General features: G+C 43.8%; 2 protein-coding genes, 1 long non-coding RNA gene and 1 other non-coding gene across 11 annotated transcripts; 3 read left to right on the top strand and 1 right to left on the bottom strand.

The window, feature by feature from the left end:
* Window positions 1-11,861: 11,861 nt before the first annotated feature.
* SF3B5 (splicing factor 3b subunit 5) lies at window positions 11,862-12,747 on the bottom strand. Its single transcript, XM_075146248.1, has one exon. The coding sequence runs from the start codon at window positions 12,538-12,540 to the stop codon at window positions 12,280-12,282; it is 261 nt and encodes an 86-aa protein (XP_075002349.1). The 5' UTR covers window positions 12,541-12,747; the 3' UTR covers window positions 11,862-12,279.
* A 20,114-nt stretch (window positions 12,748-32,861) lies between these two features.
* Window positions 32,862-48,900, top strand: STX11 (syntaxin 11). 3 transcript variants are annotated; one of them, XM_075146246.1, is made up of 3 exons: window positions 32,862-32,943; window positions 42,519-42,723; window positions 45,800-48,900. In XM_075146246.1, exon 3 carries the CDS (start codon window positions 45,805-45,807, stop codon window positions 46,669-46,671), a length of 867 nt encoding a protein of 288 aa, XP_075002347.1. In that variant the 5' UTR covers window positions 32,862-32,943; window positions 42,519-42,723; window positions 45,800-45,804; the 3' UTR covers window positions 46,672-48,900. The 3 variants fall into 3 exon arrangements, with proteins under 3 accessions (XP_075002347.1, XP_075002345.1, XP_075002346.1); XM_075146244.1 differs by having other exon boundaries at window positions 42,519-42,753; XM_075146245.1 differs by lacking the exon at window positions 42,519-42,723 and having other exon boundaries at window positions 32,875-32,943.
* Window positions 48,901-52,169: 3,269 nt separating this feature from the next.
* Window positions 52,170-62,234, top strand: LOC142080572 (uncharacterized). Of its 6 annotated transcripts, none has more exons than XR_012673040.1 (4): window positions 52,170-52,571; window positions 53,428-57,469; window positions 59,292-59,445; window positions 61,211-62,234. It is a non-coding gene; the product is annotated as an uncharacterized LOC142080572 (long non-coding RNA). The 6 variants fall into 6 exon arrangements; XR_012673044.1 differs by having other exon boundaries at window positions 52,178-52,571; window positions 53,428-54,990; XR_012673041.1 differs by lacking the exons at window positions 59,292-59,445; window positions 61,211-62,234 and having other exon boundaries at window positions 52,175-52,571; window positions 53,428-54,275; window positions 54,815-59,282.
* TRNAL-UAA (transfer RNA leucine (anticodon UAA)) lies at window positions 52,492-52,574 on the top strand. Its single transcript has one exon. It is a non-coding gene; the product is annotated as a tRNA-Leu (tRNA).
* Window positions 62,235-71,350: the final 9,116 nt, after the last annotated feature.

Raw genomic sequence — 71,350 nt, 5'->3', positions numbered from 1 at the left:
GTCTCTCCAATTTAGAGACAAGGATGTCATGCGGGACAGTGTCAAATGCTTTGCAAAAGTCCAGGTAGATTATATCAGTTGCTCTTCCCTTATCCACCAACACTGTAATCCCGTCACAGAAGGCCACCAAATTTGTCAGGCACAATTTGCCCTTAGTGAAGCTGTGTTGGCTGTCCTCACCAAAAAGGGCCTCGTCCTCACCACTCCTCTCCTCCTCATAGTGCTCCCTCTCCCTGCCCCAGGAAATCCATGCTGAGGTAAAAAATTTCCTTCCAGCTAATCAGCTTCAGTCATTTCCCCATTGATACCTCTGACTGTTCAATTCCCAGAAACAGGCCATCTTTCCCATGCTGCACCCCACCTACCAGCAGAGCGTGGGGAAGGAGGTGACTCTGTAAAACGGTGCTTCCCTTATTGGAGAGGCTGGAAGGGGTGGGCAAACGAGTCAGGGCGCTGCGGGGAGCTGAAGGATGTCCAGGAGATGACACAGCCCCGCGGGACTGGCCTACATGCAAGCAGATGCTGCGTGATGCTATAGATACCAGGACTGGTGTGGAGTACGAGCTGCGCTCCCAGGGGCCTGACTGCAGGATTTGGGATGATCTCCAGGAGCACCACAAGCAGAAAAAGCCATTAGAGCTGTACACCATTCATCCAGCTAAGTCTCCCAAAAGAAGCCAGCCCGTTGCATTCTGGCGTGGGCACCCACAGCTGGCAAAGCCCCTGGCCTTCATCCCCTGGCAGCCACGCTCCTCACCGGTGAGGCAGCCGCCAGCTGCCCGGTGCGGTGAGAGAGGCAGGTCCCCGCGGGAAGCAGCACATCAGCAGGTGAGCAGGGGCTGCAGCGCATCACACCAGTGCCCGACCTTGCAACGGGCCTGGGGGTTTAACACCGCCTGGACCCTGGCACCACGGAAAAGCTGCTTGGAGTTACTGCTCCCCATCTAGGCTGCTTTTACAGACTCCATGGATGGCATTTCGCTGTTTATTCTACCCACAGCGACTGTGGGGGAGAATCCCGTTCTGGAAGGTCTCCAGCCCGGGTCTGTGGTTCTCATGCACGTGTATCTCAAAATGTGTATGTATAGAATTAATTCGGAGCTGCAGTCTTCCCCAAATTATTCCTCTGGGCAGCTGACACAAGCCAGTTGCTCACTGACAGCCCAAAGTAGAGCAATTATTCATAGGCTAATGGGCTTTGCCAAAGTAAAATTGTTTTTTTTCCTCAAACATCATTAAAAGAAGAAACCGAGGTATCAGCACCAGGAAGAAGTGTTGTGTGGCTGGGATGTCAAGCAGTAACTGTGGGTGGTGTGTCACAGCATAACCGGCTGCTTACGGGGGAAAAATGGGATGGAAAGGACAGACAGAAGACTGAGCAAGGAGGGGCTTAGGGTGCAGGGGCACTGAGGCTACCCCAAGGCCAACAGTCAAGCTCAGCGCTGACCTCTCGCTCGGAGACCTGTTGACATCAGGGATACAGTGATTAAAAGGGATACATGAAGGAGGTCACAGAGAGTCCTGGAATTCATTAGTTCCCCAGTTTGGGGGAAAATAGTGGCAGCTTGGCTCTCCTCCCTGGGAATTCAGCCGCAATGCTGTCTCCTTTACTGCAGCAGCAACAGTCCCTTTTCTTTAATCCCCCTGTGCGCTAACACGGACGGGACACAACTACCTCTGGCAAGTAACAAAAGAAAACCTGCAAGCAGAGCTGCAGGATTACATGAGGTTAGTGTCCAAACCAAGCAGAAAAACCCAGTTACTCCTTCGATTCACCCTATATCCCGCCGTGGTAGCTCAGTGGGAGGCAAGCCAGAGAGGGCTCGACTGGCAGGGAAAGGAACAGGCCACCAAAGGCTGCAGCTGCCCTCTGAGGTGTGAATCCCTTCCCAACGACATCACAGATTTACAGGGCCGACCACTGGCTTTCAGGTGCCTCAGGTGGCTGCCTGCCTTGGTGGGATAAGCCGAATGCCGGCGGTGCGCGTGGGAGCTGCAGGGGTGCGGTGTGCCCTCAGAAACGCCCCACAGCCCCCTGCCCCACCCTGCAGAGGCACAGGCAGCCCACAGACCCACCTCGCCGGCAAACAACAAAACTGGCACATTCTGGTTGTGACCGGCAGCTACTGCTTTCCTAAGAAAAATTCTTTATACGACCCACCATACACCCCCAAAAACAACCAGATGAAGCTGTGACATACATGAAGGGAAATATTATTTTGTGGGTATGTAACCCTGGGTCCCCTGAGCCATCTTCTCACCTGCCCACCGGAGAGAAACAGGAGATGCCTGCAAGCAAGGATTGCCCTGCTGGTTTGGCCGCCATCCCCGATGTTTTTAGGACCCAGACACCGGGCCCTAGTAAATTCTCTGAAACCCTCTGCTCCCCGGTCTGCAGAGGCACTCTTACCCTTCAGGAGAGACTTATCCTGAATTACCACAGTTGGTTTCCTAAATGGCTCACACCAAAGACATGCAAGATACGGCAAGGGAAATCAGGGTTTGGACTTGCAGCACACTAGCTAACTATTTTGTGGCAGAGGCCTGAGGGGTTTTTTTCTACCCTGCTTTTGTTTTTCCTGCAGTGCCCCAGTGATGCAAGGAAAGTGCCTCCAAGGAACGAGACAGAAGACGTCGTACTTCACACCAAAGTAAGGATGTGCAATGGGCGCTAGCTAAAGAGCAGCTGATCTGTCCTCACAGTTAATTTATCACAAGTAACTTATTCCTGAGTCCTTATTTTCAGTTTAAGATATCTTTATTGCAGGAAAAGAGCATTCCCACAGAGTGATAGCCAGGAAAAGGCATTTTACTTTGCATTCACATCCTCCCTTATTTTCTTTGTGTAGACAAGTCCTGAAGTTCTCTGCGCAGCTTTGCCAAGAAAAATGCTCTGTTCCGTGTTCATGACGTTAGCTTTTCTGGCAGTGTCCTTAGAGAAGTGGTGATGGGAGATAAGCTTTCAGCAAAAGGCTTATAGTTAACTGCCATACGGGCAGCATGGGGGATGAAATCTCTCCCTCTAAGAATTATTAAGCACTGTAATACCTCAACCCTACTGCCTCTCACCTTCTCATTTCCTAGTAAACATATATCATGCTCAAAAGACAATGCCTCAACACAGTCCTCACTGACTCCAGCCCACTTTCTCTCTGCTGGTGTTGGCAGTCTCACTGGTGAGGTGCATGTGTTGGGGAGTGACGCTTCAATTCATTTTCAGAGTTTTAAGTTTGGCTTTTCTTTGCCTTATCTGCACCGTGCCCCATATCTGAGAAGGAAACAGCAGCTCAGAGTGATACCCTTGGCAGGGTGAGGCCCATGTTCTGGAGCTCTCAGCCACAAGATTTTGGTATGAAATGCATGCAGCTGGAAAGAGGTGTCCCTGGCCCTTGTTCCATCAGCTTTCTTAGGGGACCCTCTTTTCCACTGGGTTTCACATAAACTTTTCTTCTGAATAGATTGCAAGCCCTTTGAGGGCTTCTCCCTTGCTTGCAAAGCACCTAGACAGGGATGGTGCACAGATGGCAGACTGTAAGAATGAAAGCAGAGAAGGGATTGCCCCTAATCCGGAACAGTTTCACAGGGAGGGGGACATTTTATCTCTAACATGAGTTCGTCAGTATGCCAAAGTGCCAAAGCTTGGAGTGCTTCATCTCTGCTTACTGACCAAAACAATCCCCGTGGTCCATAAAACACTGTGATGAGATGACCAGTTAGTTAACAGCAAGCTCCCATGACATGGGATATCTGGATTCACCATGTTTAGGCTGTGGTAAAGGGAGTTACAATACGGAGTGCTTTTTCAAAAAAAAAAGATACATATTCTTGTTCCTTCACCTGACTCAAGAGCAGGGTACAAGACTTCATCAGCAGAGATGAGAAGTCAACTAAAGGCCTGATCCAGAGAGATGCTGAGTACCTCTGTGATTCAATGGGAAGCTCCAGATAGGATGGCAAAAGCTGGATAAAATCCAGGTCTGGATAACTAATGGACTGAATATCCAAGTGCCCTGCTCAGGTTGGTAATTCCTAGCCTGCAAGTGAGCAAAGCCTCATAGGGCCAGCCTGTGGCCCTGCACTGCCCCAAGTCTTGACTCTCCACCAAGACAGTCATCCTATGCTGCTGCTCAGATCCCACAGGCTTAGTTGCTTTCTGTGACTTGATGAGCATATGGTTCATCTCTTTCCCTTAAAGCCTCATCATAAACAACCAGTCAAAATACTGGGAAAAGAATCACAAAGCGGAGCGCTGGGGGAGCTGTCTGCCAAGGCGCTCGCTCACTCCAGCTTCCCAGGGTCATCCCAGGACAGCTGCAGTTAGCTCTGCGGTGCAACAAGTTAAATTGGTCACAGATTTGTCTGCAAATAGCTCCTTCAGGACCGACTGCTTAGAAGGAAAACATTTTAACAAGCAATGAAAAGCAGCGTATAGCTCTTTAAACAAGAGGCTTTACTGCCACTTGTACAAAGGCCTGTTGCACCTCCTTAGCCATGGCACAAAGCTCTGGCGTGGGCACAACCCACTTTCCCAGACGGGTCTGTCACACCCTTGAGGCAGCCCATGGAGGTCCTGCTCAACCAAATCCAGCCCAGTGATACCCTGCAGGGTCCACCCCCAGCCCCAGGCTTTGAAGGGCACCCCAAAGGCACTGTCGAGCAGGTGTAGGTGAAGCAGTGAGCTTAGCGTTCTCATTATGGCCATCTCTCAAACCAACATGAACAGTGGTCTAAAAATGCAAAAGGCACCCTCAGTCTTTTAATATATGAAGTACTGAATCTGCACACATGCCACTCAAGATGTCCAAGTGTGAAGTGAGTTATACTAGTAGTGCCCTGTCAGCAGTAAACAGAAAGCACGAGTCTTTAATATTCTCCATTCATCAGCATCACACATTTGCTTCTTCAGTATTTATTTATACCGAATAGGACATAAAATAAGAATGCTGCAAAGACTGATTTCAGAAAATCCTGTACCAGCCTCAGCTCAGCCCAGGGCTAATCATCAGCCTTATCTGCAATCACAAAAGTGTGTCAGGAAATCACGCTATCGTGCTAAGATAGCAGAAAAGAGCTTAGTTTGGTTTTCACCAGACTGTTGCTTTACAGAGGTACCGGAAAGAGGAAAGGAATACTGAAGAAACATGTTCTCCTCTAGTTCTCATGGGGTTTGCTACTCCATAGATTGAATAACAGCTTTCAGACACTTACTAATGTGAAGACTATTTTAGCAAAAGTAAGAGGCAAGGAGGAGCGGGTGCTACATATACTTACATCCTCCATCTTTTTAAACTTGTTTGATGAGTTTCATGCTATGGTTGTTCTTCAAAATTGAGAACAGAGAAGTAACAGCTAAAGGCTGAATGTTTACATGCAATGTTGTCTTGGCAGTGATACGGCTGAAGGACAGTTGAAGGACCGCTATATCATTCACATGACACAATCCATGAAAGCCTGTTTTTCCTACAGTTAAAAAGTAATACTGTCACATGCCCTGCGCTAGAAAGACATGAGACAGACATTGAGAGCATCCCCACAACCTTGGCAACTGCTTTGATCCTTTTCAGATCAAAACAAAGTATCCTTATTTTCCTCAGTTTGAAAGGTACTGACTATGGCACTTTGATAGATCAGATTTTTCCCTGTTCACATTACTTTCTCTTCCCCCAGCAAACATGGACTGGCATAGGATGAAAGAGGTTGCTTTATTTTCTTCCATGAGTTCTCATTCCAGGTAGTAAGACAGTAACTGTTAAAGTCACCATTTTCCTAATGTTTTTTGTTCCTCTAGGAGATTTTGTCAGAATAATAATGTTAAGATGAGTATTCAAGCACTAGGTCCATGCTATCACTGGAAAACGTAGTATGTGAAGAAATGTGCTTCAAATTTGACTAATTTTAACTAGATCCTGAACATGACATTGGAAGTTCACTGTTTGTTCTTGGAAAACTACATTTAACAAAAACATTCCACCTCCTTTGGCTTCTCCGTTCGTTCTGTAGCTCAGACAGTAAGCAAAATAAGTCTGTGACGCATACGAAAAATTGGAGGATCAAGCATAGCTGCTGATACATGATGGGAAAATTGCTGGACTGGTAAATATTAGGATTAATTTCCCTTTTAAAAAAATAGAAAGGAGATGCATTTTTTTAATCTTCTATTAAAAGAACAATGCTTGGATTCTACTTAAACACAAGGAAATGCAAGACTTGCTTGCCTATGCCATCTGATGTATGCCCTGTTGTGCGTTGTGATCAATGTTTAATCACAGCGGTCTGATTCTTCAGGCTCAGAATATAAAACATGTTTGGTTTCCTTCCTTAGCAAAAGCAATTTTAAAATGTTTTTGCTTCCAGTTGCTTATTCTCCGTCTGTTCATGGCAGTTCACTATTCAGTTATGCCAGTGCCGTGTGCGGTCAAGCTGTAAACCCGATCAGAGAAGTGAGACCTTAAATGTAACCTCGTGACTCTGTAGGATGTTTACAACTCCTAACTTTGCAAGTTTCATCTTAACATAATTTCAGCAATGTGATTTACACTGCAGCCCCACAAGCACCGATATCAGTATTACCCAAGAGGCATCAGGCTGTGAACAACTTCTAAGCCAGCTGTGCCGCAGAAGAACCCATGGGGCAACTATGCCTCACTTGAACCTGAGTAAATGCTGTTGTGATTTATCTGTTTTAAAATTCTGATTTCACATGAATCACCTCAAAATGGAATAATATAATTTTTTGTAACTTACATGAAGTTTGAACTGTCATTCATCCGTGATCAGAGTATCAATTCTTTGGACTAAATTTCTTTTTCACAGAAACCAAGGAGCCTGAGTAGACCTATCTGAGGTGGACTATTCCAGCTGATTCAGGTGGGTTTCAAAATAAATTCCAGTTATGAACTATTTGTGACAGAGACTGTTCTGGTATGTGTTAATGAGGGGGGAAAAAAGTCCAGCGTATCTTGTGTGCTACTGCAATAAAAAGTAATTATCAAGCTGGCATGAAAATGAGAAAGCAAAAGGTTACAGTTCTGAACCCAAGAAAAGCCTTATTCTAGTTTTATTTTTAGAGCAGTCAGAAACATTCAGGTATGCCAGCATCATTACACATTTCTTCACGATAGCATAGACTGATGGCTCAGTTTCAAAGGGCACCAAAGAATATCCTATACTGTATTACATTCATAGGGTTTTTTCAAATCAAATCTAATTGAAATTAACAAAAAGAAGAATATAGGAGGAGAATGGCAAATAGACAAGGAATAAGGGAACATTAATGGAATTTTCAAACGAGGATGTCTAACTTACTGAAATGTGCCACAGTTTGATTAGTTTTAAATGCATTTAAGTTCTTTTGGGCAATAAAACTAGCCTCAGGACCGTTGAAAGCATGCATTTTTAGTAAGTCACAAGAGCACAGATTTATGAACGTATTCTAATAATAGTACTAAAATGAAATATTGCATGCTTAAATTTTAACGACCAAGAAAAAACTAAAAAAGTTCTAAATGCACACTTAAGTCCCCTTTGTGTACTATGAAATCAAATATGTCTTTTGGCTTTTTTTTTTTTTCATTTTCCTTTAGAAAATATATGGAATTAGTGGTGCAACAGCACAGAACCAACAGAGCTCTGATGAGGATTCTGAAACCACTGATGATTAAAATAGCTTAGCTTTAAAAAGGAATTATCGGATGTGCTGAAGTAAAATCCTGATGTTAAGCCAGACTACAAATGTTATCAGCCATGAACGTTTAATATATGTAAATGATCCTAAAAAACAATTGAGTTTTATGCTGAATATGACTACAGTGAAAGAAGTGGCCCAAGTTTTACAGTTTGCAGAAAATAACTCACTAGTGCAATTGTTTCACTGCAAATGTTAACTAGTGTACCGCTATCATTCTGATAAATCAGAAAATTAAAAAATTAATTTATTCAGAACTATAGAGCTATGGTATTTTGCTAGGGCTCCCATAACTGCTCTATTCACCCATGGTGAATAAAAGGTATATGTTTTGAACCTTAGAAGTGTCCTGTAGGAAAAAGCTAAGTATTTCTGCCTATTGGAAAGTTTTAGCAATTTTTTTAAGTATCCATCTATTTTTTCAAAAACTTTGCAAGGTAGCATGCAATTCTGTTAGTTATCTGTGCCTTCAGTTCAATAGCAGCGTCACTTGCTGCCCTCTGGTGGAGCAAAAAAAGAAAAAATCACTTAAAATGAAAAGTTACTGGAATACAGAAATACAGTAAACTGCCAAGATTTCTTAATTTATAAAATAATTAGTAAACCTCACATTTATGCTACCTGGCGTAAAAGGCAGACACATTGCCGACAGAATGGTAACAAACATAATTAAAAATGAAGGTGGTAGTGCATGTCTATGGTAATATTTTCTGGATTAAGTATATCCCACTTATAAGTAAAATAAACCATCTTACCATGAAGCTCTGCATGCTTTTTCTGTAAGAGTCAAGCTTGGTTCTTCTTCTCTTGAATCATCTGTAATTAAGGCACCAGAAGCAAACCTTTCTCCTTTCACCTGCCATCCTCGTACTTCTTACTGTATCATAAATCTCAGATAACATCTTTCAGTATTCTATTTTTAGCTAAACAGTCATTAAATGCTATATATAATATTTATTAGATTTTTTAAATTAAAAGTGCATATATGTTCTCCTCTACAGAGAATTTACAAAGGTATGTTAACTAGCAGAACAAAAGCAGGTGAAATTCCTTCTTACCAGATACAATGCATATCATGTTGGAAATAGTTTGTATTTCTCACACCTCACACTATTGTAATTAAGCTACAGAAACTCAGGAAAATGATCTAGAGACCACAGGGGGAAACCCAGTTAAAGCCATACTGCTTGGACGTAAAAAGAACATAATGCCAATTTATAAACAAACAGGACCCTTCATCTTTCAATCAGGATAGAGGTAAAAAACAGATGCATCCCAGTGGGACACGTAACTAACTCTATTCTTAGGATGCTTTACCCTTTCCAATAGTAAAAAATAAAAGAGCTCACTGCCTTCATTGGTTTTAAAAATGCTTTGGGATTTTGGAAAAATACCGTAGTGCAGAAATACATTCTTTAGTGTCTCCCAATTCTCTTCACGTTTGTCTTGAATTCTTAGGAATTCTAGCTTCGCTTTGGTTTTCTGTACTTCTTAAGAAAGTGTTTGTAATGTTTCACAATCACTACTTAGTACAGACACTCTAAAAACCTTTTCCAAGCACACTAAAACAGAGATTCAAGCGAGAATACCCAGCAGAACCAGCAAAACTCACCACGTAACTCTGACTTGTCCCTGAAGACTGTTTGGCCTTTATAATGAAGAGTTGGCCTTACGTGTCATATACTTGTTCCTCACATTTTAAAACACACTATGAGTAGGGAGAAATATCCATGGATAGACCTAATTACTAACAGATTATACTCAAAGAAATCTTGCTTGAATTTTTTTTTTAAATTCTAATTTATGCAGCCGTGGATTAAGTTGCGTAGTTTGTTTTTCCTTCTATGTAAGAGAATCAAGACTTGTCTTCACAAAACATTGCAATTTCAGTTTCGAACCCATTATAAAAGCATCTGTATTCTCACTCCTCCTCTTCCAGTTCCCAAGTGCCAGCACTGAGGCTCAAGCTCCCTTCCCATCAGTGAGTTAACCACGGTATCGCTGCCTGTTGCACACATCAGCTGCCTGTTGGCTGCCAGCAAGACACCTCTCCTGGCTTTGGCTGGGACGGAGTTGATTTTCTTCCTATTAACTGGTGTAGTGCTGTGTTTTGGATGTAGTGTGAGAATAATGTTGATAACACACTGATGTTTTAGTTGTTGCTAGGTAATGTTTACGCTAGTCAAGGACTTTTCATCTTCCCGTGCCCTGCCAGGTGTGCAGGGGGCTGGGAGGGAGCATGGCCAGGACAGCTGGCCCAGCTGGCCAATGGGCTATTCCATACCATATGACATCATGCTCAGCACATAAGGCTGAGCGAAGAAGGAAGGGGGGGACGTTTGGCATGATGGCGTTTGTCTTCCCAAGTCACCATTACACGTGACGGAGCCCTGCTTTCCCGGAGATGGCTGAACACCTGCCTGCCGGTGGGAAGTGGTGAATGAATTCCTTGTTCTCCTTTGCTTGCGTGCGCGGCTTTTGCTTTCCCTATTAAACTGTCTTTATCTCAGCCCACGAGTTTTCTCACTTTTACCTTTCCGATTCTCTCCCCGTCCCACCGGGGGGCGGAGGTGAGTGAGCGAGCGGCTACATGGTGTTTGGCTGCCTGCCAGGTTAAACCACAACACCTTATGGAACTACTCGTGGGGCAACACAATAAAGTAATTGTAAGTGTATGTTAGGCAAGACAAACAGAACAGTAGCTTTCCCAGTGTGACTCTCCCATGCCACCCTTCTTCACTAAGCATGTAGCCCGTTTATACAGGGAAAAGGCAAGTTTCTAAGATTTGGTCATAGAACAGACTTTTATTAAGAATAATAGCAACAGGAAACTTGATTTAGATAGAAATTTTGCTGGATTTTTGCAAGACTGCATTGCATGCCTACTAGTAAGTGCCTGAACTCAGTTAAGGAAAATCTTTCAGCCACGTTTCTCAGTAAGTGAGAACAGATACTCTTCAAATTACCTGCACCAGCTTGCACGAAAAGTGCAAACCAGGAGTTTTCTACAAACCCCCCTCATTTATTGGAAATTGCAGTAGTTCCCCACAAAACTTGCAGGTAAAATTTATTTAGGACCACTTCACCCTTGCCCTCATCTCAATATGTGCAACAAAATTGGAAAAATGCCGTCTTTGAATTCTTCAGAAGATGGATGTACTGACTTGAACGTGGCCTCAGGAGCTTGCACACTTTTTCTTACCTTATTACAGTGTTATTAATTGCTTAGTTTTATAAGACTCTAAAGGGTGGGAGTAGTTTATCACTCAAAAGTTTTGAGATCACTGATTTAAGAAAAAAATCATTGGTAAATTTGCACACAGTCTTAATAGCATCAGAAAACACTGAACTTCCCCCTCCAATGTAGAAAACAAAAAAACCAACACCCACAGTTACAATGCTTCATGTCAGAAGTGGCAGCACCGAATTTCTCCAAGCAACATAACCCTAAGATTTACCCTTCCCGTTCATCAGAACTCAAAATTTATTTTTACTTGAGTGAATAGAAAGTCTATTTTAGGTGACAAATCAAAATCAACATCAGTTCAGTTTGCAGTCTGATCTAAGATTGTGCCACCTCAAGGCATTTTGCTTCAAAGTAGTAGTGAGTAACCCTTATGTTCCTCTTGGGAAGGAAAGGGAAATTTGGAGAAGTCATCTGGCAAAATAGTTTAGCTTTTCCCTAGCCTCCGCACCACCTATTCCATATTAACAGTGCCTAACCCCACACTTGTTTAGTGTACTACCACAGGAAAAAAATTTAGTAACTAAATGGCTAGAAAGCATTAGTTAAAAAAAAAAAAGAGCAAGCCGTTAAGCTGGAACTGAATCAAGATTTGGAAAATTCAAAGTACAGACGAGAGGAAGATGAGGCAAAAAAAGGGTATTTAAAAAAAAGCCATTTTGGAGTTTTAAACCACCAGAACAATTAACTTATGCTGTATTACAAATCACCCTAACATGATAAATTCTAACAAATCAAACCCTTTGAGTGTCAACATGCTTCCTCTTTCTCCCTCCGCAAAACATACTTTTGGTAAGCAAGCGGTGGGAGAATGCTATCTGTAAAGTATCCGAGACTCGCACCACAGATGGTTGTATTGAAACGCTTAATACTGAGGAATTAGCACTCCTTTCAGAACAAAGAGTTCTTATTAGCAGATTACCAAACAAAACATTAGAAATGCCCAGGAACTTTTATTATTTTCCATTTTAAAAAACCCGAACGATTGTACAGTTACAAGGGCCAAAGCTGCCCAGAAGCAGGCATTTCACAGGGCTTCTCCCCGTCAGAGTCCTTCCATGCATCAAGACAGGAAGGCGGCGGAGGGACCACGAGGGCGGAGGGCCGCAGACGCCAGCGCTCCCGCTGCTCACAGGGGCCGCTCCTTGGACCTTCCCGCGGGCGTAACGGCAGCCCAGCGGTGCCGGGCTCGGGCTCGGCGGGCAGGCAGGCGACCTCAGCGGAGCCCAGCCGGGCCGCCACCGCGCCCCGCAAGGCGGGGCGGCCTCTGCGCTGCCGCCGCTCGCTCCGGCCAACCCGCCCCTACGGAACAGCGCGCCGGGGCCGGGGCCGGGAGGCGGGCGGGGCCGGGCTAGGACTCGTCGGGCTTGTCGGCGGGCGGCCCGCAGGGCTGCAGCATCTTCTCCATGAGGTTGAAGCGGACGCGCGCCTTGCTCTCGTTCTCGGCGATGGCGAAGTAGTTGAGCAGGTCGAAGTGGCCCATGTAAGAGCAGTACGAGTCCCGGTGCTGGTTCACCAGCCACTCCCACTTGGTGGTGTCGGCGTGGCCCGTCCCGATGTACTTGGACTGCAGGTGCTCCAGCTGGCTGTGGATGGTGTAGCGGTCCGTCATGGCGGCTGCGGCGGCGCGGGCGGCCCGGCGGGGAAGGCGCTGCACGAAATGGCGAGCGGAAGTGACGCACCCTCACGCCAGGGACCTTTTCCGCCCCTCCAGCCGGGGCGCAGCGACCACTTCCCCCGCCCAACCCGTGGGCCGGTGCCGGTTATGTGCGGCTCCGCGCTCCGCTGCGAACGGAAATTAAAAAAAAAAAAAACACCTCCGGGAGGTCAGTGCTTTCCTGCCGCGGTGCACGCTGGGGGCGCGCCCGGCAGGGCATGACGGGAGTTGTAGTCTCCCCGCCCCGGCGGCAGTGGGTCCGGTTGGCGGCGGAGTTTCGGCGCGGAGGCGGCCTGCCACGGCAGCAGTCCCTGCCCGGGGGGCGAGGCGGGCCCTGGCATGATTAAATATGAATATGATCTGTAATAAAATCATTTACTGCTGGTCTAATTACTTTAATTGACTAATCCAAGAGTAAACCAAATGACAGTTACAACTCCAGGCCAGCATCTGTGCCGCATCGTTATTTTGGATTAGCGACCAGTTCAGGATCTCGCGTTCTCCAGACAGGTACAAGGCTGAGCCTCCAGTTAAGCCGGGCGCGTAACGGAGCCTCAAGTTCATTTGTAAAGCAAAGGTACGGCTTTGATATTGTAGCTACTGCTTAATTCACCTGAGAATCAAAGGGGCGTGCACTACCAAATCTGGCTACAAAATACCTAGGTAATGGGTCATGGGGAACAACATCAGAAAGTCTCCATTTGCCAGGAGACTTCAGAAAGCAGGAAAGCAAAACCCTTGAGGCTCACGCTTCAGGGCACAGCTTATCCCAGCTCCTCACGCTGTCTCTGTGTAAACGGCATCTCAGTTTTGCTTGCTAAGCAAGTGACGCAGGAAGTCTGGCTCTGAAGAAGGATAAAGCTCCCAGAAAAATAGCCAGGAGGTGCCAAAAGCAACCCAACACTCCTTTTCGTTAGCCCTTTGCTGGGTTAGAGGGTAGCGCAGCACTTTCTGTGGTAGCTCTCGTACAAGAAGCCCATATAGAGAAAGGTTAAAGAAGTGCAGAGGATTTGCGGGTCCTCCCAAAATAAGTAGTTTGGTAAGGTTACTTCTGTTACGTTCAGCTGAGGAAAAGTACTGTAGGTCCCATCCCTGTTCCTCTGTAAGGTGCAGAGCTCTTGGTTACTTTTCCCCAGGCAGGCTTTGCAGCTGAGCAGGGTCAAGAGATTTAAGCCAAAATTAGGTGTTACAGTTGAAAAAGATTTTTTGATAGTGCAGGTAGTATTTCACGTGAATGTTAAACTCTCAAGCAGATATAAAAACCACAGAAATTATAAGTTGCATTGCCTGTCTTCTTTGGTCAAAGTGGAGCTTGAAATAAATTTTATCATCCACCAAATAAGTAGTCTTTCTTCTCCAGCTCTCTTCAAGAGCTTACATAATGTTAAGTTTAAAATGCATGAAATGATTCATGCTTTCATATGATAGTAGTGTTTTTAATTACTTGTTTTAAAATAGGAAAGACACTTTGCCAGAAATTTTCCAATAGGACACTGAGCTATTTCTTCCTGTCCTTGTAAATGCCCTGTTGAGTCATTGCTATAAAGGCTTATTTAGCAGGAAGCAGTTTTACCCAGCTGGATACAGCAATTGCATTCTGTGGTTGCTTCCAGAGAGACCAAGAGAGAAAAAACAAACAAAAAAACGCACACAACCCCTCGGGAGTTTCTATATATGCTGGTATATAGAAAGACAAAGACATATTCTGAACATGGGAAACCTTTCATTTCTTTTTTAAATGGTATCTTTATAAAGAGTGGGACAATATGAAGGATGCTAACTTTTGATGGATGTTCAGTGCCAACACAGTGACACGCAGAGCTGATCTCAGAGCTGTTTTGAAGTTGCCATCTTGGAAACTCTAAGGCAGGAGATGTATTGATTAAAATAATCAATCAGTCTTTGGAACAGAAGAGATGCCCAGAAGCTTATCCATCTGTTGCAGCTGTTGCAGGAGTTTCTAGGAGTAATAGCTGCATTAAACCAAACAGGTGTTAGAGTTCTAGTTCAAAAAGACACCCTGAAAGGGAAGTGTAAACCTGAAATTTTCAGCAAGTTTGATAGCGGGCCAGATTAAAACACTGCATTCAGGCATCCAGAGCTCTGGGAAAATATGTACCAAAACTTCACTCTCTATTGGCTTTGATCAAAAATTCCTCCAGACAAGCTTACCAATGCTAGGAAGAAAAAATAGGTAGTAAAATTACCAGCCAACAGGCAAGTAACAAATATTTACAAGTAATTACCTAACTTCACGTTTCACTTGAAAAATACAAAGTTTCAGCTTCTAGCTCTGAAGAATTATATTCAATTATATTCACTTAATCTTCATTTCTTCTTCCACACAAAAATGAAATCTGTTGTTGGGCATTGTTTTTCTTGTTAGGTGCGTGCAAAATGGATGCCTGCACTTGGGCACTTTCATTTCAAGTTTAGGAATACTAAGTGACTGGGGGGAGGGAGAGAATGTATGTACGTATGCATGTGTGCATAGATGTAGATATACAGGGAGAGAATTATCACTAGTGGTAATATGCTTGTGCGATTAGGATTCCTGAATAATTTAGCATTTTAGGATATTTCAAGGTTTTTGTACTGAATACCATTAAATATAATTCTCAGAATATTTTATATTTGTCTTGGTGTCTGAAGTCATGTTGATAAAAAATAAGTGGCTGAAACAACCAGTTGCATACTTATGGAAATCACATAAATGTGTTGATTTAAGTGCTGAAATAACCTCTTTGGAGAGTGAAGCCGTATCACTTCAAGCCAAGTTTCGAATGGTCGAGGCACCGGCAGCATGTCATGAACCGCAGTGGCCACTGGATGTCAGAGTTGGACCTGCATGAATTCTTCTTCTATAAAACGGGAGTTGATGGTTGCTCCTCCAAAATGTGGAGAAAGAGGGTAGAGGAGGACGCTGGACCAACAAAGACAGAGTGACAGTGGCTGTCCACTGCAAGATATAACCGAGTTTTTAAATTTCTTACTGACTCTTCGGGTAAAAGAGCGAAGACATAAATACCCCACAGACAAGGGATGCAACGATTTTAATAGATAAATCCAACACACACCCAGGAAGATGATTTTTTTTTCCCAGAAGATCGTCTATTTTTCACTACTTGATTTATCCTACAAATACAATTTCAGAGAAAAAATTAATGTTTGAGATTGCATTAGCCTGGAAAGACTGGTGCTAGAAATTCAATAATGATAAGAAATCAATGTCTTTATGTGGGAAATGACCTTTTTTTGCTAAAAGTATGCATTTCTTTAAAAATATGTTGCTTCTGCTGTAACAGAGTTCTTAAATCATTATTCACAGAGGTCACATTACCACTTAGCAATTTTAGGCTGCAAAAATTACCTTTCTTTAATTGCATGGTCTTTTTTTTTCTCAGATTTCCTGTGTCGTCACATGCACTGCGAAAGCCTGTTTCTAACGTATGCAGTTTCTCAAATGCTGTTATAGCCTACCAATGTTAACAGCCTCCAGAAGCCCTTATTTTGGCCTTGTAACAGGTGGAAGATCTTTTTACTGCTTTTTTCAGAGATCCTGTGAAAAACTTTTTTCATAAGCAAGTCTCTTTCTCCACCTTGTTTTGTGTAAGCTCCTCTAATGTCTTTTCCTTGCAGTCAGAATTGTGATTCTGCTCCAGTGTAAAAATATGCCTTCACACTGCAACCACCTGCAGCCTTTGGGCCTGCTTCTGAGACGGAGGAAATACAGTCCCTGCAAGCATGGTTAAGTTTTAAACTTCCTTCCACTACTGGAAACTAGAAATAACTTCCTTTGCTATTGCTTTGATTTTATGGTGTGTAAATACTCAAACATCTGAAAGCTTATTTTAGGGTTGTGCGGCTGATTCTTTGCCAAAGATGGCAGATACGAAGAACGTGGAATAAAAAATAAGAAAGAATACTGTGTATCATACCATTGAAATCATACACTTCAAGCTGCTGTGTATCAATGTTCCTATCTGGAAAAGGGAATCATATTATTTTAAATCAGACTGGAGAAATTCACTGCTGAGAAATTAGCTTGGCCTGAAGTTCAGGACAGGCATCATTTAGTATCGGGCAGTGCCACGCTTAGGCTTTGATATGTTATGGTGTATCAAAACTTGGGACAGGAGGCTGTTGTACTGAGTGATTTGCAGCTTGTGGGAAATAAAATGTTGGATTGAACATCTCCTCTTTTTAATGTCAACTTCAATGTTTTTAGGATATTTTTGTTTTGGTTTTGTTGCATCATATGCCGCCAGACTTATGCACTAAGCTTTATTAAGACTCCCTAAAGCATTTCTAAAATAATGTATTTTACAGTACACTATTGTTGCATGACGGCAGAGTGAAAACGAAAAGGTCCTGATCAAGTTAATTGACTCTGTGTTAGACCCTTCTCTATCAAACTGAGTAGATCTGTGACCTGCACCAGTGGTCCCTTGCCTAGGAGCAGCTTACGGAGTGCAAAGATTTGGTCTAGTAGCCTCACAGTCCATCGCTTGCTTGTGAGTATCACCATGACACATTACTCCTTCTCCTGTATACGTTTGAATAACAGCTACGTGCCTTAGGTGTGCACCACAATTTAATTAGCTTGATTTAGATGCCAGTGAGAACTTCCTAGCATGGTGTAGGAGCACCCTAAAAGTAGAACCACAGTAGGGGTCACTAGCACAGCGCTTACAGATGAGACTCGGAAATAATGTGGTGATCTGAGAAATGCAGTGCAGAGGGAGAAGACGGAGCACCTCTACCAAGAGCACAGCGGAGGTCTGGGAGAGGCAGCTCTCCCTCGCTGTTTATAAGGAAGTTCTCTATTCCAAAGCCATCACTTCGAAAATAAAAGCCCCTCCACTAATGTGATTAGTTACTGCTTCAGGCTAAAAATAGAGCTAGTAATAGTCTGCCAGGTGAATTGAAATTGCTTGTGTCCGAATACATTTTTGTAATGGGAAAGGTTTGTTCTTGTCATGCATTTTGAAATAAAATGAAGTAATAATAATAAACACAAGAAAACTAGGGAAGACTACAGGACTATCCGAGATGCAGCTGTATTCTGCCCACACTTTTCTTTGGGTGTCTTCCCTTCATTCACCCCAGATAAACTGTCGCAGCTAAGACAGCTATTAATTGTGTTCAATAAGGTATACGAAAGTAGCAATGATGAGAGATACATCTTTAAATAGGCCCTAGAGAAGATACCAGAAGTGTACATGAGCTTAAATTAGAAGAAATTGATTTGACCATTGAGTAGCTCTGTATATCATGTCACTGTCGTCTTTCTTTGTGCAGGGAAGAGTAAGGACAGAGGAGGTGACTTTTCTTTTTTTAAGTCTGACTCTTGAAGCTGCTTAATGCAGCTGTTTCTTTTTTTATCTGCCACGTAATGTTTTAAAAATACTGATTTCTTCAGAACTGTACTTAAAAATGTTCTGTACAAGGAAGCCTATCTGTAACCAGCCTTTTCCCCCTCCAGCTTCCCCCCTACACACACATGCACAAGTATTCATCATTTCACCTCCCGCTCTGCAGTAAGCATGGAGGACATCGGTGTCACCATCCTTATCTCGATAAAAATCTATCGTCTGTATTCTGCACAAGGGCAAAACTCATCTGTTAACACATAGCGAGTCAGTTCATATAAGTAAAAAATAATAGGAGGAGAAGTATGGAGCCACTGATATCAGGGAGTCATCAACTCATCTATGTGGTGTGTGTTGTGCCAATTCATGTTATGAAATTTCAGGCTGTGGGTTGCTTGTGGGGCAGACAGCGAAGGAGAGAGGGGGCAGCAATGGATCTTTAGGAAGTTAGCATCATTACAGAAGGAAAGACTCTAACTGTTCCTTCCGTGCATCTCTAGGAAAAGGCAAACCAGTAACTGCCAGTTAACCGCTTGTTTCTTAACTTGGGTTGGGAACTTCCTCATCTGAAATAAGAAATGTACATAAGCGTCTTGCATTTACTGTAAAAGTAAAGCTTTCACTAATAAGGCTATGAATGTATCTCACTTACCAAAGTATTGTTGTTTATTATATTTAAGGCAGATAGAACATAATTTTTCACAATGCCAGGCACCATAGAGAAATTTACATGTTCAAAGCACAGCTCTTGATAACTCAAGATAAATGTCTTCTTGCTTGCAGGTTCCATTCTTGGGAATGTCTTGTTTGTCACAAGCTGAAAGTTGTTTAATTCACCAGATCCTTAAAATGAAAAAGTAAACCCAGAGTGTTGGGACTTGGCAAGGAATAAGCCACTGAAGCAAGGTATTTATAGTCAGGATTGGGCAATGTTAGTAATGTATGATGATAGCCATCCCATCTATGCATTTTGGCATGTGATTTGAGAGCTTGAAAGAGAATTGTTGATTTTGGAAAGCAAACATATGGAAGGAGTACAGCAGAAAGATGTTATCTGGTTTAGATTGTAATATTTCTCCCCATCTCCTCAGCACCATGCAGACTGAGAAACCTTGAACTGGACAAAATCCAAAAAACTGCTGGACAAAGTGTTGTCAAACCCAGGCACTCAGAAATCACCTGAACCTGGAAATTTTTAAGTAAGCTTTTAAAATGGTGATTTTTTTGCTGTGGTTTTTAAGTAACATATATTGTTTGCTTTCTTTTTTTCTTTTTGCATTTTGAGATTCTGTATTTCACTTAGTTTGTATTTGCTTTTCTCCATAAATGTTTGAAAGTATTCATTTGTATGATGTTTGAAGGTACTTAGTTTTAGAAAATTAAAGCTGAAATGTTCACATGCTCAAATGGTTGCAGGGACAGAGGCTTTAAGAAAAGCATCAGTCATTGTGAAAACTGCCGGCGCTGGGGTTGCGATCTAGAACCCCAAGAGGATGTGCATAGATCAGGCACATCTCCCAGAATCGCTGTTGTGAAGAACAGACAATTCGGTATTCACATACAGCTGTGTATTGAAACCCATTTTTGATGTTTTGGAAAAGCCTTCAGTATGAAATTAAAACATTTGCAAACCATAAGTCTCTGATCTCTTTTCCCTATCTTTTTCAGCCTCGTGTAACTTAACGACAAGCTCATCTTGGCTAAGGCTTTCTCCTACAGTGTTTGTACTGCAGTTCACCCAGTGGGGCCTCATTCATGGCCTCTCGGTGGGATTATTATAATACCGACTAATGTGACTATTGGTGAGATTCACCTCTGGGCATGGGCGTAAAGATACCTGGTTTTGAAAACGACTAATGGGATATATTTCTTACAGGCAGAGAGAGGGAAGTGCAATCTATCCACTGGGTTCTTCACTTTCAGCTCCAAATGCAGCCTAGAGGTTCTGTCAGTAGGTGTTAAGGGTTAGGTATTTCAAGTGCTAAGACCATCGGCAACAGTCATTCATACTTGGCACCTCAAAAGGATCAAGCCTGAAGGGTAAGGAATGATTATTATTGGTTCCAGATGTGCCAGCAAAAAAAGTTGGCATCCCAGGAACAGGCTGGGGCAGAGATTCCCATGCCAACATGTACATTAGTCTGTGACTGCCTCTAACTGGCATGACACCTCCACCCTTGTTACACTCCAAAATGCAGGAAATTATTTGCAACCCTTGAAAGAAAAGTCAATTAAAGAAATTCATTCTCAACTACAATTGCAATTACAGCAAGTTGCCGCATGATTTTTATAAGCAAGGGATGAACACACAACAGTAGCAACAGAAAACGCTATCGGAAAGAAAATCTAATCTCTTTTAGTTAAAGGACCATGAACACCGATCAGTGTAATCCCATGACAGCTTTTCTCTCCCCCATTTAATTAGTTCCTTGTGTGAAGATGAGCTGAAGATTATTCTCCTTTAAAATGTATTTAATCTATCTCACATAGTTAACTGCACACAGAATAAAGGCTCCACAATCTTTCCCATACCGTGACTGCCTGCTGAATTTATCACTGTGAAAAGGACTGCTCTGACTGACTCAGCTGCAGAACTGATTTGTCTTGTCAGTGGAGAACAGACTTGTGTAGATGCTGAGTCACAAAATTGCTTGCATAATAGGAAGGGTAAAACAAGCTTGTCGAGTGACTCAGTTTGCAATTTGATACTCATCTCATTCCCAAATGCATATGCACCTGTATTTTGGGATAGCAGGGATAGTTAATTACGGTTTGAATCATTTCAGTGGTACCCATGGAATGTCTCCTTCTGAAACACTCTGCTGTTCAGTTCTCTCTCCCATAGCCCCTGGGATCTGGCCAAGTGTTTCTTCCTTCACAGAGGGAATCAAAAAATCTGTATTTTCCTTCACTACTAAAACTAGTCACCATTACTATCCTAACAGATCCTCACGTGGAGCTTAAGTCAAAAACCCAGCATCACTGCTTTTCACCTTTTTTAAGGGACTATTATTACGCTATTTAAAGGACTTAGCAATAAACTATTTTCAATGGTAAGTTAGGGTTAGGAAAGAAGGTGGATCTTTTGTGTATGTGTAGAATTCCAAAACAGTGGCATAGAAATCATAAGCCAAAATCTTCCTGCAGATGTAGGTATATTGTTTTGACTGCTGTTTGTGGGAGAAAAAATTGCCCTTTTAGCTCAGAAGATCTAATGCTCAAGAGGAATTAGAAAAAACTTTGCACGGAGAGTAGTTTGTCCGATGCTCTATCAGCCAAAGAAACAGAAGCATGTAACTGTGCTTTAAGAAAAAGCTAGCCATAAATCTAGAGAAAAAATAGTGTTGAGGGCAGTCATCTACTTTATGGATGTCATTGTTTCCTTTATAAAACGTATTAGGAAGTGAATAGTCTTTCTTCTGAGAACTGTATAGTATCCTGCAAGTACTAACTCTTGATGGCCGTACTAAGAAAGGAAAATACTAGCCTAATCGAATAGACGAGGACGTCGACACAAGTAGCACTAAAATCCCTTGCAGAAGCCCCACGCTGAACTGGTGGCAGAGCAGGCTCCTCGCTGGTGCTGCACTGTGCCCATCGCCCAGCTGTGCCTCCAGCTCTCCCTGAAGATTTTTCACTGACTCAGCTCAGCACATCATCTCTAGATGAGACTTGTTTATGACCGTAATGGTTTGCTTTGGGTAAATTAGCCCTTTGGAAAATTTTATTGTCAGTTAAGTTTCTGTTTCCTCCTACGTTCTTCAGCAGAGTTTGAGCTGTGCCCACACTCACGCTGACACATTTCTCACCCTTGCACACTGTACGCCATGGAGCTCCTCCGAGAGCTGCGTTTTGATTTGTATGCAGAGATAGTCATATGTTTAACTCCAACGAGTTCTACCACTTTTATAGCAAATCGGAAAATTTTCACTTTCTTACCCAAACCAAAATGAAACTTTGCCCAGGATGAGCCAGGGCAGTGGGTGGTGGTGCATCTGAGTACGCTTTTAAAGTACTACCACCAATATGCTCCCTACAAACAACAACTTGTACATTGGCTCCGACGACATCTTTTCAGCTGCTTGAATGCTTGAATACAACCTCCATCTCAGAAATCCCACAGGTATTGGTTATCAGGGGGCTGTCTCAAGACAAAGGTCACCTTCAACCTCTTTTTTACAGTTTTCTCCCGAATGTTATTAATGGCTTGTGAAAGAAACAAACTTTGGGCTTAGACAGACCTTTGGTAGTAGTTTTTTTCTAAGGAAGGTACTCTAATGAAGGTACGCTAGTGCAAAGCATGTCTTACAGATGTGTGATAGTACTGGGTTTGGATTGCTGTGCCTGTATCTGGGTCTGAAGCCCTACTTCCCCAAGGTTTGGGGCATCAGAATTGGGATTTTTGGATTAGCTCATTAGGAAGCTGGGACAATCACAAGTCTGGTTGCAATTTGCAGTTGTGTAAGTATCTGAATTCTGGGGGCTAGTTTGGGCTTGTCTCTAGGATCTGGGAAGCATTTCATCAAAAATACATGTTGTAACTGCCAAAGCCAGCTGCCAGAGCATTTGTGTAATTAATTTCATTTTGCTTTCTGGTTCTTGTCTGAAGGGCATTGGCTAGAGGACACACATGGTCTATTCACTCATCTGGACACAATTGTTATGTTCTGATTCTTCTCTATACCAGTATCAAAACAGCCCACTGCCTATCCTCCATCTCACGCTTCCTTTGTTTTTTAATATTGGGCCTGTTTCACTTGATGCCATGGTCAAACTTCCATTGACTTCATTGAAAGCAGAATTTGGCAATTAATTTTAAGTGGCATAGACTCCTTATTAAGTAGCAAACTATTTTCTATGCCAACTGTATAGCATTCACACCTAAGACATTATTTAAGGGAGAGAAGTAGAAAGATGGCTGTATAGAGGCATAAGCCTTAAGAGAAACAAAATATCTGTAAGAAAAAGGCAGAGACATGAAAAGACTTGTAATCTTGTTATGAAAGGAGAGGACTAGCACTCAGGGGATTTGGATGCAACTTCTAGATAGATCAAGGCTTCCTGTACACCTGTAGGCATTTTGACACTTTCTGTGATTTCTTTCCCATCTCTAATACATGGGTAGCAATACACATAGCAGTATTTTTAAAGTAATTGCTTGCAAATTGGTTTAGAGAGCCTGAAGTGGAACATAGTTTATAAATGTAATGCAGTATTATTATTGTCACATAAATTGAAAACTTAGCTTAGTCCATCAATTTAATAAAATTGTCACCAAAGCCACATGTATGGCAGGGTTTCTAACATTACTTGGAAAATCATCTTGCAAATGAAATGTTGTCCTTCAACAACTGGCACGTCCATCTCCTTTCGTCTTCAGGGAATAAGACTCTGAAAATTTCCATGTAGTACAGGTTTGAAGGCTGATGGGCATATTACTGGGTGTGTAAGAGAATTTGGAGAGTGCTTGTTTGCATCTAATCAATCTGTCTTACGACTTGTAATATACTGCAAACACTTGTTAAACTGTTAAACTGCCTGCTAAAATTCTTTGACCAAGTCACAAACAGCCTGGATACACCTCAGCACCTAATAATCCAGTATCAATTTGGCAACGTACGCTGTCAGGCCACCAGCTGGTGCCAGGCGAGCGTGTTTTGTGTCTTGCACTGCCAGAGAGAGCGTAGGTAGATTGCTCTACCCAGACACCTGAATGAAGACAGAGCTGTTTTCAAAGAAAGCTACAAACGGTTGAAGTGCAGATATGTATCATTAGAAACAACAAATCTCTGGAAAATAAACTCAGTAGATTGGTAACCAAGATTAAAATGAAATGTAGGTGTGTTGCAGTGAGAATGTTGACTAATGAAGAGCTGGCTTTGCTGCAGCAGCTAACGAGCCTATCTTAGACACTGCTCATGCAGTAACAGGCACTAGATGGTGAGTCTGGATGCTCTCGCGCTGCGGGATGTGGGATTTAAGGGCTTCTTCTTTAGAGGCTTCTTTCAGCGCCAAGATCTGGCCTCTACAGCTGTTGATTTTGGACCGCATTAGAATCACAGATTAGGAGAGACCTCAGGGAGTTATTTTGTCTCCTGCTCAAAGCAGAGTCAACCTGATTTCTGACCAGGTATCTCTGGGCTTGTCCAGCCGGGTCTTGAAAATCTCCAAGAACAGAGATTCCACAACTTCTCTAGGCAGTCTCCTGTCCCAATGCTTCATTGCCCTCATAGTGGGGAATTTTCCTTTATAATCTGTTGGAACCTGCCCTATCTCAATTTATGAGCACTTTTTCTCATTCTCCTGCCATACACTTGGGTTGTATCAGTAATCTCCTCTTCAGTACTTCAAGGCTGCTGTTAGGTCCCCGAAATCTTTTCTCCTCTGGGCTAAACAAGCCCAGTTCCTTCAGCCTCTCCTCACAGGTCACACACTCCAACCCTCTGACCATCTTGATGACTCTCTGCTGGACTCGCTCAAGTTCATCTACATCCTCCTCATACTGGGAATCCCAAAACGGTTGACTTTCTTACAAAAGGAAAGGAAAGGGAGCAAGAACTCTTCCTACACCTATAATGAACTTTCTGGGTCATGTAGCTCTACAGCAACAGGGAGAGTTATTTATCTGCTTGCTCTTTCCCAAGAGCAAGCAAGGTGTAAGGCAGCAGAGAGAACATTACTAAGGTTTCCAAACCTCACATCCACACATTCTCACTGACCAGAGTAGCCCCACAAATTGGCTGTGATATTGAATTGCAAGAGTAATTATGATCCTCTCTGTGACTGATAAGGGGCTAAATCCTATGTGGAGAATCCAGTTGGAAGGGGACAGAGGAATAGAGCCATATAGGTAATGGAATAACCTTAAGAAAACTGTATATTCCAAGGTGGCTGGAGATGGAAATGTAGGGAATCTGTCATCTCAGTGCGTCTTTTGCCCCCCGCCATGTTTGCTATAGGGTTTAAAGGAGGGGACTGCCCAGCATCAGTTAAGCAGGTGACCTGACCCCCTTGAGGAATGAAGGGGGAGAAAATGTCTCTGTAAAGAAGGATTATCTCACATGTAATTAATTTAACTGTCACTAAAGCTGCAGATATGGCAGGATTTCAAACATCACTTGGAAAATATTCTTGCTGTGTCATATAATAGAAATATTTTTCATCACAAATTGATGTGTCTATCTCCTGTCATCTTCAGGTAGTGAGCATATGAAATTTGATATGCAGGTATTCGGTGTTATTTGGAATGGTAATGAAGTATAGGATCTCTAGATGTATTTTGAGTACTGATTACTGGTGAACTTTAAACAAATTTGCTGTTGAATATTTCAGGAGATTAATTTTGTTTATCCGTTGTTGAATCATTTTGTTACGAAAATAAGAAATTTTGTTAAGAAATAAGAACTGAGTATGTATGCACAGTGCAGTCCTCCTTATCTGACATAGTAACACACAACCCACACAGAGATGCTACTTGTAAAGCATACATATATATATATATATATAAAAAACACATTTTTCAGACAAATAATTCTCTAGGTTGATAAATTGAAATAGAGGCTGTGTGCTCTGGTTTTGGTTCATCTGGTGGGACTTCCCCATCGGTTTGCTCACTTGGCTATGAACTGAGCAAATGAGAAGATCAGCATCTGATGCTTGCAAAGATCCAGAAGTTAAGGGGTCCGTGTAATGGTGCCAATGCCCAGCTCCATCCTGATGGATGCACAGTCAATTAGTTGGAAGTTAACAGTTGCTCCACATGAGAACATGACTGTACACCTTGGCTGCTGCAGAGTCTCTCTCACCTGTCACCCTCGGAGTGCAGAGCCAGCCGGGCAGGGCTGGCAGCGGCTGGGACTCACCCAGGACTCCAGCAGATTTGGTCAAGTTTGATCCTTCTGTAACCAACCACCAAGGCAGCTGCATCCATCAAAAGCTGGTAGCTTTATAAAAACAGTGCAGGTATTAGGTTGCCTCTCTGCTTTACTCACTTTCATATATAGATGCTTCATGACTGGGGTAAAGGAGAGGAGACCTGTGGGCTCCCGTGGCATTACAGTAAAGCTATTCAGTGCCCCCAGTACTTTCTACCTTTGCATTTCTTAACTATGAGGCTTGAAGTGTAGCTGATAGCAGGTGCCTCCCAGAATCTTGGGATACTTGCTACAGTCGACAGGTTTGAACAATAAAATACAAGCCTTCACTTTTCTCAGATAAGTTTTGCAATTTTTTTGACAAATACTCCTCTACCTTGACATGCGCTATTAATTTTTAGCTTTTTCTAGCTAAAACACTGCCCTGTAAAATGCAACCATTAACAATGACTTTGTTTCATTCCATGGAAATCTGTCATGCTGTTGCTGTGTCACGTGTAACTTGCCTATATACCATCTGCCTTGCAAAATGCAACCATTAACAATGACTTTGTTTCATTCTGTGGAAATCTGTCATGCTGTTGCTGTGTCACGTGTAACTTGCCTATATACCATCTGCCTTGCCATGCACGGAGGACTCTAGGCAGCAATTGGTCATGACTGGGCTGTGAAATGTATTGCTCCCTGGCTGCGTATTCCAAGCTAAATGATCCCAAATGATTCTTCCCTCACCTTCAGCTAACGAAAAAGCTATTCTTTTTCTTCTTAGATCTGTAACACATCACTACTATGCTACCCTTGGGTAGGTCTACTACAAAGCATTTAGATCTAGCCACAAAGCCACCTGAAAGGTTTCCATTTGTGCAGCATGCCTTCGGAAGCAGTAGCCTGCATGGTAAAGGAACACGCCGTGCAGTTTGTGCAGGCTCCCCACTGCTTTCTGGGTGAATATTGTTATATTGCTTGTCGAAAAGCACTGGCAGCATGAATAAGCTGATCCATCAACAGGGCTGTGTAAAATTTATGCTCACAGGATTCTAGGATAGAATTGTTCTATTTCATCGAAACTTGGTGGGTTTTAGAAAAAAACACCTTCTCTCTGAATGACTAATGATTTGAAAAGGATGCTCCAAAAAGCTGTGGAAATGTTCTCATTTTCCAATGGCTCTCTTTGTGAAGGTCTATTTATTCTTTACGAAACCCTTCTAAGCCTTCTAAGGCTTTTAACCCCTGGATGTTCTTACCCCTTGGGTACTTCTCCCTTCACACCTGATATGCAGCCTGGCCATTTTCTGCTCAGAGAGTAGTGATGAAGGAAAAACAGGGCATGTAGTTTTTGGCAAGATGAACTTGCCCCTAGAATCTGCTGTTACTGCACCCAAATCTGAGTGCCTGCTATGTGTCTTCCTGGCCTGGCTTTTTGATCCCTCTTGACTGTCATAAAGATGTCCTTGTCTCTGCTCTGCCAGGTTACAAAGCGCTCCCTATAGCGCAGAAGCTAACTGCTCTTAATCTATGGGCATGCAAATGTACAGAAGAGATACCTCACTCCTGTCTGACAACAGGAGTTAGAATACACATTTTTACTGAAGTGTAGAAATAGGGTTAGGTAACACTTTTCATTAGGCCAGCTGATGTGACAGGATCCTTGTCATGATATACATATGGGCTGTACTCTTGCATTCAAAAGCTGTGACAGCAGCAGAGAAATCTAGTGGCTTACTTGATAATCAACCAAGCCTTCAGCTCCCAGAAATCAATATTGTTCCATCTGCTCCAGTTAACTATGCTTGTTTACGTCCATTGTGTGAAAATATTTTGAATTTGTTCATTTATTGGTTACTAGCTTAATAAAACATGCTGGCACCTGCCATCATCTCCTGAGTCCGCAGAAGTCCCAGGGCTATTTCCCGTCCATCCAATCTGGCATTTAATACAACGGTAACTAGATTTGCAGCTCTTTAAGAACTCATGTATGGGTAATGAACCTTGAGAGCCGCGCATGGGTGCCAAGTTGTGGTTCACAAGGAATTCAGGGGCATTAGACCCAGGGCTGGCTTCACATGCCTTTCAGGCATAATTGGAGAAGAATGTTAAATCCTTTCCTAAATAAGCAAGAGAGACAGCTCTAGCACTCTGACTCCGCAGCAATTACTTCTGTACAGCTTTCAGCACTCCATCCTTTTCTAACAGCCTTCTTCCTTCCTAATGAAGGAGAGAAAAGGAAAGCAGAAAGAAAAACATCCGCAGGATTCAATACATAGAGCACTATATTATCCCCTGCAAATCCGCATTACTCCATGGGCTTCAACAAAGAATTAAGGTGGTTTTAGCTAGCTGTGGAGACACTTGGCTTCTGAATTCTTCTCAGCAGTTCCTCATGCAACCAAAGAGGATCTCTCTACATCAGCAATGCTTAGTGAAGAAGCCGTTCTGTAATGTCAGTAGCTTTTGTCAGAGGCTGCAAGGAAACATGGAAGACTCAGTGCAGGAGTGTTTGATGGACCTTACTCAAGGTGGAAGTACCGCAGCTGAAGACTGAGTTTCCCTGGTAAATGAATACAGTGAAAGAACTTCCTAGCATCTGTCTCTCATTGTCTCCCTCCACTCACCTTGGCAACAGAGAAAACATTTAATTTCAGGAGCACTTAATGATCCATGAGGTTAAAAAGAAAAAAGTTGATATTAATATCAAGTTATTTGTCCAGGACCATGAAACAGTAATTCCATTGAATCAGTGTGTGCTAGATTACATCAGACCAGATTCTAGCTTAAAAGAGGCTCGTTTGTACTGCACATCCAGAAAAGTGTACGTGGATTTTATATGTGTCTGAGAGCTGGCTCTGTGCTACAGAACTGGACTGGTAGCCATTTGCTCTATTTTTAGCTGAAAGTTTCACAAGTGTCAGTTATTATAGGTCGACAACACTATAACTCCATACTTGAAATTAGTACAGGCGTTACGGGTGCAAACTGTTCTGTACGCGTGGGTAAACTCGAGACAAACATAGGGGTATTTCTATATAGTATATTAGCGCAGGGAATTGGAAGTGTAAATATAAGTGGCCTGATGAAACTGCTGTTCCCCAAAATTGAGATCCCCAGAGCTCCCAGATGCCCGGAGATGTTGATAAATGGTAACAAAGAGAAATCTGCATCCATGTAATTTCTTGTCCTGGTTTCGGCTGGGACGGAGTTGATTTTCTTCCTATTAACTGGTGTAGTGCTGTGTTTTGGATGTAGTATGAGAATAATGTTGATAACACACTGATGTTTTAGTTGTTGCTAAGTAATGTTGACGTAGTCAAGGACTTTTCATCTTCCCATGCCCTGCCAGGTGCGCAGGGGGCTGGGAGGGAGCGTGGCCGGGACGGCTGGCCCAGCTGGCCAATGGGCTATTCCATACCATATGACGTCATGCTCAGCACATAAGGCTGGGCGAAGAAGGAAGGGGGGGACGTTCAGAGTGATGTCGTTTGTCTTCCCAAGTCACCGTTACGCATGATGGAGCCCTGCTTTCCCGGAGATGGCTGAACACCTGCCTGCCGGTGGGAAGTAGTGAATGAACCCCTTGTTTTGCTTTGCTTGCGCGTGTGGCTTTTGCTTTCCCTGTTGGACTGTCTTTGTCTCGGCCCGCAGGTTTTCTCGCTTTTGCCCTTCTGGTTTTCTTCCCCATCCCATTGTGGGGGGGGTGGGTGAGCGGCTGCGTGGTGCTCGGTGGCCGGCTGGGGTTGAACCACGACATTTCTAATTTCTTGGACTTTGTAAGACACTCGATCAGGCTATTCCATGATTATCCTGGTAGGCAATTTGGTGAGAAGCATCAGGCACCATAGCGGAGAGACGAGGGCTCTCCCTGACACTGACAGTCCCTCTGCTCTGTGGATTGGCCTTGAACTACTAGACATCCTCAAGGTATTTTAACGTACATGCGACTCCAAATTGTTTATATATTGCTCTTCACTACACATTTATGAGCACTGAAAGTAATTACACCTTTCCTCTTTCTAGAGATGAGGAAACTGGAAGTAAAATGGGCCTCATCCAAAGCCATCACTCAAGATCGAGGTCAGGATTAAAAGTCTTTAAGGAAAAAAAACAGCTCTTCAGAGAAAAAAAGAACAAAAAGGGAGGCTTCCTGCCTCCAGATATATTGTCCGCTATGTTGCCCAAACTCCTTTAAAAAAATTATTGGCATCAGTGATCCCTACAGTAATGAATTCTGCCTTTATCTATGTAAACAGAGTATTTCCTTTCACTGGTAAATAACATTTTTTCATTAAATATCTGTCATATAATAAGAGATAGTACAAAGTGAAAAAAAATTACTTTGTTACTTTTGTGGCTTTGTATGTAAGGCTGCTTAGGACTCAGGGGAGGATAAAATGACAAGACTGAAAATTCTAAATCTCTTTCATGGGCAAATCACTTTTCCCTGTCTAATCATTTTCACTGTCAATCTACACTATTCATGTTTATTTCAAAAGTGACTGAAATGAGCACAATAATCCAAAACAAGTGTCTTTCGTATGTATGATGACACGACAATCTTTCCATACGACTTACCTGGTTTTGCTTCTCTTAACACCATGCAAACGGGCACCCTTTGTAGGATCTAGCAACATAATATGCTCAAGCTCTTCGGGGTCCTTGTTTGTCAATGGTGATTTTTTTTTAGCTACCTATTCATGTAGCTTAATTAGCTAGCTGTCTCTGAAAGTTTTCAACCTTCTTTAACCTCGTCTAATCTCGGCGACAAAATTTACAGAAATAATGAAGTCCTCTCTGTGGGTAGTTAGGATCAGGCGGCCGGAAGATATCGCGCTGTACGGAAAGATAGGACCCCTCCCCTGATAGCCAGTAGCATTTAGGTGTGAAGTAAGCAGACGGAAGTGACGTCGTAAACCCAAGGTATATAACGCTGTGTTACCTACCAATAAACGCCATTTGCCGTCCACCACATTGGTGTCTGCGAGTCGATGGCCCGAGTGCCCCGGGGAGGGGGGTCGCCGTGCCGTTCCTGAACCAGGTCGCCACGCCTTACGAAGGCGACACCTCTCACTCTCTGTTTCCTTTCTTAGAATGTTAATAATTTAACAATATTGCTACCTTGCCTGCTACTGAGCTACTGAAATTGTAACTAAAGTCTCTCCCAAAGCGGAGGAGTCTTGCCGCTCATTTATTTGGTGTTCCATACCCTCCTCACAAATTATAGGGAAGATACCAGATGTTTCTAGATGAGCATTTTGCTCTTGACCGGGTCAGTCATCAGACACATCAATCAATGCACCCATAGCTTTGCCTGTGCTGCAACAACAGCAGGTTAATTTGTAATTGTTGTTCCACGCCATACAAAGCAGAATGTATCTTTGATTACCCGTGAAGTTACATTAACACACAGCTTTATTTTCAGCTCTGCTTGCGTTAACAACACTAAAGGCCCATTTGCTTTCTGCGGTCCAGCGGCAAAGAGAAAGCCACCTGCCGCGGGCTGGGGATGCCGCAGCTGGTCTCACAAAGCAGCAGCCGCAGCTTGGAAAAGAAGAGAAAACCCACTCATAACTCAATGCCTTCAGGTAGTTTTAGAGGACCGATGGGACCCACCGACCTAAATTCAGCTCCAGCATCAAGGTCTAAGAGAAAAATCCCAATGAAGACGCCACATGGAAGAGCCCTGCAGTACAGTCTTGGATTTTTCAAGGAGAAAGAGCCACTCTGTCAGATATATTTTTAACTGACTGTTAACCATAAAACCTCAAGTATTTACCCATTGCTTAAGTTTTTTTCCTGACACAACAACAGCATAGAAAACAAGGAGGGAAGACGCTCCCTACGTCTCTGCAACTGTCTCCGTCATGACAGAATTTTCTCTCGGAACGCCCAGGATGGGATTGATGCAATGTCAGAGAAATTTTGGAGCCTTATTGTAACGACAGTGGCTCAGGAAAGCGCGGCTGCTCTTTCAGCTACTACTTCGCACCAACAAAAAAGTAAACTTCTATCTTTTAAAATTTCCAAATTCAAATTATCTCCAATTTTTGTGGTGAAAGGGAGAGAAAAGTACTCCCAAATAAATATCCAAGATGTTAAAGAAAAGCAAAAACTTTCTATCTCAGAAAGACATGAAGGAACTCTCTAACTACTTGCAAGGCTTATTAATGTGTGTTATTAGTGTGTATTAAAAATTGTGTGACCAAAGCATTGTTGTTTTTTTTTTTTTTTTTAAAGTTAGAATGACGGGGATGGTGGTTTTTTTTTCCAGGAATGGTCAAAGTTATCAGAGTCGAACCCAAAAATGGGCTAAATGTCACCCTTACCCTGAAGCACGGCGCAAAGAGTGCACCTTCTCTTGCCCACACTGAGCAGCAGCAATTTGTTTGAATCGCGTTCCCAGAAGCTCCTTTGACGTCCTGTTCCATCACGCACGTCTCAAGCCAGCGGGACGGACGGACGGACGGGACACCGAACAGCGGGGGGGGGGGGGCGGGAGGAGGGGGACGTGCCCCTGCCCCGCTGGCGGCGGCGCCTGGCCCCAGCTCTCTCCTCAGCCGCCGCCCGTACGCCCCCTCGGTCTTAGCTCCCTGTCCGCCTCGGGCCTCACTGCCCGCCCCAAACCGCCCCCTCACCCCCCTCGCAGGCAGGCGGCGGGGGTCGGAAAGCCCCCCGCTTCCCGGCGGGGAAGCGAGGGCAAGAAAGGGCAGGGGAGTCCATGGGTACGGCGGCAAAGAAACGTGCAACCTCAGCCCACCCACGCTTCCCAGCACCCACGGGGCGGGCTTTCCCCCCGCTAGGAGGCGGTGCGAGCCGAGCACCGCCCCGAGGGGACGGAGGAGGAGGAGGAGGAGGAGGAGGAGGAGGAAGGGGGCACGGCGCACGGCCTCTGCGGCCGCCCCTCCATCCGCCCCTCGACGGCCGTGATTGACAGATCGCCAGGGGCGGGGCGCCGCTATGCAAATCACTCCCTCCTCTCGCAGCCAATAGGCGGGTGAGCCGAGCGGAGGGGGCGGGACGCTCGGCGGGGACTAGCGCTTGCCTCGACGGCGCGGGCGCTGCGGCGGCAGCGGCACCTCGGGGAGCAGCGCGGGAGGAGCGGCCGGGCTGTCCTGCCCGGGGTGAGTACCTGCCGGGATGGGGGAGGACGGGACGGCGCTTCCCTCGGGGAGCCGGCCGGGCTGGGCTCCTTCACCCCGCGCCTGTCGCCGTCGGCTCGCGGGACGGAAGCCCTGCCGTATCAGCGTCAGCCGAGGGGTCCCCGGGCGCCGAGCCGGCCCGGAGCAGCTTCGGGACAGAGGGCAGCTCTGGGCCGGGCCGGGTGCGGGGCTCCGGCGGTGGCGGTCAGCCCGTCGCTTCCCCTGCTGTCGGGGGGAGTCCCGGTGCGTGCCCGGTGCGCGGCAGCCGGCCCGGGCGGCGAGGCGGGGGGAGCCGCGGGGCTTTCGGAGCGCTTGGCAGCCGGGCTTTGCGTGGGAGTCAAATGGAACTGCCCCGTTTGATTCGAGGGGGGAAGTCTGAAGGCCGGGGGCAGAAGAGACGGCAGGGGATGGGGTCCGGGCTTTTGAGTCCAGAGGTGCCTTCGGGTAGCTCTGGTCCCTCAAAAGGGGCAAAAGGGGCGGCTGGGTTTTTCGCAGGATGAGGGGAAACCGGAGGCGCTTTCAAATACGAGTCTCCTCGTCCAGTCCCAACGGGTGACTGCATTTCTGCCTTGTTTGTCTGACTTAACGAGTATTAACATTTCATTCGTGGTGCTCATATGTGGTGATGAATATGCTCATATGTGGTTATGAATGGCTCCAGAGCAGATTTTTTAGAAAATTGGGTTTATATGCAAAATATAATAGCTTTTACTACTTTCTTGGGCATCATCACCAGGGCCAGATCTGTGAGTGGATGCAAAAGTAGCGTTCTTTGATTGCTTCCTATTAATTGATACTTATTTCCTTTCCTGCCAAGAAGAATTAATACTCGTGTATGTCTGAGATAACCGCATGTAACTGTGCGATACCAGGAAAGGAAATGACTAGAAGAGTAACACTGGCCTGAAACGGACATTCACACTTCTTGTTCCTGTTCTTTAGATGGTATTTTAGGAACCATTTTTTAAGCTGTCAGGGATCAAAATGGCAATAGATGACTTTTTAAGATGAGAATACGATTTGAAGGATGCTGGTTTCTTACCAATGGCGTTACTCCCTATTTAAATAATAGTTTTAAATGGAAGTGGTGAGACTACAAGATGAGCGTAACTTTTTTTTATTCAAAACAGACCAGAGGTCTAACAGACGAACAGACTAAAGGTCATCCTTAAGAAAGGATGGTTTAGATGCCCCACACCTCTGACGACCTTTTTCTCACCTTTTTTTTTTTTTCACTGACTGCCTCGTATGACCACTGCTCTGAAACTGAAATTGCATGTTAAGTCATATGGCAAATGTACCTGGTGTTTTGGCTGAGTCTAAAACTGCAAGGTAACCTCTGTTGTCATAAGATATCTTCATGAAGAAACTAAGCACAGTATATAAGATCTCTTGAGACATTAAAATGGGGATAATGTGATAAGAGTATCTTCTGGGCACTGCGATAAACATGATGCTATGGAACAAAACTGCATATTATATCACAGTCTTGGGGATTTTGGGTGCCGTGGGGTTAGACTCCATGTCTGACACCTTCCATTATGTTATAACAGTAACCAAGACCTGCGCCCAAAGGAGAAATGGTAGTTGTCGCCAGTGCAGAAATAATAGAGAGGGAAGAAAATCTGCTGAGTGAAAAGAGTCACCCAAATTGCTCCCCAGCAGGGGCGTGGGCCTGTGCTCACGTGTGCTCACACGCACGCTGTGCTGGACACACAGTGAGGCTGGGGGTGAGGGCACTGAACAAGTCATGGAAATGCAGGGCCATGGGGGGACTGTAAGACGTTTCCTGATCCATTCGGTGCATTGCAGCAGTGCACCTAAACCAGACCTGAGAGAGGTTTCTGTAGCCTCCCTCTACCCTCTGAGGAAGAGGGTCCCACAGTGCTCCCACAGAGAAGTGGTCCGATTTTCAGCTGGTCACAGCTACATAGATCTCACGTGTGAAACAAATGGATTTCTTCATGTGTTTCGAATGTCAACACAGGGAACAAACTGATAATTTCTTTTTTTATAAACTCCGTTTATACACTGGAGTGCTCTGTCTCTCTCCCTGGTCTTCTGCATGAAATGAACGTAATTCCTTCAACTCCTCTTCCTCCAGGGTTGTACTTTCTAAACCGTTTGGAGACAGTGCCCAGTATGCTCCGACTTTCCTAGTGTGATAACTGGTGCAGGATGTGCTATTCCAACTGAGGCCTTACCTATGCCAAGCAGAGTAAAACCAGTCCTTCCCATGCCATCTCTCATGTGAGAGATGGGTTTTTTTACAGTGGCATTATATTGTGAACTTGTTTTTTAGCTTGCAGTCTGCTATAACCCCACCAATACTTTCCTGCTGCCAAACTAGGTGTTCCCTACTTTCTATCTGTGCGAATAATTTATTCTAAATGTACCATACCAGGCTCATCTCTACTGAATTTCCTTTTATTTTTGTTAGTACTTCTCTTACTTGCCAGGATCATCTTAAATTCTCATCATTTCTCCTCCCCTCCGCTACCAAACACTCGCTTCCACTCCCTTCCAGTTCAATGTCACCTGGAGATTGTACAGGCTCATGTTTGGTTCCACTCTCCAAGTTGCTAATGGAAGATAGGGATAACCTCCGAGAGTGACAGAAACCCATCATGTTGGCATATTCAAAGCCAGTTCTGACAGCGAGAAGACAACTTCTCGTGTCACGTCTGAAGATGCTGGACCAGATACGCTTTCCATGATCTTTTATCTGGCCCATCAATTTTCTTTGACTCTTTGGTCATCCCTGTAGTGCAGGGATGACAAAGCGTGGTGCAGAAATAACTGAGGCAATGTTAATTTGATCCAATAAACTCATCTCAGCACCAAATGCGGGATTACCGCTTTTATGCAGTTTTGCAGAGAAGCCATTTCTGGTTACACTTGCATTTTGGGCTGCCCCCAAGACGTGGTCCCCACATGAGCCATCTCTGGTGAGGAACATCATTCCCAGCACTGGTCCTGCCTAGGGCTGGCTCCTGGGAACCCCCTCTTGGGGAGTGGGGGGGGGGTCCGCATGAGAGGAGCAGTGCAGCTCAGTTTCTACATCTGTTTTGATAGCTTTTGCTGATTGTGTCGAGCATCTTGATATCTCCTCTAGCCTATCACAGAAAGTGTTTGGCACTTCTCATCTAGACCATATTTCTGTAGTTTATCACAGAGGGAATGATGTCACATATCTTGACTTCAGAAGGCTTATCATGCATGCAGCTTTTGCTTTATCTACTATGACAGTTAACCCATTAATTGCCAAGATTATTCTTGACAAACTCACGGTCACAAAAGCCAAGAAAGTACTGAATGCTCCAGCTTTCCAGCTATGCCTCTCCTCTGTGCTGTATTTGTGTTAGTGACAAATCACTTCTTTTCGAAAGCAAGAATAAAGCTTGCTTGAGCTTTGGATATGCCCAGCCAGGAACAGGTTCTCTAACTACCACTGGCCAGCGTGTCCCTAATTACATCTATATCTTGTCTCAACTGCACTGGTACTTTGAATGGGCCTGTAAACATCCATGGGCTTCTAAGTAGTGTAGAGTAATTGCCATAAAGCTGCCAGCGCCTGACAAGTCCTGGGGCTGAGGCTGTGGGTATGCATGTGTGGCTGTGGGGGTTATTTCCTGACTGAAACTATTTTGGTCCAGTTACGGTTGTGTAGGTTTTACAGTAGGATCCAGAACTGAGCCTCACGTGTACTGGCTCGCATGAACAAATACCAATAAAACACCCCGTATTTAACCTTAAAGGGATTTTTTTAAAGTAAAGAGTACTTGATCTCAGATTGTAACACTGTATTACAAGCTTTAAATATATGTGTATTTTAAAAAGTAATGCTGTTGTGCTAATTTAAAAATGTCTGTAGAACATGTTGCTTCTGACTGATGATCACATGCAACCTCGTATTTCTAGTCGGATGCCAACATAATGTCTTAATCACTTATAAATGCCACTGCGTGGTAGCAATAGTAGTTATATGAATGTGGTATGTACATAGCTATTTCGCTGAACCAATGTGTTTCAGGGAAGCCAAGGTGATTAATTAGATAATGTATATACTCACGGCACTGTAGCGACAGCACTGCCTGTGAGTGCGTCGTCTGATTTCCTTGCGCAGTGACTCATAACGATGCCGAGCTGCAGTAATTGCCAAGAAATGCATGGTTGGCTGTCTCACTGTTTATGTTAGTGGTATGGTTCTGTCTTCGCGAGTTGCCAAGCCTGCGGAGGTACAGTTCAGTTGTCTCCACCCAGGCCAACTTTACCTGAAGACCCTACTGTGGCCTGTGGCAGGGAGGAGGGGCACGCTGCAGTAGTCAGCCTGCAGCGCACCGCACGCACTGAAGTCAGCACTGAACGGAGAGCAAGGGTGGGCTTGTTTTTCTCCCCCTTGCGTAAAATACAATCCCGTGCATGTTCGTCTACGCTTTGTAATGGCGCCCTGTTTTTAGCAAGCTGTGCATGTGAAAACCGATCAGAGTCAGCTCGCAGGTCTCAGGGATTCCAAGGATTTGGCAGGTTTTCAATATCTGCAGTTGCTAACTATATATTTTGTTTCTAGCATCCTTAGGAAAAGAAGGAAGTGGCTAAGTTTGTACTGTGCATTAGCCTTTCTTGTCCTTAACTTCCATTTATATACAGAAGCGTGACGACTGCTGGGGAGAGTTCCCAATTTTGGGAGGGGATTCAAACAATGCCTGTGAAGACTAACACTTTTCAGTGGGCCATGTAGTGAAGATGGAGAAACTGGTTTTGTCTACAGCCCTGGTACAGCCCACCCCCCTGCCAAACAAAACCAAATCTAGTTACAATTGCTCATTAGTATGACTTGTGAGAAAAATGTCAAGAGGAGATACTGAGAATCCATTTTATTGTCTATTTCGGATTGAAAATTTGTCCATGGTGATCCACAGTTTTCCAGTGAAAATTTAGACAACACAGTAAATAGTAGCAGTCAACCTATATACAACAAGCTGTCCTCTCCAATGTAAGAATGTTTACTTAGCATGTGCTACTGTGTAGTAACAAGTTAAAACTTCAGATTTTTTTGTCAGTCTCATCATAAATACGTGAAAAATGAAATGCATGCCAGCAGCTTCTACTTTTGCTACTGATGTCTGGAAAACCTGATAACCAGTCTATGGAAAACACCAAAATGGTTGACTGTATTGAATACCTCTAGGAAGTATGAGATGCACCCTAGATCCTTGAATTTATAATACGCTGTCATACAAAAATTGAGAGTTACTTTGTGTTGAAGAGATTGAATACTGGTAAAGAAACTGGGATAAGTCAAAGAAGAACCTCCAAAGCTATCAGTATTCAAGCAATTATTGCCTCATTACTTTGAGTTAGAGGCAACAAACTATTTGAATGTTAATTTTTTCGCCTTAGGCCTTTCCTAGCCTTTATGGTAGGAAAGGAACCACTGGAGACTTGGAGATTCTGACAACTGCAGAAATAGCCTGCAAAGAATGGAGCCATCCCTACTTCTCTGAATATATCAGCTTGTAATAAATAATTTGTTCTGGTACAAACAGAGAAGTTGACACTTCATGCAAGCTTTTGGAAAAAAAACTGCCCTGAGACATTTGCAACTGCGTACACTTCCCACTAGGGTGATTGAAAGTATAAAGTAGGTGTTCTGCTCTACACAGGCTTTGATTACAACATGAAGTGGGTAGTGTCTAATAGTTTTCAGATACCTCTGCGGCTTCTTGCTGGATTTCTGTAGCTTTGTGACTGGTGTTCTGTGTTAACTGATGTATTTTCAATCCTGAATACGTTTTGTCTATTTTAAACATTGCCCAATCCAAGAAACTCCAGAGAAGAAAACTTCCTTTCAGTAAGGCCACAAAAAGATTTTGAAATGCTGATCTCTGTCATAGTTATTAATATTGGAGTTAATATACAGATGTGATCTTAAAACAGCTCCAGAAGGCAAACTGTCCTAATCATTAGATTATGATTTTTGGTGTTTCCTTGAGCTCTTCTAGATGAGAAGCAAGAAAAAAGAGGAGTGATTTGAGAAATTCAAGCCTGCTGTTCCACCAGTGATGGACATGATTGGGGAGACAGGGAATTTGGTCTGAAAAGATGACTAGCACTCTGCTATGAGTCAATTAGAAGATCTTTTGGAAAGAAGAAAACCTATTGTAAACAATAGTCCATTTTCCAAGTTAATTAATACTGTCAAATCTCCTATTGGACAACAGATACCAGGCAAAATTATTAAATCTGGTCTAAGACAGTTGTTTCCAAAACAGAAGGATACTAGAAAATTATGAATAAATCTGAGACTCCAACTCTTAAATGAAGAGCTTCAGCTGCATTTAACACTTCTTTCACCTATACATGACTTGCATTTTTGTGCAACAGCACTCCCTGTAGTGGAGTGTGTTCGACTCATCCAGTCCATCTGAGTGGATTTCCATCAATACTGCATCCTCTACAAGCAGTATGGGAATGTGCTGGAATGTGCTGATGCACACGTGGCTATGAAGTAATTCTGCCTAGGAGCAGGTTATTTCCTAATTGTTCACCACTTGTTTCTTGGGTCACATCTGTTGTGTGTCATGCAACCAAGAGCACATGTCATTCAGAGAGGATGAGCCACGTGGGTCTGTAGTGGAGCACAAAAGGACTTTTACCTTCTGAGGGAGAGAAGAACTGCTGATAGAAATTATTTTTAACTGGCTTGTTTTGAAATATCTGTTGTTCCTCAAATAGGCCACTTCAACTGAAGTAAAGGTTTCATCTTGTAAGGTCCTGCTCAAGGCTGAAAAGATTACTGACTAGACTTTCGGTAATCCACAAGCTGGTATTAACTAGCAGCTGCCTTTTATGAATGCTGCAAAAAGAAAAAAATGTACACTGGCTTCCTTCCCAGCTGCAGGTGATGAAATATGGATGCTGTCCTGAAATTGCTGCTTTATTTCACCGTTTGTCCCCAAACTCAGTGATGTGGATATACAAATGTTGAAGCTGAAATAAATACAGGTGTGCAACTTGCTTGTTTCTAGAGAAATAACTTTTCATCCTTAAGTTATTTCTACGTAGATAACAGGCTGCAGAACATGAGCACAGCAATGGAAATATGCTAAGCGGGACTCCTGTTTGTATGTATCTGGGGCTAACAGAAAGGTTTTCGGAGTGGATTTCCTTTCCTGTCTGAAATCCCATGTCATGCAGCGTTGCGCGGGGCTGCAGTCTTACTGCAACAGGACAGCTTGCGTCTTTCTCGTGCATCATGGGAAAGCTCGTCATCGTGGTGATTAATACCAAGAAGTAGCATGCTAACGTGAAGAGATGAGTACTGAACATGTCCTCAGCTGACTGTACTTGGTGGGTACATGGCTTTAAAGGTGTAACCTCTGCAGTCATCACCTGGCCTGTATTTCCTATGTGTGTGAGTGTGTGTTTGGGTGTACACACCGTGATGGACTGCAGAAGGAACTTGATTTTTACAAGGACAGATTTATCTAGCCCAAAAATACAAACACGGCAGTACATGTTCCAGTTTGAATATACACAGTATTTTAAAAGAAAATCAAACTGGCAGCTAATCTATTAAAACACACACTCTTAAAATTAAGGTATTTATACTCTTGGGGCTGTTACTCCAGAGTACAGAGGAGTCGGTGTCTTGGTATTCTAATGTGTTAGATGTATCTTAAATAAACCTGTGCAAGTAGTTGAATATATTTAGCACTCACGTTCAAATTAGCAAACCTTTGACCTAAGGCTGAGTACTAGAACCATTTAGACTGGACTTTTGGAAGTCGTCTAATCCAGCCCCCCTCAAAACACACACAGGGAGTTCAGGTTGCTGAAGGCCATGTCCAGTTGAGTTTTGAGTGTCTTCAAGGATGCAGATTACAAAACTTCTCTGGGCCCCTGTTCCAGTGTTTCTGAAAGTTTTTTTGTTTTTCCTTTTTTTCCCCTCTACTATCTGGCTGCCTTTGCCCATGTCTCAACTTGGGTCTGTGGCCTCTTGTGCTGTCGCTGTACATCTTCACCAAGGGTCTACCCTCACATTACGCAGTTGGTGACAGCAACAAGCTCTCCTTTGAGCTTCCTGTTTTCCAGGCTGAACATTCCCAGCTCTCTCAGCCTCTCCTCATACATCAGGTGCTCCAGCCTGGTGGCCTCCCCTCGACTCACCCCAGTGCGTCCACGTCTCTTGCGCTGAGGAGCCCCAGCACCAAGACAGCACCCCAGACGTGGACTCTGGGGTGTCAGATGGGAGGGGTCACTTCCCTCGACCACTTCTGCTACTCCAGCCCGGGATGCTGTTGGCCTCCTTTGCCACAAGGGCGCATTGCTGACGCAGTTCAACTTGATGTCCACCAGCACACCAAGGTGCTTTTCTGCAGAGCTGCTTTCTAGCCAGGGAGCCCAAGTTCTGCTGCTGCACCGGGCCCTATATTAAGGGAAAGATTGCCGCTCATTTTAAAGAATGAGTGCTGAGGCTATCCCTAACACGAGTAATGCACTATGTATTAATATATTGCTGTTTTAAATACAAACAACGCTGTCAACATGTAAGTAGATGCGAACTTTCTTGAGTAACAACAGCATCTGATAAAGGAGGTGAACTTTTCTAAATACTGATCCGTTATGCTGAAACTTTTCAAATGGCTGTTCCCCCCTGCTCTCCCATGCTTGTTTGTTCATTTGTTTCAGCTCTTTAGTGTCAGTTCTGTCCCTGACACCATCAAAGGAATGCTTGGAAGTTACTGTCCTCTCTTGGGAAGATCTGGTTCCCCTTTGTTTGAAATGGGAATTTGAAATGGGGAAAGACCTTTGTGGTGGTGTTGCACTTGAGCCTGCTGTTTTCCTTATGTAAAACTAAAATTTTGCCAAATTGTGAATTTCTCAAAGCAGCAGTTTGCAAATGCCCCAAATAAATTTACTGTGTTCCTTGAGTAAAAGGTGCTCAAGAAAGCTGAAATCTAAACATTTTCCTGAATCTCACAGGTCTGTTTGGCCAAATATTGCAAATGCTAACCCACAGAGTACTTGAGCACGCTCTGGCGTAAAGCTGAATAGGTGTCCTCTGCAATTTGTGGTGTTTGTGACCTAATATGATGCTGAAACACAGGCAGAAAGTCATTCTCTTCCTGTCCTCCATTCTGTCCAGGCAATGTATGTAGATAAGGAAAAGCATCTTGCAAATGTGAAGATGAAGTGGGAAGCAGGCTAGGTGATGCACTTTAGAAACAGAGAGAAAAAGACAGGACTCAGGGAGGATAAAAGAAGATGTCAAAAAGTCCCTGATTTTGCAGGACTCTGAAGTCAGACTTGAAGAGGTGGCATCCATTTGGTAGGACAAAAGTGCGATCACTTTAGCTGTGGAGCCATTACCCTGACAGGTGCAGGTCCTCAGTGCAGCGTTAAAAGATCCTAATGTTGACCACCTTGAATGTAAGTTTTGGTATGTAGTTTCAAATAGTGTAGGCTTTTACAGCCAAGCACTCAGAAACTGGGAAGCCCCAGGCTGAAGATTGTCAGTGACACTGTAACTTGATCCCTCTGTTCACATTTAGAATTGGATTCTACTGGATCTGCTGGATCAAGGAGATCGCGAGTGATGCTGTACATATCATTGGAGATGAGCTGCTCACAAGTGGCCTCCATCCATGTGTTCATTCACTGATGTCCAGCTTGTTACTTCGCGATCTTACTCAGCGAAGTGCCCGAGGCTTGCAGCAGTGACCGAAGTCAGAAGGAGCTGACTTCTGAACGTGCCAGGTGCAAAGAGCTGTGCTTCGGGCGTCTCAAGTGGGCATCATAACTCATCAAGAGTGATAGTGTTGTCCTTAATCACTCTGGGCTGAAACCCGTGTCTGTGGATGGGGCTGTTAGATCTGCCCTCCCCCAAAAGACTGTTACGAGTTTATGGAGCTTTCCAGGGATTTCACAGGAGAAATCCCTGAGGAAATGAACTGTAGTAACATACTAAATGAGAGATCTGTCCATGAACTGAATGATGAATATTAAATTTTACGTTGTACAACTTTTATTCAGCACATACAGACTGTAGGCAGAGACTTGGTGGAAGTGATAGGACATAGGCCAGTGTTTAATTGCATGATCTTCCTGTGTGTAGGCAACATCATGGTGCAATCTGAGGCCATACTTGACAGCTCCTGACTTTTCTTTTAATGCTTGACTTTTTAACCTTTCATGTTGTGTCGAAAAAAATTAGAGATATTTTTACAGAGATGCTGCAGAATTAGTATACGCGTGAACTTATTACAGCATCAGTGTTTTCATGTTGTGAATTACCGTGTATTTGCTTCTCCATTTCTTTCTATTTTTATTTTATCTAACACCTTAAAATAGTTGTGGGTGAGAAAGACAAATTGCAAGTTACACTTTTGAGTGTAGGGGGAAGGAAGGTAGACCTATTCCTACAAAATTACGAGTTTATTACGCAGGAGCTCTCACTCAGTATGGTTTTCTGTTTGTGCTTTCTTTGTCAAGCTCAAAAAATAAAATGTAATTATTGTTGAGCCAGTTGTCAGTCTGCTCTCTGTGGAAGGCTGATGAAATTTAGTTTTTCTCAAGTTGAAGGAATGGTAAGCACAAAGGCAACATAGTCCTGCACACACATGATTTAGTCTACACGAATGGCACCTTGCTGCTGTGGACTGTCATTTTAAAGTCATAAAAAACATTGTTTGCTGTTTCCAAATGTAGATGCTAAACACAAAAAGAATAAACTGCTGAACCCAACACATGGCAGTTCAAGCATCAAACTAGAAGCGGGAGGATCACCAACTTTAGGGAAGCCAGTAAGAGTCAGGAATGCAGTCAGATGAGCAATGTGACTGGTTTTCAGAGCCACGTCTACATTTCAGGTGAAAAGCATCCCAGAAACAGTTAGTGATTAGAAGAGATCTAAATAATTCCAAGATTGCTAGATGCCTTTGTTTGTTCCCTTTCCACATCTAGAAAATGGTCCACTATTTCCAGACAGGAAGGGTAGATGTTCTCACTCTCACAGTGCCTCTAGGCAAACTTGGCCATACAGTTTTAAAGCCAAGTAAACCTGACTTCTAAGCTGCACCACACATTTTTTTTTTCCTTTTAGATGGGGATTTTTCATCTTGATGTTATGGCATGAGATGAAAGTCTTGATTTTATTATTGCTGAGGGAGGAGGTGGAAAACCTTTCATTTCCTAAAGCTTTCTCTATATGATTGAGTTGAATCTGTGTGGCTTATGTTTTAAATTCAAACAATTATCTTACGTGTGTGGATTCCTGAATGAAAGCTCTTCTCTCAGGATATTAATGGACTTTCTTGGTTTACATTGCTTGTAAAATAATTGGTTTAAGTTGAAATTCACTTTTTTGCTTCAATGTAAATGTGATCCTAATCAGGACACTTCTCAAGACCAGTATATACCCCCAATGAACTATACAAACCCAAGAGGCTGTGTCTGTGATGGAATCTTTCCCATCTCCTCCCTAACACCTTTAGCACATCTAACAATCCCATGAAACGGATTATAAACTGCAGTTTTAATTCGCATTAGATCTGGGCCTATTATACTGGGTACGTACACGTGACTTTTCTTAACCTGGGAATAACTGATGATCCTATGAAGGGATGTGTCGTTCACAGTGGCTAGCATGTTTGTAAATGCTGTGAAGATACTTTAATTCCTGGAAAAACAAAACGCAGAGATCTGGAGATGTCCTGCTTGGTGCTGCTTCTTAACTTGGTTTCTTATTCATTAAAATGAGGTCATGGGATGTACAGCTTTTGTGATGGGAAATTTTCAGCTTCCTTCTTGCTGTAACACTTGGTGCAGAGTTCTTGCTGAAGCTTTCAGATTTCACTTTCTGCAAAGGCTTTAGGTCTAGAGTTTCAAGTAAACAACATACTTAAAGGAGACTTATGTTTTGTTACCACGTACCTGGTCTGTACAGATTACTCATCCTGTAGCTTTTTAATGAAATCTGTAGTTAAGTACATCTGAGGCAAACACAGAAAACAGATCCTGATCTGTTACAACCGTGTTACTTTACTCCTTCAGTAGGATGTTTCTATCATACAAAAAAGAAGGGTTGGTTTTACTTACAAAATGCTGCTATTGCTGTGTTGTTTTGTTTGATGCCTAGTACACTATGGTCAATGATAGCATCTGGAGACCCTAAACTTGCCTTGCCTTTTTTTTTTTTTTAATTCTATCTTGTCACTTTCCACACCATTTCTTGAAACTTTTCTTTCCCAGCTGTATTGGTAAATGCTATTTCTGATTCTGAGAGGCTTCCTATTCTTCTCCCAGGAAAAGCAAGCTTAGAATGACAGAGGACCTGTGACATTTGGGGCAGTTGATGTAATGAAGGGTCAAGCTCTAGAGGAGATTCTCTAGTGAGCAGCAGTGGGAAGCATTCCGTTATTAACACGTCTACACATACCGGTAGCTGAAGGCTTCCTATCATTTGCTCCAGAGTTTGTTTTTTTTTCTCCAAGTGAGACTGGCATTTTGGGGGAGGGGGTTGGGGATTGTCTTATTATTCTTTTGGATTTGTCTTCAGGATTTGTTGTCTTCTGTCTTGCACTTTTTTAGTTTCTAAGCTTCGTAGTTTATAGAAGAGTGTCCTAGCACCAGAGTTTTGGATCTGAGATCCATCGCTGTATAAAATGCTGTGAACAAATTTAAAATCTGGTATTTTGGGTTATCTCTGATGTAGTTATGTTATCTATGATGTAGTTATAACTATGATGTAGTTATTAGTTATGAACTTTCAACCCTTGTAAACCCATATTTTATTTACTTTAAACTTCTTTCCTCCTGTTCCTCTGTTTTACAGGCAGGATGAAAGACCGGCTGAACGAGCTGCGCGAATTTGCCAGGTTACACAACCAACAGTTTTCTGATAGTGAGGATGATGAAAATTCACCCCGCGACGTTCTCCTTTATGAGACTGATTATGCCTTGGAAATTCTTCATAAAGACATACAGAACATCCGGACAGAAAATGACCACCTAAAAGAGGATGTCAAGCGGCTCAGAAAACAAAACAGACGCTTCCTTACTTCCATGCGCCGTCTTAGTAGCATCAAACGAGATACCAATTGTATTGCCAGAGACATCAAGGCCCGCGGAGAAAGCATCCACAGGAAACTCCAGATAATGAGAGATTTCAGCGAAGATGCAATAACAAAATATGGGGCTATGTCTGTCATTGCCAGGGTAGCGAAGAATCACTACGTTGACCTTATGCACGCCTTTCAGGAGGCTATGTTTGAATACAATGCAACAGAGGTGAACCAACGGGAGAACTGCAAGATTCGAATTCAGCGGCAGCTAGAGATCATGGGCAAAGATGTTTCTGGCAACCAGATCGAGGAGATGATTGAGCAAGGCAAGTGGGATGTCTTCTCTGAGAATCTCTTGTCAGATGTTAAGGGGGCTCGCTCAGCCTTGAATGAGATAGAGACACGTCATAAGGAACTGGTGAAGTTAGAAGGTCGCATTAAGGACGTTCACGAGCTCTTTCTGCAGGTGGCCCTGCTAGTGGAGGAACAGGCGGACACCTTCGATGTCATTGAGATAAATATGCAAAATGTTGAGGACTATGTAGGAGACAGTAAAGACCAAGTGAAAAAAGCCTTGGAATACAGAAGAAAACACCCCCTCAGAACAATCCTCTGCTGCTGCTTATCCTGTTGCAGAAGGTGACTATCCCACTGAAGCTATCACAGACCGACTCGAATGTCTTCAAAATCAAGCATTCTTTCCAGTGACTTTTCTGTAATGACAACCCCTAGAAATGGGGGGGCTATTTTGCAGTTGGTTTTGTTCATTGCCTTTTTCCTAAATGTGCTGAAGGCTGTTCTATTTGAGAGCTCACAGAAATGTTGATAAAACTACTTTTAATCTATTTTTAATTGAAATGTACGCTGTTGCTGTAACTAGAGGTGCAGGAAGATCTCTGCAGTGATACTTGTTTCAGATGGGCAAAAAAGAGGAATGAATGATGGGCTGATAAGTCAGCCTAGGGAAGATGAGAAATTTCAAGAAGTAACTTTATTCTTATTTGTCAAAGTGAGTCTGCAGGCGGTGCAGCCTTACCACCTGCCGTGACACAATACACCACAGGATCAGGAGGTTTCAATTTTAACTAGGTTGGAGCCTGCTTGATGCAAATACTTGAACAGATTTTTGCTCGATTCATTTGACAAAATACTGAGCCTGTTAGCAGGAGCAGGACACAGAACTAGTTTCTATTTCAACTTGATTTCCACCTGTCATGAATCTTAACAGAAGTAACTGCACCTTAAATGATAATGTGCACCTTTTGCTCCGTTTGTGTGCAAGTGATGCTTTTCTCCATTTTGAGTACCCGCAACTTTGTCAAGGTGGCTAGAAGCACTGCAACACTGAGGCATCTCACCGACTTTTAACTTGAGCCACTGTCGTGTACTCTCAATTTCAAAACTGCCATGGTTTTATGCTTCTCGTACATTTTTCTGCCGATTAACACTTCAGCCAGAAGAGATGCATGCAGTGGCCTTCTGCAGAGGCACCCATAAGAAGACAACAGTTCTGGGGTCAAGAAAGCATTTTAGGGTCTCTGGTGCTGGCACATACACACAAGCAGTTTAGTGGAAGGATTATCCTGTCAATAGGCTTTTATTTTTTTATAAGCATTGATTGAATATGGATTTTTAAATATCTATTTTAAATAACATGAAGGATTAGATTTATTAACATGCAATTTTTCCGGTGTACAAAACCTACGACTTTTCTCCCATTATTAGGAAATCTCCACCTGGGAAAGAAAATAGACATATTTCTTCAGTATACCTGAAGAAGAAAGAAAACAACATTTTAATGTCATTTCCGTGCTCTTTTCAAGCTTAAAAGTAATCTCTCCTTCTCTGTAAGGGGAGTTTGCCTGCAGTAGGTTTGGAATATGAGGAGGGAATAGAAAATTTGCAGCCCTGGAAACCACTGAGCATTGTCAGTGAAACATGTATTTGTAAGGTCTGGTGAGTGATTGTAGCTCCTGCTTCTGGAGGTTTTCCAAATATAGTATTTCTAGGTGGCTTCCTGATACACTGTGATCTATTGCTATCCTTTGAATTAATGCGGGACATTTTTTCAGAAGTTAGTGACTTTTTTTTAAACGCTGATCCTATGTGTACCTATTTTAAATATATTTAAACATTTCAAATATTTTGTATTTGGGAGTTTTCCTCCAGAGATGCGCATAGCCATCTTCCTGCACCAATCGCAATGAAACTTTTCCCTTCTGATCTTTTGCACACTAATTTTATATGTAAAAAAACACCCAAACATTTCTTACTATTTATATTGATATAACAAAACAACAAAATAAATTGAACTTCCAAGCTTTCATATCCTAGTGGGAAATGCTTCTTGGCCAGACAGGCTTTTTTACACAAATAGAAGCTAAATGGATAACTTTTCTCAGAAACTGAAAGTCTCTTCCGCTGAAGCACCTGTCTGTGATAACATGGAAGAGTGAGGAACACCGATCTTCTAAACTAGAAGATATTTTGATATTCAGTGATGTCCTGATGATATCAGTATTATGCTTGCCTGAGGACCTCTCCAACATCCCCTTGTTCAAACCTGAAGTGGGAGAAGGGAGGGTGTTGAGCTGGCACCATGAGCGCTGCTTTGGTGCTACTCAAGAAGACAAAGTCGTTTACTCCATAGGTACTGCCATTCAAGTCAGTGGAACAGTGCATTTGTAGAGAAATACCCTAAACCGCTGAGGGTCAGCGTGTGGGCATAAATCAATGAAGAATAAAATATGTATTTAATTTCATCTGCATTTTCTTAGCACTCACCAATGCTTTTGATAAAAATGTGTACATGTTTTTTTTGTTGGTTTCTTTTTTGCACGTATGTATGTCTACAAATGGAATAAAAGTTTTAATAAGAAAAACTGAAAATGCAGGGTGTTGTACTTTGAATCAGCAGCTCTGAATAGTTTCTTGCATTGTCAAAGCTTAGTTTAAAAACTGCTGGACTGAACTCTGGGTTGGTGAAAGGCGATTAAACAATGCCTAAAAAAAAGTCCTCCTAATATTTGTTGCCACAGTAAATCAAATGTGTTGCATACTGAGATAGACTTACCATAATTTTTCCTATAAAAACCATGAAAAATGAGTTTCATACATTCTACTGCAAGAAACAATCAAATTTATTCTGGCAGTTCTGAGAGATCTTGATGATTTCATGAGTAGATATGCAAAGCTCACATTCAAATCTTTAGTCTGATTTGAGGCACAGGAAAAGAGAGGGAAAGCGTGAAGAAAAGGTAATTGTAGACCTTCTCTCCTGACTTAAGGCTACAAGGAAGAAACGGAGAATTATTGAAATACCAGCTTGAGACCCTTTAAAACTATTTTTAAGTCACGTTGTGAATTAGAGGCACTTAAAAAATTACTTCCAGTAACTGAGGAAATCATCCGCTTCCTTGCAAACACGTGTTCATTGCTTAATACTGTGCGTTTTTTAATATCCTTCAGTTGTGTAAGAACTCAAATTTTGCCAGCCCATGAACTTGCCTAGTCACAGTTAAACAGACTTTTGAAAAGCCTGATCACGCTATTGTTGCAAAGACTCATGCCATACAGGATGAGTGGAATAAGATGATAAAAGTAGCTTGATAATACGTTAGCATACTACTAACAGAAGCTGCAGAACGGACATCTTCATGCTTGCTAAGGAAAGCTGCCTTATCATTCTGAAAGTTAGCACGACTCCTATGGAGATGTGCGTAGCATATTCTATGGGTTGTTTTTTTTTTCGTCTTCCCTCATGTGGCGAACCCTATAGCTGGGTTTGAGGGGAAAGTAATTAAAATGTGAGAGGGGCTGCTTTAGCTTTTAGGGTTGCTGTTACTTTGGTTTTGTTTCCTACTGAAGGCAGCAGAAGCTTCGCAACCCACCTCCTGCCCCCATGTATCTGAGCCCTTTCTGAGGAGGAGAAAGGAGAACTGGCAACCAGGCATACCTTGCTCCTTCTAAAATGTAAGAGAGCATTGCATAAATATAAAAGAGAAAAAACATTCCCTATTACAAAATACAATGTTTGGTACATCACAGTGAACTTCCCGGATGTGTGTAGGAGTCTCCATTTCATCTTACGGGATTTTTTTTTTTTTTTTTTTGAAACATGGGTTTAATTTTAGAGAAATGGCAGTGGAACGATTGCTACCTCAAGGCGAGGGACCCAGACTATGGACACACTTGCACACTTGACCGGGCATCTCTCTGGCACGTGTCTTGGGAGAAGCTTCTCGAAGTAAAGGTATAGGTCTTAGTTTAAGACCGGGATATCTTTTTTCTGGAGGGTGAACTGAGTAGCTAAGCTAAACTGCTGCTTTTCTAATCTAACCTACATTAAGGTTTTGAATGCACAGCCCAAGTTGTATTTTATAATTTCTTGAAAACAAAACGGGTTCTCTAGATTTTTGAACCATGGGAGATACTTGGAATTGGTTTGAAAAAGGAAAGAGCTACACATGGTTGTGCTTCTATCTCTAGGAAAGTGTCACAGATATGATGACTATCGTTTAATAGATTATGTGGTGATTACAGTTAATCTATTTCCAACGCAATGTGATTTTCACATGGAGCCATGGTATTTGTTTCTCTAGTAGGTAAGAAGGCAATAGCAGATCTATCTTCTTCCACATTTCTAGCGTATTATATAGCATCTTTGTAATAGTTGAGCCAAAGCCAGCACTACAGCCAGTGAAAGGCAGCTCCACTGTCACACCTTACCTTACAGTGCATATATATTGTTAGGGCGCAAAGTCTTCACAGGAAAAAGTAACATTTTACTATGTTTCTCAGAAATAATGTTAGACGTGAATAGAGAACGAGATAACCCAACTGATGATATTTCTCTACTCAATACCTAACTGAAAGGCAGAACCCTACTGAACAGGGAGCAATCCTAGCTATGGTATGATGCCCATTTAAAGCAAATCATACAGCGTGGTAAGTTACAGTTGAGGAGCTGTTCTTTCATTCATGGGCTCCAGCGTGTGAATAAAATTAAGGAAAAAGAAGGTGTGAGTTTCACATCTGTTCTTCATGTGTGTAAAACGTTAACAATTCACTTTTATTGTATGTGAGAAGTGTTTTCCTTCACAAGCATACCTAGCGTACTGGATGTCTCTGAGCACTAACAACCGAAGAGGTTATGCACCACCTGCATCTGCAAATTCGAGGCCCAGACCCCTTACAGAGGGCCACCTACAACCAGGGTGTCTAACAACCAAGCAGGCTATGTGCTCCTGTTCTGCTTATGGGAGCGACAGATGGCCTCTGTGTGCCTCCTCCAGTTTGCTGGAGGCTGTCTCGGTCCAGCATGCCCAGGCTGTGCCGTACCGAATATTTGTCTCCCATCCCTCGGGGGCAGGCTCAAAGGTGGGATGGCGGATGTCCATTTTATCCTCTGGAAAATGGACAGTAAAGGCAGCAAAACTGGGAGCCACTGGGGGGAAGGCCGACGATGGGGCACCTGTCCTTCCCCCTCTGATGAGGGGGGAAAGAGGTCCCAGCACAGGCACTAACCGGGGATATTGCAATAGGCGCTTCCGTAGGCCTGGCATGCAGTAGTGATTGGCAAGAAATCTTTCCTCAGCAATATTTTTCTCCTAATTAAGCATAATTGATAGCTTTGGACTTTGTTTGGGGTGCATTTTTTTTCCTTTCATTAGCAAGGGAAGATATATTCCAGGTAACAACTGGACAGTAAAATGCGAGTAGACAACACAGGTTTTACCAAGAGCACCTGTCAGTCGGTATTTCACAGACAGCATCGCCGCGGGGGGTGGAGGAAAAAAAGAGTTGCGTTGTTTTCCTTTTCGGTGGTCCGGGCCTCACCGGTGCACCTTCTCCACAGCGATTCCCCCGATGATCCACGTCGGCGCCGCAGCTCTCCCCGGCCCTCCCGCCCGCCTCACCTCAGCGCGTCCCTAAGCCCTGCGGAGCAGAACAAACCCGCACTTGCTCGAGCGCGGGGCGGCAGCGGGCTCCCCGGCCTCGCACCCCGTCGCCCCCGGCCCCGGGGCTGCCTGGCCCGGCGCCCGCCCGCCGCCCGCGCTCTCCCCTCAGGGGCGGGCCCGCGCCGGCCCCGCGCACCTCCCCCGCCGCCCTCCCCTTCTTCCGCTCCGGCCCTGGCTCCCGCCGGAGGCGGGGCGGCGGGGGAGGGCCGTGTCCCGGCCCGGGGAGGGGAGAGTGAGGGGCGCGGGCCGCAGGCCGGGGCAAGGTGCTCCGCCGGGCCGGGCCGGGCCCTGCCCGCCCGCCTCCCGCTGCCGCCGAGAGAGGCCGCCCGCGCGCGTCGCCTAGTGCGCTCTGCGCCCTCCCGCGCTGGAAATAAAGGGGGGGAGGGCGCGGCGCGGCGGGGGAGGGGGCGCCCCGCGCCGGCCCGAGGGTCGCCGACGGGCGGGGGGCGGGCGGGAGCGCGGCCTCGTATGTAGGAGCGGCTGGGAGCGGTCCTTGTATCTGCACCAGGATGGCCGAGTGGTTAAGGCGTTGGACTTAAGATCCAATGGACGTATGTCCGCGTGGGTTCGAACCCCACTCCTGGTAGGTGCCGTTTTTTTTCCGGAGCTCCTCACATTGCCGGGGAGGGCGCGGTGCTCAGGCGGAGGCGCGACCGGCTCGGCCCCAGGGAGCCGGGAGGCAACGAGGGGCGGGGAGCGGCGCTGGGGGCGGCGGCCGGCACCTCGCCTGCGGGGCAGCTGCGCGGGGCTGCCGGCGAGGGCGGTGTGAGCCGGAGGAAGCTGAAGTGGGCCCGTCCGCCCCGCCTGGCCGGCTCTGCTGGGCCGCCGGGCGCTGCTCTGGACACCGTAACTTCAGCTTAAAGTTGGTTTCACACCTCAATTTTGAAGAGCTTTTTTATATATCTATTTCTTCTGCGTGTCTTTCGCAGGCCGCTCGGGCCTGGGCCTCGGTGGCCACCGCGGGTGTCACAGCCACGGCAGCGTGTGTTGTCCCCGGCGGCGGGGCGGGGCGGAGGGCAGGGGGTGACGGGCGTCCCCGGGGCACCGGGCAGAGGGCCCTCCCGGCCTTGCCGCACAGCGAAGGCTCCCGGGCGCTTGGCCGGAGCCCAAGGAAAGGCAGCCCGGCGGAGGCCCACGGTGGCGGGTGCCGCAGCTCCCCTCAGCGGGACGAGATGCCGCCCTCCGGTTTTTGTTTCCGTAGTTCACGCCAGTTCCCCACAGAAGTGCCTGACAAGGGAGCTGCGCCTAAAAATCACGATACCTAAAAATCACATCGCCAATAGTCCTCTGAAGGCGTAGCCGCCCCGTTTGGCAGGGAGCAGTAGGACCGTCGCTCTGGGGGCGGGTGGCAGGCTGGGTGGAGGTTAGCCCTCCAGCTTCGTCGAGCCCAGGGGGTGACTTTGTTTCTCTAAAGCGTAATTTAGGTATTTTTTGTGTAGATTTTATTTTTTTCCAGTTTCAAGCACTTCGAATACTTTGAAGGCTGTATGACAACCTGTCACTGTGCTTCTACACGATGAAAGTGAGGGTAAGTATGGCCTGCGCTGGGGTACGGGGTGAGGGTGCGAAGGATGTCTGGGGGTGTGGAGCCTGCTGAGGTGTCCTTGGCTGACCCCGGAGGGTGGAGGGAAGGCAAACACCGCTTCTGCGGGAATGGTCCCTACTGCTGGCTGTACCCTAAACTGTGCCAGGGGTTCAGCTAAAAGTTCAGGGGAATGAGTGAGCAGGATTTTCAGACTAACCTCCTGGCTTTGTTTTGTTTAGCAGGACAGATGTAGCAGATGTTGTACATGTTGCAATGTTTAATTTGCTATAGCATGGTTTTGTTGTTTGGGTTTTTTTGGTTTTTGACAGGGTAGTGTCATTGTGTTCTAGTATATTGAAAGCGCAGGCAATACAAATCAAGCGCAGACTGACACATTTTAAAATATTAGTGTTTGCTAGAGCATCCTGGTCGAATTCTAATACAGGTAAATATAGTTGTTCTTAGCCACCCTGTTCCCGATAATTTGACCTGAAAAATGATTCTAAACTTTCAGTCCAAATATATCATGTGATGATACAGACTAAATAAAGGATAAACTCTCAAGAGAGCGATAACAACTCATGGGCCTTCAATGCAATATGAAATAGAAGGTGAAATATTTCAGACAGGATATTTTATTACCTGCTACATGAGATGATCTGGCATCACAAATGTGGACATGGTATAAACACAGAAATATGATAGTCAAGAGGGAGTTATGGAGAGAAGTGTGGTCTGGTGGTGAGTTTCTAGGAAATGCAAGTACGTATATTGTCTTTTTTGACTGTTCCCACAGTTAAATTGTAAATGCAAAACATACCACACTTTCTAGAACTGTTCATTAAAAAGCAGTACTGCCAGGTTCAAATGTTTTATTAAGTATACGTTCGTTCTATTCTTCATTAAAGAACAAATTAGTAAAAATGGGTGCCTGTTTGAATGTACATTTTACCTGTAATGTTGTAATGGAAAAACGCTGCCCTTGGAAACCCACATCTTTGCATACAAATTGTGTAATCCTGCTTATGTGTTTATTTACGAGCATGTTTGTACATACAATAAATGTTCATGTAGATTTTGTGGATGCAGTGCTGATCTTGATGAAAAGTTGGTCCCAGCTATGTCAGTTACAGGATGAATTAGTGGCAGCTATTCAGCATTGTGAGAAAGAAAAAAGAAAAGTAAAAATAATCAGAGTTTTTCCAAGAACAGTAATCACTGACCAAAAAAAAAAAAAGCAGTTTTTATGATAAAGCAATATAGAAAACTGGAGTTCTTGGTCAGAAATGCTTCTGTTAGAGGCACAGCCCTTTCCTTGAGAGATTTCTTTTGCAGAGAACTTCCTTCAGTCCTTTGGTGAAACTGTTCCCTGCTTTTTATAATGGCTTGTTAGAACACATGCAGATCTGGAATGGAACAGAAGATTTTTGAACCTTTCCTGCTCTCAAGAAATATCCATAAAATCTACTGGCAACAAGTATGTCTCAACCCCTTCCTACACTTCTCCATAAAGAAAAGGATAATCTGCTGGGGTTATTGGTTTCTATTTTAGGTGAAGTGGCAGGGTGGTGTAATGTGTTTCAGCCCTGGAGCTGACCATGATTTTGATTTAAGATTTTTATTTTATTGAGCAGGTATTTTTCTTTGTTTGTTTTTAATAGCTTCCTCATTACACCCTCATGATTTGTTGGTGGTTGCCTTTGCAATTTGACATTCTTACGTGCACTTGTTATACTCTGGCCTTTAGTTCAAACAATGTGTCTTTCCATTGGACTCCATTCGTGGATGAGTTGTTTTTCTAAAAAGATCATTATCTGTACGATCCTTGCCTCATTTGTTGAACAAATTGGAAAAAGTATAGTGACTAATGCTAGAAACTGGAATAAAAAAAGAGCTTCGTATGCAGACAGTTGAATGCTGCCCTGATGAACCAGGAGTGTTTCTTTTGCCACTGCATATTTCCTGTCTGATTCTTCATAAGCGATCAGTTGCTTTCATGTTCCTTATTTTGTGGTATCCATCTTGAGAACCTCAGTCTGATTTGCAGAGAGGCAGAGCTTTCACAAACACAGATGAAATCAATGTTATCACATGTATTTTAAGCAGTCTCTGAAAAAATTCATATTATAAGTCTCTGAGCAGTCAAAGTTATTGGAGATATTTGAAATTAATCTTTCCATACATCAATTTCCCATTGTGTAAAATAGAGATAATAGAAATACATCATCTGCAAAATGGGCTGCTATAAAGTAAATTCATTCTTGTTTGTGAAGAATTCAGGTAGACACTTACGTAGTCTGGTCATGTTAGACAAGCCTGTGAGTAGAATATCAATGAATTCGGAAAATAACATTAAATAAATAAGATATGGAGCCACACTTTGAGCTGTGAAGACCTTGCAAAGTATTGAACAACTGGTTAGCCAGCAAGCACCGCATGATGTGTGTTGAACAAGGTGGGAGTCTGTCCTGGTTTTGGCTGGGATAGAGTTAATTTTCTTCTTAATAGCTGGTACAGTGCTGTGTTTTGGACTTAGTATGAGAATAATGTTGGTAGCACACTGATGGTTTAGTTGTTGCTAAGTAGTGCTTGCACTAGTCAAGGACTTGGCAGCTTCCCATGCTTGGCCAAGGTGCACAAGAAGCTGTGAGGGAACACAGCCAGGACAGCTGACCCCAACTGGCCAAAGGGCTATTCCATACCATATGACGTCATGCTCAGCATATAAGGCTGGGGGAAGGAAAAAGGAAGGGGGGGATGTTTGGAGTGATGGCGTTTGTCTTCCCAAGTCACCTTTATGCGTGATGGAGCCCTGCTTTCCTGGAGATGGCTGAACACCTGCCTGCCGATGGGAAGCAGTGAATGAATTCCTTGGTTTGCTTTGCTTGCGTGCACAGCTTTTGCTTTACCTATTAAACTGTCTTTATCTCAACCCATGAGTTTTCTCACTTTTACTCTCCCAATTCTCTCCCCCATCCCACTCCGGGGGAGTGAGCAAGTGGCTGTGTGGTGCTTAGTTGCTGGCTGGGGTTAAAGCACGACAGAGTCTTATTGGAAAACAGCAAGCCATAGTTTAACTCAAAATTGTGTCTCACTTCATAAACAGAAGGGGATCAAATCAATAAGAAGGCAACCTATTGGTGAAATATTATTTAGGTGATGTTTCAGTACAGTTTAATCCTTTTTAAAAACTTTCAGCAGCTTTTTTTTCAGTTACATCGTAGCGTGTGATGGAAGCATATTGTTTGTTACTTCAGTTAAACCATTTTCCATCATTTCTGGTGATCAGTATCTCATATTGAGGAAGAAGATGTAAAAAGGCAGACTAATTCTTACTGCAGACTAATTTAAAGTCCAGTCTCTTATGTTAGCGGGAGTAACTGCATGTAAAGTGCTTGGTAATTCTTGAATTGTTCTCATTTGGGGGCCTGTGTGGTAAAAAAAGAGAGGTAGACTATGTTCTGGATTCTTGTCATTCTTAGGATGCTTGTTCAAAGATTACCACTATATAGTATAGACAGTTGTGTCAATGTTTATACATGTGTCTTTATACAGGTTCATTTTCAACAGCTGCTGGGCTGTTCATCTGCTGACTGCGTCTGATCTTACCTGAGGTTTCTTACAATCATTTCTGTTGGACTCAACAGCCACAGCAACCAAGTGTCATTAGCAACGTTAGCTAATTCTGCCTCCTTCTCCAGGGCATTACAACACACACTCCCAAACAGATCCTTGCAACCTTTTATTGCTTAACTATTTTTCTTGGTTTTGATGAGGAAAAATAAGAGATTTTCTGCTAGGTTAGTTCAATCCAAGCAGCAAACCCTGGGGAATCGCACTGTGGTGGTACGGGGAGCTTGGCCACCCTGACGGCAGCATTGATAGAACGGAACAAGGATCTGCATATCACTTACTGCAGCGCAAAGCCCCACAATTTATTTAAAGTGCTGATGGAGGTAGGTTTACTCTTATGACTGACAGATGAGCCCTGCAAGTCTTGCCATGGTTACTTAAAGCATCGTCACCCCCCGCATTACCCTGAGTGTTGTTCTCCCAGCGTTAGGATAGCCTAACATAGTTATCAGACGATACCAGGTGCCCACCCTTCAGCTGCTCCAGTTAGTGTCTGGCATTTTAGCTCAAAGCCAGCTTCACTGGCAGAGCAAAGGGCAGTAGCTTTGCACTGGAGTAAAGGGCTGTGGGCACGCATTCCCTTTAGCCAGTTCTTCTCAGCAGGAGGAACCTACGCAGGTGGTAACACTTTACATCAGCACAGCATTATTACCAAAGGATATTTCTGAAAGTGTTAAAAGGCTGGTGCATTAGATCTGTGCATTAGATCACCTCCAGTTTGGGAACATTTTCTTGTGCTGGCTTTGCTATGGTGCCAGTAGCCTCTGGAAAAAGGACAGAGCAGCTGATCATAATTTACATGACAGTAGCAAGGTTCAGCAGAGCACCTCCTAAATGAGGGGCCCTGAATGCCCTGAAATGAAGGCAGCATAATGCAGAACATTGTAGCTAAGATCTCTAGGATCTTAGAGCAAGGGCTTAAAGCCTGCTAACATGCATTTTTCTGGGATTTTTTTGGTTGCGTTAAACTTACCTGAATGAATTGATTCTTTCTTCTTGCCAGGGGGGAGCTTTTGTCTGAAGGCCATAGAAAATGTGCACACTCTTCTGGAGATGGTGTTCTTACATGTGCAATTACAAAAATACCTTCCTTTCTCTAATGATTTTAGGAGAAGAATGCACTTTCCAGATTCCTTCATTTTCCTTGATTGCTCCTTCTCCTTCACCATCTGCCCGACTGTGCCCTTCTTTCTGCGTTGGAAGTGCTACAGGATCTTTCCTTCAGACCTCATCTGTCTCATTTTTAAGTGTTTGCTGAAGTGGTTCATGCAATTCTTGGCAAGAGATTGCTCCCTGACCATGTGACTTGGTGGATTTGCGACACTTGTCTCTTGCTGTTTCATCATGTGGTGCAAACTTTTTCAGACGAGAGTGAAATCACTGGTGGGAAGTATGGACTGCATTAATGAGTTCTGCTTTGCAGCTAATCCATGTTTAATGATTGACGTGCATATGTATTTTAGTTTCACTTGTCCTGTCTTATATCTCTGTTGCTGTTTTCTGTCACACTCCCACCTTTTGCTTTTTATGTGCAGACCAAGAAACAGATCCAGCTGCTCTAGCAGTTAGCTGCTGCTGAAAGAGGCAGAGATGCTGTCTTTCCCCTGCCCTGGCTGTACTGCACAGTCCCACCGCTTCCCTCTTGCGTCCCTCAGTCTTTGATTGTCAAGTAATACGTAACAAACAAACCAATTCATTTCATGTTACTTGGATCTAAAATTAATCTCTGAGCTTATCTCATTATAGAAATTTTTCTGTGAAGAAATGAGGAATTGGAGACCATTTCTTACGTGTTTCAGGCTCCCTTACATAGACAATACAGATCCACTGACTGGTTTTATTTATCACAGAATGGCAGTGGCTGGAAGGCCCCTCTGGAGATTGTCTAGTCCACCCCCCAGCTCAGAGCAGGGTCAGCTTGAATAGTTGGGTTTTGAATATCTCCAAGGATGAAGACTCCAAGACCTCTCTGGGCAACCCATGCCAGTGTTTGACCGCCCTTACAATAAAAAAAGTTTTTTCTAATGTCTTAAAAATAAGTGTTTTCTTGTGTTTAAGTTATTTTCTTATGTTTAAGTTTATCTCAAACTTACAGATCTGTCTGCTTGTAAATCTTAAATGATTGTATGTTTTCTCTGTGCTTAGATTTTTGTTCCTAATATCCCAAGATTAAAGGAAGGAGCTACAAATGCCACAACACATACGAGGAGACCCACTGGATACATGGGTTTGATGCCATGGACATTTTACTCAGAGCTCTATTGAGAGAAGAACAAAAACCCTGCAAAGATCTAAGCAGGTGCTTCATTTTAGATACTGAAAGCAATTCTTCGAACTTTTTTTTGTCTAAATAAAGACCAAGGGAGTGCGATACTTTGTTTATAAATAGTACAGTTAGTTTCCTGTAAGAAATGAGCACCTGTGTCTGGCCTGAGTTTATTGAAAGCCAGAGTCCTGTTGGAGCATTACTCATTGGAAGACCATGGCGGTATCACGATTAAAGTTCATGATCTGCAGGTTAGACTACTGTAATTTGATCCGAGTTTTCCTTTAAAGTGGTCTGGGAGCTATAGCGTTAACAAATGACATCTGTCTATTGAGTTGAGGGAAGGTAATGCAACTGATAGCGCTCGCCTTCTTCCAGTGCTATTGTCTGGCAACCCAATAACTGCAGGTAAAAATTCTTATTCCTGTGTTAGTAGTCTCCTTCCTGAACAATCCTTGCTTGCTGGCTGTGGCTAATTATTCCTCATCCTAGATCCAGAGGCTGCCTCTGAATGAGGAGTTGGAAAGAGTCAACATAGTTCAGAAATCCCATTTATGTAATGCTTTCCAAATCCTTTTGTTACTACATTCAGAACAGAAATAATCAATTTATTTAATTATTATGACTTCTATCTTTTATCGTAATATTTTGGATTATTTCTTATTGTTTTGCAGGATGCTTTGCTTTGCTGTGAGAGTAGCTGATTTCTTGGCTAAATGTGGTTTTAATTTTTATGTAGCTAGCTTAATAGCCATGGCTTCCACAATCTGTATTTTGATAGCACTATGACAGTGCTGGTTATATCTATGCCAGTTAACAAATTCTGTAGTGTTCTGTGACTGAAAACAGACTGAGACATGCCCAACCTGTTGTACTGCATTCATTCGGGTGACCTGCCCCAAAAGTTATTTGACACATCAGTAAAGAAGAAATACTGAAAGCAACTGGATCCAGTTTTTGTGATGTCTCTGCCTGCCCAGCCCCTCTGAACAAAATACTTTTCTACAAAAAAGCATTATTGGGTAGGATGAGAATTATATGGTATGAATGCATGGGTCAAATTTCTTTAGGAGGAGAAAGCAGTTAATGCCTCCCAATAGACAGTACAGAGAGACATCATGGATGAGATGAGGTTTCTGCTCTGTATGAAATTATTGGGGAGAGAGCTCAGCCATCAACACAAGAAAAAGGACCTGTATGACAAAGAAGGTAGGGTGACTGTAACAAACTTGAGAGTGTTATGAAACATGAGATAAGAATGGGGTGGGATTGGGCATCTCAGAACCGTCATTAAAATGCTCTAAAAACAAAAGTTGTTGTGGTTAGAGGTTCTTTTCTTATGCCTGTTTCTGTTGCTTTTCTTGGTAAGTTGTCTCAAAGAGGGGTTTAAGTAGACTTTCAGGGTGCTCCTGTTTTAGGTTGGGCTCTGCAGAGAATGTTTCAGGAGATCTTTAGGTGCCTGGTGGTACCCACGGCCCCCAAAAGGAGCCTCTATGGGTCCTTTAGAGCCAGATTTAGAGACAATGCTTCATATTCACCTGGAAGTCCTTAACAGCCTCGTCTCCATAGCCAGGAATGGGCCTAGATTGTAATGTTAACTATCTCAGAATGTTGTTTTATTTTTTTAACAAAAATTATTATACGAAGGTAATCTTAACTGTCAAACTGGGATGTGTGTACTTTGCATTGTACATTGTTTCCTTTTATGTACTCTTTGTCATTAACAGCCTTGGCGTGACTGCTTCCCAGGTAGTAAATATATTCTGGCATAATTGAAGCAGTTCCACTTCCTTTGCAGGCAAAACCTCGGAGACGGTGTCTCTGGAGGGAGACGTTGGAACTGACCGAGAAGTTGCCAACTGCTATTTATCTGTTAACCAGTGTGTCAGGTACCATCTTTCTAAATCATCATCGCTGACCACCTCTGTATTAACATTTACAGTGACCTGCTCTGGTCCATAGGTCATTAGTTTGGCAATTGTAAAAACTGAGTTTTAAAACAATGACTGTATTCTTTTCATCTTATTTTTTAGCCCATTATATATGTTTAGCTAAAAAAAAGGAGTCGGAGAAAGCAATTTGAGGACTTGTGATTCATCTGTGTGAAAATCCATGTAAACCAGTATAACTTAGTTAATTCTTAACAAGGTAGCTGACTTCCCTTAGCAAGGTATCCATATGGGATGCACTTCCGAGCATATACCCAATTGACTTTGCTGCTGCAGCCAATGTTTATGGACATAAGTTCGTGGATCCTGATCCTGTTGCTGCCACTGTGTAAGCAGATTGTTTATCACTGAAGTTTTGGACAGGCACAGAAGCCTGCTTGTATAACTAAAATTGTAGCATCTGCACAGTAGTTATACACTTAAAATTACTGTGCCTCAGCGTCACCTCCCTCTATTGATCTTCAAACCAGCACAAAATGAACTTGAAAAGCAGTTCAGGCAAAAATTTCGTTAAAGCCCATAAAGATGCTGCGGGGTTTCTAGTGCAAGGGCAGGACTATGATATTTTTCCTATCTCATAGGAATATTGTAAGAAGCATCTTAATATTATGTGATGGGAAGCGACATAAATCTATATGGATAAAATGAAATTATGCATAAGCAGTTAGCCTCTGCAGAAGAAGAGACATAGTTTGTAAACTCTTTGGAAAGCCTTTCTCCCATGCCACCAAATCATTTAAATCACAGAGTATTCTTTGGGGAATATTAGAGCTGCAAAAACTAGCCTGGCCATAATTTTATGTAAGGGATAAATTAAATACAACTATTAACTCTTGACTGTTTGGAAAATAAAGGTCCAGTTTGCATTAACAAGGTTGAACTGAGTGGTTTCTTTTGGAAAAACACTTGGATCCTTTTCTCTACATTTTACGAAATAATGTGTAGTGTTTCATGTGGTTGCTGCATTCTATATTTGAGCCTTTATTTGAAAAAAGATTCAGGGATAATAAATTCTAGTACAAATATTTGGAGAATACCTTGTTTATTTCCAGGACAAATATTATTAAATAGATTTGAAAGAGAACCATCCAAAGATGAATTTTACGAGTAACAGAAAAACTTGCTAAAAGGAGTGCTTCTCATCAAGCATAACCATACTGCCCAAACAGGTGCTATTTAGTGAGATGACTGATGTTAAATCTAGCCATAAGAAACTTGTATTCCTCAGTCACTCAGATGGACTGTAGATTTGACAACTTTATTTATTATAAAGTCTTTTAGGAGTGAAATAGTATTCCACGTTGGTTCCTTCTCATGTGTTGTGCTAAGCGGCAGTGTCCATTTTATAAGTGGCTACTGCAAATCAAAATGAGCCCGGAAAAGAGACTGGTTTGTACCCAGCCTCCCAGTCAGGGCTGGCTACGAAAGCACTGCATTGCTGTGGGGGAAGGATTCTTTTGGGTGATGGCTGTGCAGGGGCAGCGAAACAGCACTGCTGCCAGAGCCTGGTGCAGAGCAGCTGGGACCCCTTCCTGGGGCCATAGGGCCTGCGGTGGCCCCACCGGGCTATGGGGCCTGGGGGGTACCTGTGCAAGCCACTGATCCTGGACTGCGTCCTTCAAAGCGGCATCGCAGCGCTTTCCACCTCCTCTTCTTGTCCCATGCTCTGTACACCTAGGAATTGCAGCAGGGAGTTTAGTTCCTTGAGGACGGTGGGGGGAAAAAAAGAAAAAAAAGTGGTTGGGGGAAAACAGGTTGTTTGTGGCAAGGCGGTGTCAGGCTTCCCAGGGGGCAGGAGCCCTGAAATACCACCTGCTCTTTGAAAGCCTAATGGAAGTCTCCTGCTGCAGCCTGCCGGGGAAGCAGCAGGTGGGTGGGCAAGCGATGCTCAGCCCCTGGCAAGGGCAGGGCCCACCGCTGCCCTCCTGGGGTAAAAGGAGATCGGTGCGGGCTGGCCAAGGTGGGGAAAGGTCAGGCTCTGAGTGGGCGAACAAATCCATGTCCCGCACCACTTCTGAGAGGGGATCCTTCTCTTCCCCATTGCTTTCTTTGCCTTTCAAAGGATTGATGTATCCTTTCTGACACCGTGTAGTAAACCCCAAATTTAGTCTATAGGTGCGGAGACAACTTTTGAAAGGAGTGAAGTGGCTTACAGTCAGCAATGCTCCTCCACAGGTACACCGATTCCTGTATAAGAAGGGGGACAGAGCTGAGCAAAGAGCGGAGCTGAGCAGGGGCGGGCAGGCTGGGTGATGTGACTGCATGCTTTAGGAGTTACACCTCTGTATGGTTCGATTACTGAATCATGCCCCTGTTTCTCTGTTAGGTGGCAGAAGTGTGTTTCTATCAGGGATTTGCATCAGGAAACAAATGCCATGGCTTAGCTACCATGTCTGGGGAGAGCTTTCCAGGCAGGCTAGTGAGAGAGGAATGATTAAAACCCTAGTGTGCTTTGTATCAGTTCCTCATTTTTTGTATGATCCTGCTCTCACCAAAGTCATTTAAACGGTGCTTTCATTAGCATGGCTTGCATTCATTTTTGTCAAGTTGATCTGCCCTTTCTTTTTTGCCTGGGGGCCACCCGGCTGCTGGGGGGTGGACGTCCTCAGGTGCAGCAAGCAGACAGCACGGGAGTTTAAAGGAGCTTCTGACAGTCCAGCAGTTTCATGGTCGGTCTGGACAGCACCAGAAAGCTGGGGGCGAGGGCAGGCGGGGTCTGCTCATGAGCAGAAAGCACTGTCAAGCTTCCAGCTTTACTTAACAGTTTACGTTTTTTAGTTACTTCACGGGAGAAAGGAGCAGAGTGTGGGAAGGTGATACTGGCAACATCGCCTATGATTTAGGGTTGCATGGCCACACGTCAGGGGGTCTGAAGGCTGCCTGCCTGTGAAGACGATTGGCACAAAGTCTGGGAATTGTACAGAGCTTCAGGCACGTCCCGCCTTATGCAGAGCCAGAGAGCAGCCCGAGGGCTGTAACAAACCAGTCAGACTCAACTAAAAGTGGAACTATTTATGGAAGGTTGTATATTTTCTCTTGTGACTCGTGGATGTTGTCTCTTGTTCACCCAGGCTCTGAGCCCTATCAGTTTGCACTTAAATACAGCTTCCCCAGGTTTTCAAATCTGCTGTTTTCCCAGAGGAATGTCTGTTCCTGGCATGTAGCCCTCCTTCTCTTTTATCGTACTGAAAATCCTCTCACTCACTGAGTGTTGGTAGCTTCTGGTAGATGACCAGCAGCTTAAAGATTGCAGACCCCTCCTCTCTGCCTTCAGCTCGAGGGCGTTGTGCTTCATTTGATCCTACCCTTTCCGATGCCCTGTGCCTCCAGTTTCTTCATCACAGCCCTTGCCATGATCCTGAAATATCTTGCCAAGTAGAGAGCGAAGGAGGAGGTTTGCCTTCCTTGCCGTCTGAGGCAGGTGGTACTGGGACTCACAGAAGCAAGTGCGTGCAGAAAGGGTGGTGGTGCGGCATGTGACGCCTACGTGTATCCAGTTCTCATATGCCTAATTGTCACGGACAATGCCTAAGCATATATGCCAAAGCTGTCAAGATCAAGTCCTGTTTTGGCATATACTCTCTAACTTCGTCAAATACTGTACTTGCAGGGAAATTTTCTCAAGAAAATCTAAAGGATTAGACTAAATAATATCCATGAGTGACATTTTAAATACAGATGCACAGCACTTTATTTAACTTTATAATTAGTAACTGATATAGGTACTATAAAACACAACTTTCTCGCATTTTTTTTTAATAGGAATTTAACTTGCCATCTTTGAAAAAACTTGATTCTGTATGATTCTGCTCTCACACCAAGCCTCACACTTGCATAGTTTTTTGAATCATTCAGAACTGCAATACATTTATACATTTGTTACTGCAAGTGTGCCGTGGCTAATGACTAATGGCTAATTTAGTTGTTGTCCCTTAAGTTCTGTTATTGTCACTTCAGGTCAGAGAGATCAAAGGTCTGGTATTTTAAGGGATTTGGCACTTCTAGATAAAAACGTTTTGCATTCCATGCATGTCCAATCTCTAAAGATAAGTAGGGAGGAATACGGGAAAACCCTGATGTCTCTGTGGAAAGGACAGTTGGAATTTGTAATTTGTGTAATTACCTTGCATGGTAGTTGTTTGCATTCGTCAGCATACCTTTATTTTTGTTTTCTACTTGTTATAAAGCCTTTTGCACTTATTTTTTGTACTGATTATATGAACATTTGATGCCTGCTGCTGTGAAGATTTTGTCATTGAAACAATTGCTTCCTGAGCACTTCAGTTCTTCAGGCAGAGTTCTATCAATGATTATAGCTTTTGGGGCTTTAAACTGAAGTTATTTTAACATACGGTAACGCTACTTGATAATTTCCTCTGGGAATCCCACCCACTGTGTTAGCTGCAAACAGCTATATGAAGAATGCTGTTCTCATGGCTCAAACACTTGTAATGCTGTCCCACCCAAACTAAACTCAGCATGACAGTGGCTTCTAATCTGCGAACGAGATAAGCAATGGAACTATATGTTACTGATTTAAAGGTATTTCTTCCAATCAAGTTAGCATTTAACTTACTTTATTTTACTCTCAAAAAAATTTCAATCATATAATTATAAAACAGACAGGTTTTCAGTCTGTGGTTGTACAAAAGAAACGCATCGCTGATTTGCTCTGAACGGGTGGTATAGAATTCAGTTAATGCAATCAAATAAAATACGGAGTGTGAAAGGATACATTTTCCTAAGTGAAGGAGAAAATTGGCTTACATTAGGTGAAACTTTAATGGCAATTTCACTAAAATGAAATCTTCTTAGTGCTGCCAGTTCTTGCTAGCTGCACTGTTATTTTAAACTAGAAACCATCCTAGCAAAGTATCAATTTCATCACATATGTGCATGGATTGCAAAATTCTGGAAGTGTCCCAGGTTATCCCATCGTGATAATGCAGGATTTTTTTATTTGATGAGAACCTTTGGATAATTTCTTCCGTAATGCTTTTCCCCCTCATCTCCATACTGCTGCTGCTAAGCGTTTTGTACCAGATGCCGTTCTTGTCATGAAAGCAACTGCTTCTGATTTTTTTGTGCCTGAAAACTTGCCTACCTTTCCTAAGTGTATCAGTTGGTCCAATAGAATCTATTTCACGTCTCTTCAAATCTTGCTCCTTTTCTATCATTAGGCCATCCCACTGACATTACTATTACAAATACCTTTATATGCTCCATGCCCCAAATACTCCATTACTGTTTTTGCTTAAATATGGTGCTGTCCTTATGTGTGCCAAATGTGGTTAATGGAGGTGACATGGATTCAGTGTCTTATTCATTTGATATCTCCACCTCTTGGGGAGTCTGACTGCATTTATGTTCCTATGGAAAATCTGTAAAAGTGCAGTCAGATAATTCTCCTGCGGGTAGTTGGCCCCATTGCCTCCACGTACATAAGCAGAGAGAGAAAGAAGGCCTGTTCCAGTTCAAAGAAATAATAGGTGTCCGCCTCCTCTGTAGAATTAGAGAGAAACCAGTGCACAATAGGCAAGAAAAATATCAGCCTGTTATCAGCTGATAATATTGCTGTTTCTCTCACCTCGCATACAGCAGCAACCAGATGGAGGCAGTGGCCTTTCCCCTGCTTGCAAGGGAACTTTGTCCTGTCCTTGGCAATCCAGGTGTTTGACAGCTCTAGGCTGGTATCTGAAGCTTCGTGGGGGATTCTGCCGCCTGCATGTAGCCCTGTGGTGCCACCTGAGATGCCTCGGGTGCCTATAGGTGTCTCATCAGCCCCATATGTCACCTCTTCTTGGGTGGCTAAATAGGACCGGATACCAATGTGTATGTTACTAAATCCTTTTGCTGTGTCTGAAAACAATACGCAAAGACAAGAGCCGTTTGAGGTCACCACCACTGGTTTTGTTGCCTGGATCTGTTCAGCCATCTGCTTTGGGCTCTCATTCTCATCATATTTCTTCCGTGGTGCAGTTTTATGCTTGCGAAGGTACACTGGTGGCCAAAAGGAGCAATGCTTTTACTTTCTTTGCCCTTTGCACTCTCCCACTGCTCCTCTTAGTGCTGAAGCAGTTTGCTTTGGAGTCAGCTGAACAGCAGTGTTGGAGAAACAGGCCCAGTAGGAACACACAAGTGAGAAAGGAAAGTGTCTGTTCAGCGAGCAGCCACCCTCTGGCTCAGCCCTACCACCGAGCTGCCTGGTTAGGTACCCGCTTGGCCCTGCAGGTTGTCTTGTCTTTGGCTCTACAAATCCGAAGTAATTCAGGTGTTCAGGAACAAAGTGGATCACAAAGGCCGTAAAAGGCAAATATCGTCTGAAGATAAATCACGCATAGTCAAAGGAGCTGGTCTGTGAAGTTAATTTCCAGGGAAGATGAAATGAATCAGAAAGCAGACCTTTTTGAGAATGCATTGCAACATACGTTCTTCGACAAAATTCTTCCCCTAGAGCCCCCTGGCAATCTGCAGACCTCACCAGACTAAACCTAAGAGCCTTCCTGTAAATAAAGAAGGGACAGGCTCTGGAGGCAACCTGGACCTCTGTGAAAAGCCTCTTTGTGCCAGTCTGTGAGGGCTGGAAACTTCTCAGGCAGCAGAACTATGGACGCTGGCAGGAACAACTCCTCCAGCTGGTTTGTCTCTCTGATGGGAAAGCGAGCGGCTGGCTCTGCTGGTGGCTCTGGGACCCTGTACCCCGCAGCTGAGGGAGGCTGGCAAAGTTACCGGGGCATCTGGCAAATACGAAGCCTTATGCAGCATTTGGGGCTCACTCTCCCTGACCGCTTTCTGCCTCTCCTGGTGCAGGAAGGTGGATGGTTTCCAGCTGAAACAGTTGATGGAAAGTTCCTGCTAAGGAAGAAAAAGTAGAGGCTTAACTCTGGTAAAGACTCTAGTGATGGGCTGGGGTCAAACCTAGTAAGGCCAGGGCGTGAGCTGGTGGCATCCCACTGTGCACGTTGTCTGTGAGAGGTGCAGAGATGCTTCTGCTGCTGTCAGGCCAGGGGGTGGTGAATCAGGGATCCTCACCGCTTCCCTGATTGTTCCCTTCTCACTGCACCAAGTGAAGCTCAGGAAAAAATCAGAGTGCAGCACAGAAGCTGAGCACGGTTAGTGTTTGGAGAGGAGGCCCCGTAAGGAGAATGCAGAGAGCATCTGAATCACTTCACCACCCACAGAATACTCTACAAATAAAGTTGTGTTGTTTAGTTATAAATTTCATGCTGGCATGGTGTAATCTTGAATGTATATAGGGGAGAGTACCCAAAAATTAGTATTAGCCAAGTGACTGCTTTGGCTGAATTTGGAAGCTTATCCTAAAGGTGAAAAACAATCCTCGGATTAACAGGGTTTCTGGATCAGCCCTAGGACTTGTAGGCTTCCTCAGGCATTGTTGAAAAGGTTTTGTTTTCCTTCATTTTTCGTATTCGAATTTGGTAACATTTCTTTCCCGTTGCTAGTGTTACCGTGCCTCTGTTTATTGGTTGCTATTCCTAAAAACAAATCCAGGCTTAGGCTTTCGTGGGAAAAAGACGTGGAGTGGGGAAACGGAGGAAGGCCCTTTGGAAGATTTGTGGCATTTGATAATGTTACAAATGAGGCCAACAGCTATTTTAAAAAGAGCTATTCAAGTGGTTTATTTCTGGCAGAAATGGAGTCGTCCAAAGAAACCCTTACCCGCTCTGTTCTAAGGCTCGGGATGTTCTGCCTGTTGTGTTTCTCCCTCTGCCGCATACTTCATCTTCTGCGGGAGTTGGTGGAGGGTTTCATAACACACTGCTCGTTTCACTCTCTCGCTCTGAGATCCGGGTGCGGCTTTCCACTTTGCATCTTTATAAATAAAGCATCAGTTTTCACAAATGAATCATCTATTGTTCGAGGTGGGCGAGAATATTTTAATGGCATCTAAGTTAAGAATCGTGATCTTTAAATGTTTGGTTTGTACTTTTGACCTGCTGTAGTTACAATTTCTGTCCCAGGAGATATAAAGAAGAAATAGGACAAAAAGCCTAGCTGACCTGCAGTTGTAACAGAGACACAGGCATCCTCAGAATTATTATGCATGACTCCTGGTATAACTGTAGGATGGAGGAGTCACATTCTTTGGCAGCTGAGGTGCTGGGCACTGCTGAAACACGGGACTGAAACAGCCCAAAGCTTTTACCTGACAAGAAACAACAAATGGAGGTGGGTAGTGGAGCACAAGGAAACAGCGAAATGTGAGGACGTGAAGAGATGCTTATGTGCCCAGAGCTCGCCCGGTTTTCTAGCTGTATCAGCTGGTCATCTCAGAGCTGCGCCTGCTCCCTGCAGACCTGGCCACAAACACAGCTGGGGGCAGTCTCGCTTGCAGCACACCTACCTCCGTATTTGTCAGCGTGGTGGGCTGTGGACATCTCATAACATACATCTCGGGGCCTACTGTTGTAATATTCTCTCTGTGTTGTACTTAATTGAGGCTTCGCTGGTCCTTTTTGGCAAAGAAGACCCCTTTGGGCTCAGCACTGCACTGGGAGACATCCAAGATTTTGCTTTACTCTCTTTTTTGGAATGGGACCTCCAGGAGCAGCCATGCACCTCATTCCGCACTTAAAATAGCAAAGCTCTTTCTATGGAAAAGTAAACTCTCCCGGCTCCCAAGGAAAGAAATACTACTGGGTAGCACCGGGTGGGCTTCAGTACCATGCATATGACAGCGAGGACATGCTTCAAAGTACAAAAGAAAGAATTTAGAGATTGTTTAAGAAAAAGTTGACAAACGTGATGGATTAAACAGGAGTAAAAGCATCTCTCCTGGTCAGTGCCACCAGCTTGGCCGAGAGTGGGTTGAGAGGCAGGGTCGGCTGCATCGGGAGGGCAGAAACACACACAGGTATAGGACATAGGGTGCCTGGGATTGCAGGGTCCTGGGCTCAAATGGGATGTCTACATGCTCCTTGAATCCCACCCAGAGAGTCCAAGGAACGTGTCTCAGGGAGTTCGGTACACACCAACACTTCAAACAAACATAGTGATGAAGGGCGGGGGGTGGAGGGTGACCCTGCAGGGGTCTTTGCTGGGAACTGCACTCGTGAATTAGGTAACTTCAGCAAAACTTTGCCGTGAGCATTTGCATCCCTAGCACGTCATATACTCGCCAAAACCAGTTTTCTACTGTGCTCCCCTTCCTCACATCCCTTGTCAGGACCATTTCTGGTCTGATGCTGACAAAATGGTGCCAGCTGGTGATTGCTACTTCAGGGCAAGGACCGGTGATTTTATATTTCATAACAAAAGTTTCACAGGATTTGCTAAAATTAAGTTTCGTTCCCAGCTAGGTTCCCCAATTCGGTTTACTGTTGTCTTTTATTCATGTTCATGGCATCGTATTTCAGACTAGATTTAAACTCTGAATTTGCCAGGGCTTGGATACTTTTGTATTTTAAATATACATTGGTCCTTTTAACAATTGTTACAGCATTTGTCATTCACAGCGTTTTAAAACATACCTTCTGTCCTGGGCCAGACACGAGCTGTGTGGTTGAGGGAGTTTGTTGCTCTGTGCTTACGTACTGTTGAGCGCAATGGCACCTGACCCTGACTGAGCCAGCCCTTTGGTGCTTCTGTGCTAGACATGATACCGTCATCCTGTACCTGGCCAAGGTTTTTAAGATGAGTCCGGAAGTGCTCGAAGCATAAGCGCTCGGATATTATGTTACAATTATGTTATAATGGCATAGTATAGTAGATACTCTTACGAAGATTCTTGCTCTCACATGGTTGGAAATTTCTCTGGAAATGCTAGTAAGGCTTTATTTTCTGAAATGCAAAGTCCACGTACGAGTTCTTGCCCTGCAAGGACAGACGCCAGCATTGCTCCCTTTTCAAACGCTTTGCCTCTGCGAGTCACCTCCAGTTAGATACGTCAGAGATGTATTAAGGGTTTTTGTTGCTCCTTCATTTTCTTCTGACAGTAACTCCAAAAAAGGCTTTTTCAGAGTAGGAAA

Source organism: Calonectris borealis, chromosome 3 (assembly GCF_964195595.1).
Source record: "Calonectris borealis chromosome 3, bCalBor7.hap1.2, whole genome shotgun sequence".
Classification (NCBI taxonomy): Eukaryota; Metazoa; Chordata; class Aves; order Procellariiformes; family Procellariidae; genus Calonectris; species Calonectris borealis.
The sequence above is the reverse complement of the archived record's forward strand: the minus strand, read 5'-3'. Positions and strand labels throughout refer to the sequence as shown.

Bases quoted from the DNA above. Each gene is read 5' to 3' on its own strand.
- SF3B5 (XM_075146248.1), bottom strand. From the start codon at position 12,540: ATGACGGACCGCTACACCATCCACAGCCAGCTGGAGCACCTGCAGTCC.
- STX11 (XM_075146246.1), top strand. From the start codon at position 45,805: ATGAAAGACCGGCTGAACGAGCTGCGCGAATTTGCCAGGTTACACAAC.